General features: G+C 39.3%; 4 protein-coding genes across 4 annotated transcripts; 2 read left to right on the top strand and 2 right to left on the bottom strand.

Annotated features, from left to right (window-relative positions):
- The first annotated feature begins 3,625 nt into the window (after window positions 1-3,625).
- Window positions 3,626-6,617, top strand: LOC131934036 (intraflagellar transport protein 20 homolog). The gene is made up of 4 exons (XM_059290452.1): window positions 3,626-3,773; window positions 5,029-5,114; window positions 5,300-5,403; window positions 5,826-6,617. Exons 1-4 carry the CDS (start codon window positions 3,647-3,649, stop codon window positions 5,905-5,907), a joined length of 399 nt encoding a protein of 132 aa, XP_059146435.1. The 5' UTR covers window positions 3,626-3,646; the 3' UTR covers window positions 5,908-6,617.
- Window positions 6,618-8,123: 1,506 nt separating this feature from the next.
- LOC131934039 (uncharacterized) lies at window positions 8,124-19,933 on the top strand. Its single transcript, XM_059290454.1, has 7 exons — window positions 8,124-8,222; window positions 9,294-9,396; window positions 10,662-10,803; window positions 12,514-12,668; window positions 14,075-14,228; window positions 16,682-16,780; window positions 19,504-19,933. Exons 2-7 carry the CDS (start codon window positions 9,318-9,320, stop codon window positions 19,676-19,678), a joined length of 804 nt encoding a protein of 267 aa, XP_059146437.1. The 5' UTR covers window positions 8,124-8,222; window positions 9,294-9,317; the 3' UTR covers window positions 19,679-19,933.
- A 1,428-nt stretch (window positions 19,934-21,361) lies between these two features.
- Window positions 21,362-31,807, bottom strand: LOC131934035 (uncharacterized). The gene is made up of 6 exons (XM_059290451.1): window positions 31,655-31,807; window positions 30,078-30,210; window positions 28,769-28,923; window positions 27,432-27,594; window positions 23,968-24,066; window positions 21,362-22,495 (listed from the first exon to the last, which is right to left on the bottom strand). The coding sequence occupies exons 1-6, from the start codon at window positions 31,686-31,688 to the stop codon at window positions 22,336-22,338; spliced, it is 744 nt and encodes a 247-aa protein (XP_059146434.1). The 5' UTR covers window positions 31,689-31,807; the 3' UTR covers window positions 21,362-22,335.
- Window positions 31,808-43,186: 11,379 nt separating this feature from the next.
- Window positions 43,187-56,524, bottom strand: LOC131934038 (Na(+)/citrate cotransporter-like; the record flags this gene model as incomplete). Its single annotated transcript, XM_059290453.1, has 13 exons — window positions 43,187-44,089; window positions 44,779-44,916; window positions 46,312-46,473; window positions 48,228-48,352; window positions 48,923-49,029; window positions 49,522-49,626; window positions 50,482-50,571; window positions 50,834-50,962; window positions 51,455-51,604; window positions 52,695-52,818; window positions 54,433-54,560; window positions 55,355-55,470; window positions 56,350-56,524. Coding segments are annotated over 13 exons (1,741 nt in total), but the record flags the coding sequence as incomplete, so codon positions are not given.
- Between the last annotated feature and the right edge of the window lie 15,565 nt (window positions 56,525-72,089).

Raw genomic sequence — 72,089 nt, 5'->3', positions numbered from 1 at the left:
GTCCCAATGTCCTCTGATGTCTATCGTTAATTTGTTATTTTTTTAAATATAGGGCACCACTACATACTTCTCTCCCCTACCGTTTTATTGCTGACGTTATGACGTCATCAATTCATGCGCTCCTCAAGGTTTTCTCTCGCCAAACCGGTTTGACCGACTGAAGACAGACGTGTATTCATTCTGAATCGATCAAGCAGTTCAACACACGCACAAAATAAATCTCTCTAACGCAGATACGATATTTGAAGTAGAAAAGACAACGTTTGACAACTTTATTTTTAGTTTACGTTTGCTAACTGTAACAATATATTGATCGTGGGGTGTCGAGTCGAGGGTCTAGTTTGATGTGAGGACGTACATTTAGGTGTAGTTTGGCTTTAGCAAATTTCGACATGAACACCAATGAAGACCTGTCTAACAAGTTAGAGAGGTCTACTTCTACTGCAAATAATGTATTTCACCATAAGCTTTTGTTTTCTTTTCTCTGCAAATCGTTCATTAAAGAGTAAAAATATAATTTTTATGTCAGATATATGAATGGCTCAAGTAAGCTGACTTACTCTATCAGCGGATTTTGATATACGGAAGCTTCAAGATATATATGCCTATATATATATATATATATATATATATATATATATATATATATATATATATATATATATATATAATATATATATATATATATATATATATATATATATATATATATATATATATATATTCTAAAGATATAGGCCTATATGTGTTCGTGTGTGTACAAGTGCGTATGTGTGTGTATGTGTGTGTGTGTGGCAATATCAACGACTAAACCCTAGACAGTTTCTTTCACATCTCTCTCGCTATAATTATATAAATATAAATTATATATATATATATATATATATATATATATATATATATATATATATATATATATATATATATATATATATATACATACATACATATATATAATTTATATATATAGGCCTATATATATATATATATATATATAATATATATATATATATATATATATATATATATATATATATATATATATATATATATGTATATATATATATATATATATATATATATATATATATATATATATATATATATATATATATATATATACATATATATATATATATAGCTTAATTAATCAATACCCCCCTCCCCCCCCCCCAAACAATGATTACATCATCAATTAAGTGATGTTGCTTTTTCAGAAAAAAACATGTTTTTTTTCATGTATCACAATCCACTGCATCAAACACCCGTCCCCTTTACTCAGCAAGTTTGGTCACAATCCTTGAAACCGTCACCTTCATGCCCACCTTCCCCACAACCCCTCTCCCCCACCCCCACGCCTCTCCCACACCCACACATTCCACGAAATTGATGCAATGAATCCGCTTCCTCACTAAACTGCCCGGGTTCACGTTCACATACATGAGAAAAAAAATCTTTTATTCTAATCTGGAATATCTAACTTAACTAGCCGAACGAGCTTGCAAAACCAGTCCCTTAATAGTGAATTATAAATACTGAAACGTGAAATATTTTTAAACATCCAAGCAGGTATCGCATTACTTCCCCTTTAGTTTGACAGTACTTCATTGGAGATACGCACGCTTCGTTGTATGCCAATAGAGAACCGGGTGGATGGCTTGATGATAATTTTAGTTGATGTGGGTGGACTTGGTGCAGAGGCGTAGCGACCCTTCCCGGCGCCCAAAGACAAACTTTTCGATTTGCACCCCCCTCGAGATTTCGATTTGCACCCCACCCCTCAAACTTCCGATTTGCACCCCCCCCCCCTCGAGATTTTGATTTGCACCCCCCCCCCCTCAAACTTTCAATTTGCGCCCCCCACAACCTTTCAACTTATTTTTCCAACCCATTTTGGCGCCCCCTAAGCTCGGCGCCCGGGGACATATGTCCCTCCCCCCCCCTCGCTACACTACTGACTTGGTGGGCCCATTCAAAGACAATTTTCACTTCTGCTCAGTAGCCCAAACATGTTTAGAGTGGGAGGAGGGAGGGGGGGGGGGGGTGAGCTGACTTGAAGTCGAGCTATAAACGGTGGAAAAATACAAATTAACTAATTTTGAGATGTGTTACCGAACTGGACAAGATATAGCCAATATTGGGCCAAGATGTAGCCAAGATCTAGCCAATGTTGGGCCAATATGTAGCCGGGATATAGCCAATATTGTGCCAACATTGCGCCAGTATCATGCCAATGTTGCACTAAAATGTAGCCAATATTGGGCCAATATATGTGTGCTGACTGAGGCATAACTTAAAGGGGATAGACCCAGACAATACTGTCCATAATTCTAGAACTGTTTTCTATATCGCTTGTAAATCAGCCAAAATGCTAACTGTTACGACCAGAAGCCGGTTAAAAGCCCCCCCCCCCCCCCCCCCGGCACAAATCTGCGAAGCGAGATAACTATGAAAAAAAATTAGGAAACAGCTGTTATTTCCCTTAATTATAACAACGTTTTTTAAAAGTGCAATAGAAATAATAAACCCTTTCGATTCTGACGGTCCGTGGGTCAGGTGAAGTAGAGTTGACGTGTTACTGTGACCTCGGCATATGAAGAGACTGGTCAGCACTACGCCCAGCACTTTACCAACGTGAGTTAGGTACTCATCAGAGCTGGGTCGGCTCAGGGACTCGAGCCTCATGTATTAAACAGCTACGATCAGCTGAGACGTTTTAACATGTATAACATGCCATTGTGTAATACAAAGTGCTTGCATAATGAAAATAAGAAGATAAAACAAACTGGCTTTCTTTCGTTGTTAAAATATGTAAGAGATATGTATTTATCGTACAATAGTTTATTTGTATTAAACTGGTTTTGCCTAGAAATTGTGATTAAAGTTCATCATAAGCAGGACTTATGTCCCTTCTCCTCATACCACCCATAAATGACGTCACGCTTTTTTGACTATTTTTTACCTCCCTTTCCCTCCCCTCCGACACACGTCGTCACAGCCAGACCCCCCCCCCCCCTAAAATGACGTCTCACCCCAACCCACCCCCCACCCCCCCCCCCCCCCCCCCCCCTTAAAATTGCAGTTACATTTTTCTTAAAACATCGATATTTTTCCAAAATCTTGTCCGAGCTCTGTCAACAAAGAGTATTTTGAACATTTTCTATTACAGTTTATTAAAACCGTTTTCTAAAACGCAAAATAACGGCTAAAGCTCGTTTTTAATGCAAATACGTGACGTCACACCATCTGAACCCCCCCCCCCTCCCTCCCCCTCATCACACACCGTCACAAAAGTACGGACCCCCCCCCCCTCCCTCCCACCTACGAATGTGACGTTATTTATAGACGACACCTTTCTTAGTGAAGCCTGAAACTAGATTACTAACTCAAAGTCATTTGGGAAACAACCATTTGGATCTAGTTCTAAAAATAGGCCTACTAAAAATGAGTGTTGTTAATATAATAGTGTTTTCGAATTCAATTTTTATATTGGTATATAAACAATTGATTAAAAATAGATTGTTTTATGATAAGTGGAGTGTGCAAATTAATACAACGTACATTTAAAAGATTCTGAATGAAAAAATTCTTTCGAAATGAAAAATCAAACAGCTTTATCTATACCCGCTTGCATACCAACGTCAAGATGGCTGACGAAGCTTTATCGCGAGCTGGTTTACACTTTGACGAACTTAACAAGATTCGAGTTTTAGAACCAGAAGTAGCACAACAGACAAAAGAATTAAAAGAAGAATGTAAAGAATTCGTTGACCGTGAGTCTTTTTTATATTATGTTTTCAAACTAAATTTAGAGCTTAGATCTAAAAGTCTAAACTACTCTAAAAACTCTAAACTCTAAACTACTCTAAACTAAACCACACCAACAAAAAATGAGACTTGACTTAGCTCTAGAATCTAAACTAGATCTAGATCTCTAGTAGAATCTTAGAATAGACCTAGAATCTAGATGAGATTTATTAGAGATCTAGTTTCTAGTTAGAATGATTTAGACTTTAGGCTACACTGGGTAATCTCATGACATAATACTCGTCGGAAATTATCCAGTAATGTGTCAAAACAGTATTTAAAATGCAACTAAATTTACTAAAAGCAATCTATGCAAATTTTTAGACATTATCATTATGTATTAAAAATAATATGGTGCCAAATAAAATATGGTTAACAGTACTTCTGGCTTCTGGTAGTTTCCAGAACAGCATGACAGACTACGCCATGGTTTTTTATTGCTTTACCATTCTACAATAATAACTGATGCTACATCGTGAGATTACCCTACACTGATTTAGATTTAGGATGTGTTAGATCTCAAATCTACTAAATCTACACTTTTACTTATAGATCTAGCATGGTGTAAGAAAAATTGACTGAAAACAATTAGTAATACCATCTTTTCAGTTTATAGTTAAAAGACCTATATCTAGATCTACCAATACGTTCTATTATTAATATTTTTGTTGATTCAAATTTATCTTACTCAATGGTTTAATTTAGATCAATTAATCATTGATTAGGTATAAGAGTACTATAAGACCTACTTAAAAAATACTAACTTCACAGAAACTCAAGCACTTTAATAGCGGAGTGGGATTGAAGATAATCTTTTTGTTGCTTCTACTACTTGTCAAACCTATTTCATAGTTCATAAAAAAATCTTAAGCGCATATCTTTGAAAATCAACCATAATTATTATTATTAAACTTGACTATATACATAGGGTGTTTTTTTCCCTGCCAACGGTTTAGTAGTTAAGAAATAGTCTGTGTTGAACATAAATGTACTGTAAAATAACTTATTGTCACTGTTACTGTTTGTCTTACAAAATTCTGTTTTTAAAAAGAGTAAGCTGTATCTAAATAAGATTTAAAAAGTTAAATAATACTCGCTTTTTCCATAAATATTGTTAGCTTATCCATAATAAGTTGTTTTTGTTTTACATTGTAACAGCTTAAAAAACATTGTGTAAATGGCTTAAAATGTTTTTTTTTAATCTTTAAAAAACTACCCCAGGAATTGGAGACTTCCAAAAAATAGTTGGAACCTTCATTGATATGGTGGACTCTGTTGCCAAAGAAGTCGAAAAAGAAAAGATGAAAGTAAGTTGTTAGGGTTTTAAAATTCTTTTAACACAATACTGACAAATTCAATATGAGACAATACAACAATGTCAATAAATTATTATTTCTCCAATGTTATTAAAAGGTCAGTAATTGCAACTGTGTTTTGTTACACATTGATTTTCTTATGTGACATACTGTTCAATCAATAAAATGTGTTGCAGGCAATAGGAGCTCGTAACTTGTTGAAGTCTATAGCCAAGCAAAGGGAATCTCAGCAACAACAACTCCTTGCTCTTATCACAGAGAAGAAAATGCAGTTAGAAAGGTGAGCCCTGGTCATTCAGACATTTTAATTGTTGTAAACCTTGGTTATTTACAAAAATGACATACATACATAATATTTAATCTCCGTTTTGTATTTTCAAATAGCAGGATTAGATATTTTCATTTAGTTAATATGTCAGTGGGTTTTTTTTATTTTTTTTTTGTTTGACTGTCATAGACAAAGCAAAACAGATTCTTAAAAAAAAACTTACAAATAATTTTTTATAATTAGCAACATACATTTAGGAGTAGGATAATTTAGTATTTCTTTGAACATATTGTTTGTGTAAAGGACTCAAAGTTCTGTGCCTCTTCCTCACAACAAGACCATCTCCCTTTACTTTACCACCCTCCCCCACCCCCACATGCCTGTTGCTCACTTTCCTCCACCTGTGTCTATAATTGTCCTATCTCTACCCCCAGGTTGAGGATCCAACATGATTCACTAACAAAAGAGGAAGCCGGACAAAATGAATTTATTGAACAACTGGTGTTACAGAAGTGATCAGTTAACTCTTGTTGTGTTTCTTGTTAGTCACCTAAATAAACTCTACCATGTGTACTTTACTAGTTACCATGTTGATTTAAGAGACCAGTCATTAGTTTTTACTGCCGAAGTAAGCTAAACCATTGTCTATTTCCTTTAAATTAAACTATTCAAATTATATTTGATATTTATTAATTTTATATCAAATTAGTAAATTTAAAAAAATGTCTAATAATTATAGGTTAATATATTTTGATAGCTTAAGCTGCCTTTAATTTCCTTTTTTGGCAGTACAGTTTACACATAAATAAAAGATAAGATTAATGTTTCTGAGAACTATTGTAGAATTACAATTCTGTCTAAGTTTGTTGGTTAAGTTTTTATTATGAAATTATTTTTTATCATAAGATTGTTGTACATAAGACTGCAACCTACTACAGGTTATTGTGTACAAACATGGGTGTGTACAAGGGTGAGTGTGTACAAGTGGAGATGGTAATTTGTACTGGTGTGTACAAACACACTTAGTCATGAATCTATGAGATGTGTTTTGGTTTAGATGTGTGCTAGAATATGTGTGTGGTATGGTTGTTGCTGCAGGTAGCAGCATATGTGTAGAGTGGATTTTAGAATGGGAGTGTATGAATGTGAACATGTGTACTGGAATTGTGTACAGAAAAGCTGATTCTGTGATACTTATTACTACAAATAAAATTATTTTTTATTTCATCAAATCTTTGTTTGGTGATGTGTTGCTGTACTGTGTTGTGTGTTGCAATTTCATGTGTGTAATGTTAATGGATCTCTCGATGGAGAATTTACATGACCTGGAAGAAGACAGCAAGAAGATTGGATACACCTGGGGACAGTTGGAGAGACTAGCCCAGGACAGAGACCCCTGTAAAGCTCTTGTCAGCTGCCTTTGTCCCAGGAGTGATGACAGGCAAAACTTACCTAATGTGCCATCTGTGTATGTGTGTGCTGTTTAATGTGTGTGTTGTGTCGGTACAAAGTGTTAATGGTGGCTCAGCCTCATATATAACAGAGGGAGGTCAAACATCAAATTATAAAACAATTAAACATTACTCATATTCACAGTGGCAATGATCTCAAATGAAGAATTTGATGCAGACATCTTTTTAAAAAATACTTTTCTAAAACATACTATTTGCCATTTGCTGTGTGAAACAAAAGATGATGTCTCAGTACATTTTACAATGCTGATTCGGAAAGCATGTCAAACATTTTTGATTTTAAAAAATGTTGACGTTTATTTTAATAACATTGTGCGTGATTTAAAAAAAAAATTTGATGGGCCTCTCGAATAATTTCAAAACTATTCTCAGTAGCGTCCATTTGTAGAAGAGAAAGTTTTGTTTTGTTTACAAGCAGTTCATGGCCCAAGGGACGTAATTCAAACTTCACACCGAATAGTGATATAAACACGATTACGTTACTTGGATATAAAAAAAAATAAAACTTGTTTTGACTGATTTGGGAATATTACCAACCTGTAAAGTAAAAAATATATACTTTAAAAGAAAAACAACCAGTTACAGTTATTATGTCTCTTAGGTTAAATAATATTAAGACAACCGTTAATCAGTGGCGTAGCGAAGTCGGGTGTCACCCGGTGCGGCACTTAATGGTGTCACCCCCCAGAGGCGTAGTGACCCTTTCCGGGGACAAACTTTCAATTTTCGATTTTCACCCCCCCCCCTCCCCCCTCAAACTTTCGGTTTGCACCTCTTAAAATACTATTTAACACTCGAACAAATCACTTAAATTAGTGGAATTCTCATTTTTCTCTATATATTTTGCTTTTTTTGTCTTGGTGTCTTCCCCCTAAATGGTGTCACCCGGTGCGGTCCCATGTAGTAGATTACCCTTCCGGAACTCGCGGTGCAGGGGGCTGGTAAAGTAGAGTAGGCCTACTTCTGTTTCAAGACTGTGTGTGTAGGAAATATTTTTTTCATCATTTTTCAGATTTTTATCTATAATTATTAGCCAAGTATTCTGTCTTTTGTGTCACTTCTCAGCTCCTCGGTAGTATAGTGGTAAGTATCCCCGCCTGTCACGCGGGAGACCGGGGTTCGATTCCCCGCCGGGGAGGAATTTATTTTTTCTATTATAAAACAAAAAGGAAATACCATAAAATTATAACATTGACAAAATACGATGACGCCATTCCCGAAATTTTATGCCATCGCTTCTGCTTACGTCAGTAGTTCTTGTGTAGAACGCATCTGGTTGTTTAGCTTGGAAAGAGATAAACATTCAATATTTTCTCGAATCAATTTTTCCTTGAGAATTATAATCACATTCCCTATTAGGTAAGCTCCTTATAATGAACAATAGCCTAATGAGCAGTTTCCAGTGTCGTCTTGGACTGTTCTATTATGGTTTACTTAGGGAGAAAATGGTTTCATGTAGAATCTAGATCTGGAGATCTAGAGTCTAGCTAGATCTAGATCTACACTGAAGGTGTCTAATCTAGATCTAGATCTGGATTCTAGATCTAGTATCAGGTTCTGGTTCACTACTAGATAGAATACTAGATCTAGACTAGATATAAATTCTAGATCTACCAATAGATCTTGACTATTAGTTATAATGTAAACCTGGTCTATAGACAACTGGCTTTTATTGAAATTTATAAATCAGGGTTTCTTTCAGGCAGTGCCCCACTCCCAACAGATGCCTGTATCTGTTACATACATCAGGGTACTAAAAAGTATATTAAATTATAATGGTGATAATCTAAGTGAGAAACGTTATCCGCTTAATGCTCTGTGTAAAGGTGGAATTGTAGCAGTTGCATCGGGATAATCCTTTTGTAACACGTTAAACACCATTTAGGCAATATTTATTTTGTAGTATAGTCTGGTAACCTTGTTCTTTAAGTTGGGATAAGGCTACACGTTATTAGAGAATAGCTTAGAAGTTTAATTTCCTATATGTTAAGTAAGTAGATTTTCCTTTCGAACCTGACAGTCCATGGGGCAGGTGAAGTAGATTTAACCTGTTTCTGTGACCTCAGCATTTAAAGGGATAATGTGGTCAGCACTATGTCCAGCCCCTTTAGTATCCCTAACGTGATTTAAGGTACTCATCAGAGCTGGGTGGCCTCAGGGACTTTTCACGCACCTGAACCAGGATTCGAACTCGAGACTATCGGGTTAGCAAATAATGCCAAATATGCTCTACCATTCGACCACGCCCTTTTTTTTATTACAGTTTTGGTCAATTTTGTAAGGATTTTGATTACAGTTTAGGTCAATTTTGTAAGGATTCTGATTACAGTTTAGGTCAATTTTGTAGGGATTTTGATTACAGTTTAGGTCAATTTTGTAAGGATTTTGATTTAGCTCAATTTAGCGCAATAAAATTTATTTTCTCTCCAGACATGACGATCCACGACGAGTAAAATGGTGACCTACATCACGACAAGATGGAAACGTAAACTTCCGGTTCCATGTTACTTCCGGTGTTTCACTTTCCTTCTCTGTAAGTACCCGGACATGTCCGATGTAGGAAGGGAGGGTGGGAGTAGGTTGATAGAAGGTTTGGTTGTTCCTGGGATAGGGTTGACGGGAGAGGGGGTTGGTAGGTTACTTCAGGTCTGGGGTGGGTCGGTTTAGTTAATCCAGGTGTGGGGTGTTCTTGTTATAGGATGTCATCCAACCACGCCCCTGCACATTCCGGCTCTCATGGCAACATACAGACTAAGCAGTTCCAGGGGTGTCGCACAGAGGCGACAAACTTTTCGATTTGCACCCACCCCTCAAACTTTCGATTTGCACCCCACCCCCTCAAACTTTCGATTTGCACCCCCCCTCCCCATGATTTCGATTTACACCCCCCCCCCCTCAAACTTTCAATTTATTTTTCCAACCCATTTTGGCGCCCCCTAAGGTCGGCGCCCGGGGACATATGTCCCCCCTCGCTACGCTATTGTTGTCGCAAGAGTGGCAGATATTTTATGACTGTTGATATCCTCGATACTGTAAGCAATAGATATTAGTGTATGTAGGATGTTTTCATAGCATCAAGCGATCGTTAAAGCCAATTGTAATGTCAATGAGTGCGTTGGTATTTAAGTGGTAGTAGTCTCTTCTACAAATCAAAGGTGTCTAAGGGTCTACCATGTGTCACAAAGTCGGGGGACATCTTCGTTGGTGTCACCATTTTGGTTGGTGTCACCATCTAGGTTGGTGCTACTGTCTTGGTTAGTGTCACCATATTGGTTAATGTCATCTAGATGGGTGTCACCATTTTGGTTGGTGTTACCCTACCTTTCCAGCTCACCCTCTGACACCACTGGAGATGTTTTTAATGGGAGTTTTAAAAGCCAACTAGCCAACATTGCGTTTCGTTTACGCCAAATTAGCATTAAGATTAGGTCCAGGAATTGATTTAGCAGCATTAGAGTTAGCAAAGTTTGAAACCTGCCGAGATTTTACATAATTTTTGTCAAGTACCATTAACATACTCGGGCATGACACGTGTCAAATTGTAACGTGACCAAACGGTCCATGGGGCAGGCGAAGTAGAGCTCACCTCTTCTTTGACCTCGGTATATGAAAGTATATTGTGGTCAGCACTATGCCCAGCCGCCTATATTTTCACCGAGTCAGGTACCCGATACAGCTGAGTAGGCTCAGAGACGTCTTAAAGACTAGAGCACGGGATCCGAACTCGAGACTTTCAAGTTTGCTGTCGTGTGTTCTATAATGTGACATGTGACGAACATCTAAATGCCCCTCCCACAGGCGTGGCTACTGTGACTGACGTGACCGTGGGTATCAACATGGACTGGGAGACGGTGGAGGACTTCTGCACCCTCAGCGAGACCATAGGGAGGTCTTACAAGGATGTCAACCTGGGGCTCATGCGCTACAAGCAACAGTGCAAGTGAGTACTCATTACCTCTCCCATTACACACCTCCCCACTACACACACCTCCACCACTACACTCCTCCCGCACTTCCTCCACTACACATTACCTCCAATACACACCTCCCCCACTACACACCTCCACACTACAAACCTGCCCAACTACACACTACAAACCTGCCCAACTACACACCTCCCCCACTACACACCTCCCACACTACACACCTCCCACACTACACACCTCCCCCACTACACACCTCCCCCACTACACATCTCCCACACTACACACCTCCCTCACTCACACCTCCCCCACTACACACCTCCACCACTACACACCTCCCCACTACACACCTCCCCCACTACACACCCCCACCACTACTCACCTCCCCCACTACAAACCTCCCCCACTACACACCTCCCCCACTACACACCTCCCCCACTACACACCTCCCCAACTACACACCTCCACCACTACACACCTCCTCCACTACACACCTCCACCACTGCACACCTCCCCCACTACACACCTCCCCCACTACACACCCCCACCACTACTCACCTCCCCCACTACAAACCTCCCCCACTACACACCTCCACCACTACAAACCTCACCACTACTCACCTCCCCCACTACACACCTCCCCCACTACACACCTCCCCCACTACACACCTCCCCCACTACACACCTCCCCCACTACACACCTCCCCCACTACACACCTCCGGCACTACAAACCCCCACCACTACTCACCTCCCCCACTACACACCTCCCCCACTACACACCTCCTCCACTACACACCTCCCCCACTAAACACCTCCCCCACTACACACCTCCCCCGCTACAACCCCCCCCCACTACACGCCTCCCCCACTACACACCTCCCCCGCTACAACCCCCCCCCCTCTACACACCTCCCCAACTACACACCTCCCCCACTACACACCTCCCCCGCTACAACCCCCCCACCCACTACACGCCTCCCCAACTACACACCTCCCCCACTACACACCTCCCCTGCTACAACCCCCCCACTACACGCCTCCCCTACTACACGCCTCCCCCACTACACACCTCCCCCGCTACACCCCCCCTCTACACATCTCCCCAACTACACACCTCCACCACTGCACACCTCCCCCACTACACACCTCCCCCACTACACACCTCCCCCACTACACACCTCCGGCACTACAAAACCCCACCACTACTCACCTCCCCCACTACACACCTCCCCCACTACACTCCTCCCCCACTACACACCTCCCCCACTTCACACCTCCACCACTACACTCCTCCCCCACTACACACACCTCCAACACTACACACCTCCCCCACTACACACCTCCCCCACTACACACCTCCCCCACTTCACACCTCCCCCACTACACATCTCCCCCACTACTCACCTCCCCCACTACACACCTCCCCCACTTCACACCTCCCCCACTACACATCTCCCCAACTACACACCTCCCCCACTACACACCTCCCCCACTACACACCTCCCCCACTACACACCTCCCCCACTACACACGCCCCCGCTACAACCCCCCCCCTCTAAACACCTCCCCAACTACACACCTCCACCACTACACACCTCCTCCACTACACACCTCCCCCACCACACACCTCCCCACCACATACCCCCCCACCACACACCTCCCCCAGCATATACCTCCCCCACCACACCACCCCCCTCCTACACCCACCTCTATTGAATGCCAACAGAGACTTTGAAAAGTTCATCAAGTGTGTGGGCTATGTCCGGGGTCACAGGGAAAAGGTGGCCAACCTCAACATCCCCCCCTACGACAAATTCTTCCCCGACCTGGACGACTGGCGCTACGCTGGCTTCCACTTCTGCAACAGTTACCTCCCGTTACGTGAGTTGGATTGTAGTACTCATCATTGGGGTGGATGTTTATGATTGTGGTACTCAAGATTGGGGTGGATGTTTATGATTGTAGAACTTATGATTGGGGTGGATGTTTATGATTGTAGTACTCATGATTGGGATGGATGTTTATGATTGTAGAACTTATGATTGAGTAATGTTTGTGATTGTAGTACTCATGATTGGAGTGGATGTTTATGATTGTGGTATTCATTATTGGGTGTGGATGTTTATGATTGTTCCGGAGGCGTCTCAACCTACCCTTCCTGGCGCCCGGGGACAAACTTTCAATTTGCACCCCCCCTCGAACTTTTCATTTGCACCCCCCCCCCCCCCTCAAACTTTCAATTTGGCGCCCCCCCCCCCCTGATGATTGGGGTGGATGTTTATGATTGTAGTATTCATGTTTAAGGAAATATTTTGTGCTCAAGAATGTGGTATATTTGTTTATAAAATAAATTCATAATTGTGGTAGATTGGTTTATAACTGTTGTACTCATGATCAAGATATATTTGTTTATGATTGCAGTACTGACTAGTGTGGTTGATTTTTCTGTGATTGCTGTACTCATTAATGTGACTGACTTTTTTTTATGATTGCTGTTATCATAATAATGGCTCTTTTTTAATGGTTGTTACACTATGTACGCTCATAGTTTCGATTAATTTAAATACTTATGATTTTGTCGAATTTGTTTATGATCATAATTCTCATGACAGTAATTTAAAAAAAAATTGTGTTCTTATGAAACGCCGGCAAGATTTACAGTACGAGTGCATGTTTTTTTGTTTGTTTGTTTTTCTGTTGGAATCGTGGGCGGGATAAGGACTTTGGCTGTGGTGGAGATCTATGGTGTATTGGTAGTAGAAATAGTCTCGATTAAGGACAACACTAGGGTTAAACTTGTGGGTACGGTTAATTTAAGGCAAGGATAAAAAAAAAACCGCGATATCAGCAAGATTAAATATTGAATACGTCCGTATATTGTTTTAATAATCATAAATTTAAGGCATCTGAATGCTAGCTTAAATGTATTGAATCGTTATATATTTAATATAAAAAATATTAAGAAAGTAACCCCTCCTGTCCAATATGTCCACACGACTAATGAACACGTCACTGCGATCTCCTTTGAAACCTGATGCCCACCGTCATTAAAAAAGCGTCTTTACCCTACCCCCATTTTCACCAATCAGTTAAAGTTTCTCCCTTCTCTTCTATACTCACATACAACCCCCACCCCCCCCCCCCCCGAGCCAATCTTCCCTCTGCTAGTTATAATACCAAAAAAAATCTCCCCCACCCCCCAACACACACATATAGTTACACACTTGATATCACCCACATTTTTTTGTACACATTTACCTCTCACACCCCCCCCCCCCCTCATGTAGTTGAAAGGATGTTTCCTCCCGAGAAGAGTATGGACACCTGCGTGGTCCCTAAAGAGCAGTGTAAAACTGACTTCATCAAGGACTCAGACGTGGTGTTGCTGAAAGACGCCGTGGAGAAGTGGGACGAGGCCAAGGCGAAGACTTTATCGTGCAAGTAAGTGTGTCTGTGTCTGTCTGTGTGTGTGTGTCTGTGCTTTCGTGTGTCTGTGTGTCTGTGCTTGTGTGTGTGTATGTATAGTGTCTGCTTGGGTGTGTGTCTGTGTCTGTTTGTGTGTGGCTGTGTTATTGTGCTTGTGTGTGTGTGTGTGTATGTGTGTGTGTGTCTGTGAATGTAATTTTGTGCTTTTTCTTGGGCTTGTGTGTCTGTGCTTGTGTGCGTGTTTGTGTGTCTGTCTGCGTGTGTTATTGTGTGTGTCTGCTTTTGTAATTTAGTGTTTTCGCTTGCGTGTCTGTGTGTGCTTGCGTGTACGAACCTCACATAACCCACAGACTACAACTCCTACTAACTTCAATCAGTTCTTCAAATAACCGTTTCTCATCATTAATAATTTGTGTTTTTCCTCTTCAACAATAAATGTTTGCTAGCCCTGCTCCCTACCAAATATTTCAGAGGTTGATTTCTTTTCAGTATGATGGCCCCTTATACCAACTGTATGGCCCCTTATACCATTTGTATTGTGATGGCCCCTTATACCAACTGTATTGTGATGGCCCCTTATACCAACTGTATGGCCCCTTATACCATTTGTATTGTGATGGCCCCTTATACCAACTGTATTGTGATGGCCCCTTATACCAACTGTATTGTGATGGCCCCTTATACCAACTGTATTGCTTTATTTTCAGAGTGATGGCCCCTTATACCAACTGTATTGCTCTATTTTCAGAGTGATGGCCCCTTATACCAACTGTATTGCTTTATTTTCAGAGTAATGGCCCCTTATACTAACTGTATTGCTGTATTTTCAGAGTGATGGCCCCTTATACCAACTGTATTGCTCTATTTTCAGAGTGATGGCCCCTTATACCAACTGTATTGCTTTATTTTCAGAGTGATGGCCCCTTATACCAACTGTATTGCTCTATTTTCAGAGTGATGGCCCCTTATACCAACTGTATTGCTTTATTTTCAGAGTAATGGCCCCTTATACTAACTGTATTGCTGTATTTTCAGAGTGATGGCCCCTTATACCAACTGTATTGCTCTATTTTCAGAGTGATGGCCCCTTATACCAACTGTATTGCTCTATTTTCAGAGTGATGGCCCCTTATACCAACTGTATTGCTCTATTTTCAGAGTGATGGCCCCTTATACCAACTGTATTGCTCTATTTTCAGAGTGATGGCCCCTTATACCAACTGTATTGCTCTATTTTCAGAGTGATGGCCCCTTATACCAACTGTATTTCTCTATTTTCAGAGTGATGGCACCTTATACCAACTGTATTGCTCTATTTTCAGAGTGATGGTCCCTTATACCAACTGTATTGCTCTATTTTCAGAGTGATGGCCCCTTATACGAACTGTATTGCTCTATTTTCAGAGTGATGGCCCCTTATACCAACCGTATTTCTCTATTTTCAGAGTGATGGCACCTTATACCAACTGTATTGCTCTATTTTCAGAGTGATGGTCCCTTATACCAACTGTATTGCTCTATTTTCAGAGTGATGGCCCCTTATACCAACTGTATTGCTCTATTTTCAGAGTGATGGCCCCTTATACTAACTGTATTGCTCTATTTTCAGAGTGATGGCCCCTTATACGAACTGTATTGCTCTATTACCAACTGTATTGCTCTATTTTCAGAGTGATGGCCCCTTATACCAACTGTATTGCTCTATTTTCAGAGTGATGGCCCCTTATACCAACTGTATTGCTCTATTTTCAGAGTGATGGCCCCTTATACCAACTGTATTGCTCTATTTTCAGAGTGATGGCCCCTTATACCAACTGTATTGCTCTATTTTCAGAGTGATGGCCCCTTATACCAACTGTATTGCTCTATTTTCAGAGTGATGGCCCCTTATACCAACTGTATTGCTCTATTTTCAGAGTGATGGCCCCTTATACCAACTGTATTGCTCTATTTTCAGAGTGATGGCCCCTTATACTAACTGTATTGCTCTATTTTCAGAGTGATGGCCCCTTATACCAACTGTATTGCTCTATTACCAACTGTATTGCTCTATTTTCAGAGTGATGGCCCCTTATACCAACTGTATTGCTCTATTTTCAGAGTGATGGCCCCTTATACCAACTGTATTGCTCTATTTTCAGAGTGATGGCCCCTTATACCAACTGTATTGCTCTATTTTCAGAGTGATGGCCCCTTATACCAACTGTATTGCTCTATTTTCAGAGTGATGGCCCCTTATACCAACTGTATTGCTCTATTTTCAGAGTGATGGCCCCTTATACCAACTGTATTGCTCTATTTTCAGAGTGATGGCCCCTTATACCAACTGTATTGCTCTATTTTCAGAGTGATGGCCCCTTATGCCAACTGTATTGCTCTATTTTCAGAGTGATGGCCCCTTATACCAACTGTATTGCTCTATTACCAACTGTCTTGCTCTATTACCAACTGTATTGCTCTATTTTCAGAGTGATGGCCCCTTATACCAACTGTATTGCTCAAGCTTACATCAAATGTAGTGAGGACTTCAGACTGCTTGTTGAGTATGAGCTGGCTAAATATGGAGGGTGAGTAGGTGGGGGGGGGGGGCTAAGTGGAGGGTGAGTAGGGGGCCTAGGTGTGGGGTGAGTAGATGGGGGGGCTAAGTGGAGGGTGAGTAGGGGGCCTAGGTGTGGGGTGAGTAGGGGGCCTAGGTGGAGGGTGAGTAGGGGGCCTAGGTGTGGGGTGAGTAGGTGGGGGGGCCTAGGTGTGGGGTGAGTAGGTGGGGGGGGGGCTAAGTGGAGGGTGAGTAGGGGGCCTAGGTGTGGGGTGAGTAGGGGGCCTAGGTGTGGGGTGAGTAGGTGGGGGGCCTAGGTGTGGGGTGAGTAGGTGGGGGGCTAAGTGGAGGGTGAGTAGGGGGCCTAGGTGTGGGGTGAGTAGGTGGGGGGGCCTAGGTGTGGGGTGAGTAGGGGGCCTAGGTGTGGGGTGAGTAGGGGGCCTAGGTGTGGGGTGAGTAGGTGGGGGGGGCCTAGGTGTGGGGTGAGTAGGTGGGGGGGCCTAGGTGTGGGGTGAGTAGGTGGGGGGCCTAGGTGTGGGGTGAGTAGGGGGCCTAGGTGTGGGGTGAGTAGGTGGGGGGGCCTAGGTGTTGGGTGAGTAGGGGGCCTAGGTGTGGGGTGAGTAGGTGGGGGGGCCTAGGTGGGGGGGCCTAGGTGTGGGGTGAGTAGGGGGCCTAGGTGTGGGGTGAGTAGGTGGGGGGGCCTAGGTGTGGGGTGAGTAGGTGGGGGGGCCTAGGTGTGAGGTGAGTAGGTGGGGGGCCTAGGTGTGGGGTGAGTAGGGGGCCTAGGTGTGGGGTGAGTAGGTGGGGGGCCTAGGTGTGGGGTGAGTAGGGGGCCTAGGTGTGGGGTGAGTAGGTGGGGGGGCCTAGGTGTGGGGTGAGTAGGTGGGGGGGCCTAGGTGTGGGGTGAGTAGGGGGCCTAGGTGTGGGGTGAGTAGGGGGGGGCCTAGGTGTGGGGTGAGTAGGGGGCCTAGGTGTGGGGTGAGTAGGGGGCCTAGGTGGAGGGTGAGTAGGTGGGGGGCCTAGGTGTGGGGTGAGTAGGGGGCCTAGGTGTGGGGTGAGTAGGGGGCCTAGGTGGAGGGTGAGTAGGTGGGGGGGGCTAAGTGGAGGGTGAGTAGGGGGCCTAGGTGTGGGGTGAGTAGGGGGCCTAGGTGGAGGGTGAGTAGGTGGGGGGGCTAAGTGGAGGGTGAGTAGGGGGCCTAGGTGTGGGGTGAGTAGGGGGCCTAGGTGGAGGGTGAGTAGGTGGGGGGGCTAAGTGGAGGGTGAGTAGGGGGCCTAGGTGTGGGGTGAGTAGGGGGCCTAGGTGGAGGGTGAGTAGGTGGGGGGGCTAAGTGGAGGGTGAGTAGGGGGCCTAGGTGTGGGTGAGTAGGTGGGGGGCTAAGTGGAGGGTGAGTAGGTGGGGGGGGGGGCTAAGTGGAGGGTGAGTAGGTGGGGGGGGGGGCTAAGTGGAGGGTGAGTAGGGGGCCTAGGTGTGGGGTGAGTAGGGGGCCTAGGTGTGGGGTAAGTAGGTGGGGGGGGGCTAAGTGGAGGGTGAGTAGGTGGGGGGGGGGGCTAAGTGGAGGGTAAGTAGGGGGCCTAGGTGTGGGGTGAGTAGGTGGGGGGGGGGGCTAAGTGGAGGGTGAGTAGGGGGCCTAGGTGTGGGGTGAGTAGGTGGGGGGGGGCTAAGTGGAGGGTGAGTAGGGGGCCTAGGTGTGGGGTGAGTAGGCGGCCTAGGTGTGGGGTGAGTAGGTGGGGGGCCTAGGTGTGGGGTGAGTAGGTGGGGGGGGCCTAGGTGTGGGGTGAGTAGGTGGGGGGCCTAGGTGTGGGGTGAGTAGGGGGCCTAGGTGTGGGGTGAGTAGGTGGGGGGGCCTAGGTGTGGGGTGAGTAGGGGGCCTAGGTGTGGGGTGAGTAGGTGGGGGGGGGGCCTAGGTGTGGGGTGAGTAGGTGGGGGTGCTAAGTGGAGGGTGAGTAGGGGGCCTAGGTGTGGGGTGAGTAGGTGGGGGGCTAGGTGTGGGGTGAGTAGGTGGGGGTGCTAAGTGGAGGGTGAGTAGGGGGCCTAGGTGTGGGGTGAGTAGGGGGCCTAGGTGTGGGGTGAGTAGGTGGGGGGGCCTAGGTGTGGGGTGAGTAGGTGGGGGTGCTAGGTGGAGGATGAGTAGGGGGCCTAGGTGTGGGGTGAGTAGGGGGCCTAGGTGTGGGGTGAGTAGGGGGCCTAGGTGTGGGGTGAGTAGGTGGGGGTGCTAAGTGGAGGGTGAGTAGGGGGCCTAGGTGTGGGGTGAGTAGGGGGCCTAGGTGTGGGGTGAGTAGGTGGGGGTGCTAAGTGGAGGGTGAGTAGGGGGCCTAGGTGTGGGGTGAGTAGGTGGGGGGGCTAGGTGTGGGGTGAGTAGGTGGGGGTGCTAAGTGGAGGGTGAGTAGGGGGCCTAGGTGTGGGGTGAGTAGGTGGGGGGAGCTAAGTGGAGGGTGAGTGGGGGGCCTAGGTGTGGGGTGAGTAGGTGGGGGGGGGGGGGGCTAAGTGGAGGGTGAGTAGGGGGCCTAGGTGCGGGGTGAGTGTGGGTCCTAGGTGTGGGGTGAGTGGGGGGCCTAGGTAGAGGGTGTGTGTGGAGAGGGGGGTGAGTAGAGGCCTGGGTGTGGGTAGGGGATTAGTAGAGACCTATGTGTGTGGCGAGGGAGGTGAGTAGAGGCCTATATATATATAGGCTATATATATATATAGGCTATATATATATAGGCTATATATATATATATATATATATATATAATGTATGTATGTATATATTTCAGAGATTGTCTAGAGGCAGCACAAGTCCAGTCCCCTGTGGTAGCGGTCAGCAGATGTGATCCCAGATACCGTTCTCGGGACCGCACTATCTCTGGCACCGCCTCTCAAAGTTCTGGCATCGTCCCCCTCACCATCCTTGTCGCTGTCGTCAGCCGTCTCATCATTGCTAGCCTCTGACCCATTCATTCGTCGTCAATCGTTGTCCATGCCATCAGCAGATGTACCGTGTCTTTAACCCATTTAGCCGTCAACCCTTTAAAATGGTCAGCCTCTTACAGTCCTTTGACTTTCCTAAAACTTTGCGTGCTATGTATGATTTGTAGCCATTGATGTATAATCACAATCAGATTAATGAAGAAATGCACTCAATATTATATTTGCATGATTAATTTTTAAACCCAGTGGGTTTTTTTTAAAATATCTCAAATGTAGTTAATTTTTTTATATTTTCTTTTTTTTTTTTTTTTTTTTTTTAATTTTTTTTTAATTTTTTTTTTTTAATGAGGATATGGTATTCTTTATTACCTTTTACTTTTTAAAAAAAGGTTTCATAATAATTATATATTTTTAAGAGAATAAATTTCTATTGTTAATTTAGAATAGTTTTTATTAATTTAAAAAATTGTGTTCCCTTGTGTATGACATATCTTTTGAATTGCTTTATTCTGAGAGGCAATGTAAATAAAAGTTTGTATAATGCAGTCTAGGATATTGTCTTTATTTGGTTAGAAGTGATAGCTCTTGTGGAATGGTAGACACAATATTTATTACAAAATTAAATGATCTGACTCGGGCAGATGAGGCTCGTTAGCTGGGGACAGCCACTCTTCTAGGAGAGACAACTCCAAAATCAAACAACTGCTGCCTTGTAGTTTGTTCTTGGTTGGACAAAGGCTATGGAAGCAAATCCAAAAAGAAAAGCAGGCTGAAATCGGAGTCAATGGCGCATAACCAGTTGACACGTAATCCTTAATTGTGATGGAAGCATTGTCGAGTCGGCAAAGCTCATGGTTGATAATTTCGAAAAAAAAAGTCTCGAGTTCAAACCCTCTGGCAGATAAGGTTCGATCCCTCCCAACACTAAAAATTAAGAACGAAGAAGAAGAAGAAATGATCTGAACATTTCAATTTGTTACAGCAAAGTGACGTCCCTTTGTCAAGAAGTGGGGCATTCGATTAGTAAAGTCTAGGGTTTTAGTCCTTGTTGCGTTTGTGAAAGTAGAACTGATGGGTATGGGAAAGAGCTGAATCGACTCATGGACGTTATGCTAGTCTTTCCGTTTGTTTTGGCTCAATGCTTTGGGTCACATTAAGATAGTATTTTGAAATAAAACAAATATAAAAAAACCTTTATAGTTTATAGCAACAAGCTTTTAAATGCACTGAAAATAAGAAAATAAAGCGAATTTGCTTTCTTTAATGAAAGTTTTTGTCGATAGATCTCATGAGCGACCAAACCAAATTAGTTTAATTTTTTTTCCAGTGCTTTGCTATAAAGGTTTTTATATTTATATTATTTTCTACTGATTCAAGATTATGAAATGAACAATCAGTAACTCGCGATATCTGAAACACGATTATCTGCCCCGTAAAATCATGATGACTAATTTAATATATAATTAAATTTAAAAAAATAGATTTTCATGCATTGTACTCAAAGACGAAGGCATCTGGAAAATATGAAGGAAATGGCTGCATTAGAATTGGGTCAAAATTGAGCTACAAGATTTTCCCCAAACCCACAAACAAACGTTGAAACCTAAGAACAGCTTGTAAAAAAAAAAGTAACTAGATCTTGAGAGTACACAAAATAGAAAACAAACTCTAATTTGTTTATTTTTTTAATCAAGTATTTGTTTTTACCATCACGATGATTTTTAACAGTGGAGACACATTAAAAATTACTTTAAAAAAAGATAGTTGAAAATTTAATTTCTTGAGATATTCGTTTTAATGTTTGCTTCAGCTTTTTAGCAAACAACACATTAAAATCAACAAAATGCAATGTATCAATTTATTTACGCAACACAATGTATCAAATATATATAATTTTATCATTTATTAAATTAATTTCATATTTATGAAGCCTTGAATACTACACATATTTAATTTGATAAATGAACATTATAATTTTATAAAGAAAATATGCCAAATAAACAGTATTTCAAACAATCACACACAAACATGTTATTCTTCACACTTCACTCAGCTGAGCGATATGTGATCATACATCCCTATTTTGAAAAAATATATATAGAACTCATCACATTTTAAATGTAATTCAGAACACTGTCAGCTTCTGAATATAAGCCCGAAAAAAATCGTTCTAAGGTTTTCAAATGTTAGCCTACAAAATCTATGAGGCCTCCAATTTTTGGCAAAAAATAAAAGAATAATGTTATCAATTAGGTTCTCATAAGTATCCAAAACAAATAAATCTTTAACTCAGAAAACAGTCGCCTGAGGTTTAAAATTTAACTGAGAAAATGTTCCCAGGAATTTTAATGTTAGCCCACATATTGTTGGTTAGAATTTTAATGTTAGCCCAAAAATTGTTGTTTTGAATTTTAATGTTATTCCAAAAATAGTTGGTTATAATTTTAATGTTAGCCCACAAATTGTTGGTTTGAATTTTAATGTTAGCCCACATTTATGTTGGTTAGTTTCAATGTTAGATCACAAATAATTGTTGGTTAGTTTCAATGTTAGCCCACAAATTGTTGGTTAGAACTTTTAATTTGATCTCAGACTGTCTTGATGTTGAACTTGTAAAAACGCGATGCGACATTGCCACGACAGACGTTAAAAGGGATGCAACAATGATTTAGCAGACGTTAAAAGGGATGCAACAATGATTTAGCAGACGCTAAAAGCGACAGGAGGATAACGAAGCAGACTCCAGCCCTCACACCACTCTGGCCACTGGTATTTAACTTCCTGCAGTCGTCGTTGAGGATGACCTTGTTCCAGACTTTGTGTTCCAGCAGGCAGGACCTGTAGGACATAAGACAATTAGGTCCTAGACTTGTCCTGTAGGACATAAGACAATTAGGTCCTAGACTTGTCCTGTAGGACAATATAATTAGGTTCTAGACTTGTCCTGTAGGACATAAGACAATTAGGTCCTAGACTTGTCCTGTAGGACATAAGACAATTAGGTCCTAGACTTGTCCTGTAGGACATAAGACAATTAGGTCCTAGACTTGTCCTGTAGGACAATATAATTAGGTTCTAGACTTGTCCTGTAGGACATAAGACAATTAGGTCCTAGACAAGTCCTGGAGGACAATATAATTAGGTTCTAGACTTGACCTGTAGGACATAAGACAATTAGGTCCTAGACTTGTCCTGTAGGACGTAAGACAATTAGGTCCTAGACAAGTCCTGGAGGACAATATAATTAGGTTCTAGACTTGTCCTGTAGGACATAAGACAATTAGGTCCTAGACAAGTCCTGTAGGACAATAGAATTAGGTCCTAGACTTGTCCTGTAGGACATAAGACAATTAGGTCCTAGACAGGTCTTGTAGGACATAAGAAATTTAGGTCATAAACATAACAGAATTAAGTCCTAGACTAGACAGGTCCTGTAGGACATAACAGAATTAGGTCCTAGAAGGTCCTGTAGGACATAAGAAAATTATGTCCTAGATAGGTCCTCTAGGATGTAACATAATTATGTCCTAGACTTGTCCTGTAGGACATAAGAAAATGATGTCCTAGATAGGTCCTGTAGGACATAACATAATTAGGTCCTAGAAGGTCCTGTAGGACATAAAAGAGTAAGATCCTAGACTAGACAAGTCCTGTAGGACATAAGAGATTAGACGACAACAAGGCTTTACACGCTGATTGAAATGTTTTCAACTTTGTGGCACCAAAATAAAATGTTCCAGAGTAGTCACAGGTAAAAAAAAGTAACCAACCTTTCTAAACTGATGAGGGAGGGGTGCCTTTTTATAGACAAGAATAACTATAATATACATGGGGGTGGGGTTGCTTTTTACACATAGGCAGGGCCGGCGCTACCTATAAGGTGAACTAGGGGGTCGCCTAGGGCGCTGTCCGTAGCGGGGCGCCAAAACGGGTTGGAAAAACAATTTGAAAGTCTGAGGGATGGGGGAGTCGCAACATCAAAGGAGTCTGATGTGGGGGGGAGGGGGTGCAAATCGAAAATTTGTCCCCGGGTGCTGGGAAGGGTCGCTACGCCTCTGATAATACGGGGTGCACGAAAAAAAAATGCGGGGGGAAGCGCTTTTAAAAAGTTTTGCCTAGGGCGCTAAATAACCTGGCGCCGGCACTGCACATAGGATAGCTAAAATATAAATAGGGGGGGGGGTTGCTTTTTCACAAACATAAATTATTATAATAGACGGGGGGGGATACAATTGATATCTCCCCCCCCGGGGGTCTGAAAGAGTCGCTAGGCCTCTGCTGTAGGTTGGAATAAAACAAATGAAACTCACGGTCCAAGGCGGGCAAACTTGTAGAGGAAAAACGACTCGAAAGTGGAGTTACATTTGGTGTACTCGGCCTGGATACATTTCATGTAGTTGACAGACAACCTGGAACAAGGGGAACAAGATAACGGGAACATGTTGAATAGAAGGATAAATGTTTAGTAAGATAATTGACAGAAAGGGAGCATGTCGAATAGAGGAATAAATGTTAAGTAAGTTAATTGAAACAGAGGGAACATGTTGAGTACCGTGTTTCTTCCAGACTTTTTTCTCCGGGGGAAGGGGGGGCGGGGGGCACTTGAAAATTTCGGGGGGGGGGGGCGGTAGGCTTTCTTCGGGGGGGGGGGGGGGGACACTGTTAAAAGTATATATTTTCTATATAAATTATATAAATTTCATTTCGTTTGGCGGGGGGGGGGGGGGGGGGGAAGGGGCTTTCCAGATGAGATGCCTGGAAGAAACTCTGGTTGAGTAGAGGAATAAATGTTTAGTAAGATACTTGAGACATAGGGAACATGCTAATATAATAGGAAACAAGTCACATATACACGAACAAGACAAATCCAATTGCGAACATGTGAAATGTGAAAACATTTGTCAAATATAAAATAACGTACAATACAGTATAGAAACAGACAAATACATTTGGGAACATGTAAAATAGAGTAAGGAACTTGTCATTTACAAAAGGAAATATGCTAAGTGCAACAAGGAACATGTAAATTACAATAGGAACCATTTCAAATATAATGGAGAGCACGTTAAATATAATATGAAACACGTCTAATATATAAGAACTTGTAATAACTGTAAAGATTAAGTCAAATACAACAGGGAACTTATGAAATGCAGTAGGGAACATGTCAAATATAAAACGGAAAACGTTACATACAATATGGAACATGTTAATGGCAGTAGGGAACAGGTCAAGTAAAGAAGGAACACACCAACCAATAAGCTAATTGTTAAAACCAACAGCAGTCATTTGATATACTGGTGCTAGCAAAGCCATCAAGTAGTCGGTTTGTCAAATACAATACTAAACTTAAGGAGAAACAATTCAAACACAAGAGGAAACAAAATTGAACCCGTAGGCAGGCTGTCAAATACAACTTTAACATTGTTTACTAGAAGAGGGAAGATGTCAAACTAAATAGGGAATAAGCATTGAAGTTCTTGAGACTTGCAAAATTCGCCAAGAAATGTAAAAAAAAATTAAAAGCGATGTGGATGTTCCGGTTGGTACGCGGGCTGTAAGTCCTGCCTGGTTTAGATAATGGTGTAGTAACTTGTCTTGTTGTGATTAGACTTAGTCTCTGCTGGTTTAGATAATGGCGTAGTAACTTGTCTTGTTGTGATTAGACTTAGTCTCTGCTGGTTTAGATAATGGCGTAGTAACTTGTCTTGTTGTGATTAGACTTAGTCTCTGCTGGTTTAGATAATGGCGTAGTAACTTGTCTTGTTGTGATTAGACTTAGTCTCTGCTGGTTTAGATAATGGTGTAGTAACTTGTCTTGTTGTGATTAGACTTAGTCTCTACTGGTTTAGATAATGGCGTAGTAACTTGTCTTGTTGTGATTAGACTTAGTCTCTGCTGGTTTAGATAATGGTGTAGTAACTTGTCTTGTTGTGATTAGACTTAGTCTCTACTGGTTTAGATAATGGCGTAGTAACTTGTCTTGTTGTGATTAGACTTAGTCTCTGCTGGTTTAGATAATGGTGTAGTAACTTGTCTTGTTGTGATTAGACTTAGTCTCTGCTGGTTTAGATAATGGCGTAGTAACTTGTCTTGTTGTGATTAGACTTAGTCTCTGCTGGTTTAGATAATGGCGTAGTAACTTGTCTTGTTGTGATTAGACTTAGTCTCTGCTGGTTTAGATAATGGCGTAGTAACTTGTCTTGTTGTGATTAGACTTAGTCTCTGCTGGTTTAGATAATGGCGTAGTAACTTGTCTTGTTGTGATTAGACTTAGTCTCTGCTGGTTTAGATAATGGCGTAGTAACTTGTCTTGTTGTGATTAGACTTAGTCTCTGCTGGTTTAGATAATGGTGTAGTAACTTGTCTTGTTGTGATTAGACTTAGTCTCTGCTGGTTTAGATAATGGCGTAGTAACTTGTCTTGTTGTGATTAGACTTAGTCTCTGCTGGTTTAGATAATGGCGTAGTAACTTGTCTTGTTGTGATTAGACTTAGTCTCTGCTGGTTTAGATAATGGCGTAGTAACTTGTCTTGTTGTGATTAGACTTAGTCTCTGCTGGTTTAGATAATGGCGTAGTAACTTGTCTTGTTGTGATTAGACTTAGTCTCTGCTGGTTTAGATAATGGCGTAGTAACTTGTCTTGTTGTGATTAGACTTAGTCTCTGCTGGTTTAGATAATGGCGTAGTAACTTGTCTTGTTGTGATTAGACTTAGTCTCTGCTGGTTTAGATAATGGCGTAGTAACTTGTCTTGTTGTGATTAGACTTAGTCTCTGCTGGTTTAGATAATGGCGTAGTAACTTGTCTTGTTGTGATTAGACTTAGTCTCTGCTGGTTTAGATAATGGTGTAGTAACTTGTCTTGTTGTGATTAGACTTAGTCTCTGCTGGTTTAGATAATGGTGTAGTAACTTGTCTTGTTGTGATTAGACTTAGTCTCTACTGGTTTAGATAATGGCGTAGTAACTTGTCTTGTTGTGATTAGACTTAGTCGCTACTGGTTTAGATAATGGCGTAGTAACTTGTCTTGTTGTGATTAGACTTAGTCTCTGCTGGTTTAGATAATGGTGTAGTAACTTGTCTTGTTGTGATTAGACTTAGTCTCTACTGGTTTCATCCTTAACACCTAACAATACGATGCGAACAGTGTCAGACACAAACCTGAAGGAATACAAACGATACAAGACACAGACCTATACAAACAATACCAGACACAGACACAGACCTATACAACCAATACCAGACACAGACACAGACCTATACGAACAATACCAGACACAGACCTATACGAACAATACCAGACACAGACACAGACCTATACGAACAATACCAGACACAGACACAGACCTATACAAACAATACCAGACACAGACCTATACGAACAATACCAGACACAGACCAATACAACAAATACCAGACACAGACACAGACCTATACAAACAATACCAGACACAGACCTATACAAACAATACCAGACACAGACACAGACCTATACGAACAATACCAGACACAGACCTATACAAACAATACCAGACACAGACACAGACCTATACAAACAATACCAGACACAGACCTATACAAACAATACCAGACACAGACCTATACAAACAATACCAGACACAGACACAGACCTATACAAACAATACCAGACACAGACCTATACAAACAATACCAGACACAGACACAGACCTATACAAACAATACCAGACACAGACCTATACAACCAATACCAGACACAGACACAGACCAACACGAACAACACCAGACACAGACCTGCACGAATGCTTGGTGATGTCGCCCTGGTTGTTGGCCCTGTACGCGGCTTGCAGCTCGCTGAGCTTCTCTGATGACGTGGCGTCCTGCTCACACTTGTCCGTGTTGGCGGCCTTCTCACAGTCCTCAAATACCTTTTGGTCCAGCATGATGACGCCATACACTGTGGGAGGGGAGGGGGGATTTGGGAGTGTGGGGAGGTGTGTGTGTGTGGGGGGGGGGGGTGTTTTGTATGTGTGCATACAATGGTTTGTGTAGTTACTGTCAGTGGCGTAGCGAGGTCGGGTGTCACCCGGTGCGGCACTTAATGGTGTCACCCCCAGAGGTGTAGCGACCCTTCCCGGGACAAACTTTAAAGTTTTCGATTTGCAACCCCCCCCCCCTCAAACTTTCCATTTGCACCCCCCCCCCCTCAAACTTTCCATTTGCACCCCCCCCCCCTCAAGTTTTTGATTTGCACCCCCTTCAAACTTTCGATTTGCACCCCCCCCCCTCAAGTTTTTCTCTATATATTTTGCTATTTTTTGCCTTGGTTTCACCCCCCATAAATGGTGTCACCCGGTGCGGTTTGCACCCCCCGCTACGCCCCTGGTTACTGTGAAGTGTGTACGTACAATCGTTGACTCACGGTCAATTTTTACTTGCAGTCATTTTATTATTGACAATCCGTTTTTTAATTATTGTTTTGGTATTTAAAATCTTTTAAAATTACATGCATGTGTATTTACATCATATATGAATATTTGAACATAGAATTATGGAGGAAAGCTAGGCAGGAGCCTATGGCTCTGCATATAAGAAGGAGGAAGTGGCGCTAGGTGGGACACACGCTACAAAAGGCTCACTCAAATGTTACACGCCAAGCGCTTGAGTGGAACCCCCAGGGAAAGCGGAAGAGAGGGCGCCCAAGACAGACCTGGAGGCGGAGTCTTCTTGAAGAACTGAAGCCAACAGGGATGTCTTGGGAGATGGCAAAATTAATAGCCGGGGATCGGAAGAAATGGAAGGAAATGGTGGAGGCCCTATGTTCCATAAGGAGCAAAGAGGACTAAGTCAAGTAAGTCAACTATTTACATCATTTAAATACTTTCAAACAAATTTAAGCTTACAATCATTTAAGCATTTTAAAGATGTAATTGCTTACAATTGTGTGTTCATACAATCGACGTGTGTACCTACAATCACTCATATCTACAATCCCTTGTGTACCTACGAAGAAGTATGTAGCTACAATCATATTTTACCTACACGTGTCTCCCTACAATCACATATCTACCTAAAAGCATGCGAGTTTCCACAATCACGTGTGTACATACAATCATGCTTGCAGTACTTACAATCCTTGACACTCCCAGTACAATACATGTAGGCGGCGCGCTTCAGATCGTATTCCGACGGGAACTGTTTTTCAAAGAGTTTGACGGCGAACCCTTGCTTATCATAGTCATCTCTCCTGGCTCTCAAGATACAGTCGCTGTATATATCCACGTCACTAGGTGGGGGAGAGGGGAGGGGGTTGTAGGTGTGTGTGAGGGGGAGGGGAGGTAGAACAAAGGACGTTAGGTAATGGATTTATGTCAACATGGAGAAAAAAAGATTTCCTCGTATCTACGTTGGATGTAGGTTTTGGGTAAATTTGCTAGAGTAAGTATTGGAGTTTGATTGCCGTTATCGAGTTTAGAAAGACTTGATGCTGATTAGTTTGGAGTCTACCATTAGCTAGTTTTACGGCATAACTCATTTTTTTACCGAAGTCAAATAATCGACAAACTCCTCTTCATTCGCAATGTTGATTTAAAAAAAAAACACACTTTTATATCGATACTAAACGGGTGCAGTACTCATCATTAATGATGTTTTAAGCATCAAGGTTAGTAATTAGGCTATGGCTTTGGGAACGGAGTTTCTTTCAGACATCTTTTAGGTGTACTGTGACCTATCCACCCCCCCCCCCCTCACCCAGCCCTGAAGCAAGTCCACATTAAAAGTTACAGGTACATTAGATGTTACAGGTACAATAGATGTTACAGGTACATTAGATGTTACAGGTACATTAGATGTTACATGTACATTAGATGTTACAGGTACATTAGATGTTACAGTTACATTAGCTGTTACAGGTAACTTAGATGTTACAGGTACATTAGATGTTACAGGTACAATAGATGTTACAGGTACATTAGATGTTACAGGTACATTAGATGCTACAGGTACATTAGATGTTAAAGGTAAATGAAATGTTACAGGTAAATGAAATGCTACATGTAAATGAAATGTTACAGGTAAATGAAATGTTACAGGTAAATGAAATGTTACAGGTAAATGAAATGTTATATAGAAAATGAAATGTTACATGTAAAATGAAATGTATCATGTAAAATGAAATGTTACATGTAAAATGAAATGTTACATGTAAAATGAAATGTTACATGTAAAATGAAATGTTACAGGTAAATGAAATGTTACAGGTAAATAAAATGTTACAGGTAAATGAAATGTTACAGGTAAATGAAATGTTACAGGTAAATGTGATGTTATAGGTAAATCAAAAGTTACAGATACATAAGAAGTTACAAGTGAGTTTGACGTAACAGGTACATTAGAAGTTATAGGTAGTTGAGATGTTACAGGTAAGTGAGATGGTACCTGCAGAACCTAAGGATCTCTAGCACACTGGTCTTTAGATTGGTTTTTCGTTTGGTCTCGGGAAGTTTCTTGGAGCAGTAATCGTCCAAAGTATCCGTCCTACAAGCCACTTCACGGAGGGATATCAGCGAAACTGGGTTGTTTAAAGACAAAACGGTTGCAAGAAAATAGTCCGACTTTATAAGCTTATTTTAAGCCACATGTTTTTTGGGGTAGATCAGGTGGATGTTTGGGTGGGTGGATGTTTGGTTGGTGGATGTTTGGGTGAGTGGATGTTTGGGTGGGTGGATGTTTGAGTGGGTGGATGTTTGGGTGGGTGGATGTTTGGGTGGGTGGATGTTTGGGTGGGTGGATGTTTGGGTGGGTGGATGTTTGGGTGGGTGGATGTTTGGTTGGTGGATGTTTGGGTGGGTGGATGTTTGGTTGGTGGATGTTTGGGTGAGTGGATGTTTGGTTGGTAGATGTTTGGGTGAGTGGATGGTTGGGTGGGTGGATGTTTGAGTGGTGGATGTTTGGGTGGGTGGATGTTTGGGTGGGTGGATGTTTGGGTGGGTGGATGTTTGGGTGGGTGGGTGGATGTTTGGGTGAGTGGATGTTTGAGAGGGTGGATGTTTGGGTGAGTGGATGTTTGGTTGGTAGATGTTTGGGTGAGTGGATGGTTGGGTGGGTGGATGTTTGAGTGGTGGATGTTTGGGTGGGTGGATGTTTGGGTGGGTGGATGTTTGGGTGGGTGGATGTTTGGGTGGGTGGATGTTTGGGTGGGTGGATGTTTGGGTGGGTGGGTGGATGTTTGGGTGAGTGGATGTTTGAGAGGGTGGATGTTTGGGTGAGTGGATGTTTGAGAGGGTGGATGTTTGGGTGGGTGGATGTTTGGGTGTGTGGATGTTTGGGTGAGTGGATGTTTGGGTGAGTGGATGTTTGAGAGGGTGGATGTTTGGGTGAGTGGATGTTTGAGAGGGTGGATGTTTGGGTGGGTGGATGTTTGGGTGGGTGGATGTTCGGGTAGGTGGATGTTTGGGTAGGTGGATGTTTGGGTGGGTGGGTGGATGTTTGGGTAGGTGGATGTTTGGGTAGGTGGTCGGATGAATGAGTGATATTTTTTCAAGCACACCAGTTACGTGGCTTTCCTATAAACCCACCCCCCCCCCCCATGACCTAATTTGGCCAATTCAGTTTACATTTTCTGTGATAAAATGTAAACCACCAAGTTGGAATAGTTTTTGGCATTAAAAAATTATTTACTTTACCGAAAATACTAAAAACATCAAATACATCCAATCTTTAGTAATCATCATCTTTTCCCGCTCGTTCCCGAGACACACGGGGCAGATGAAGTAGAGTTCATCTGTTTCAGAGATCTCGGCAAATGAAGGGATAGTAAAGCCCGAAAAAAAAAACCTTACAATTAAGTTTTTATAAACACATATTATATTTCTATAACACCGCACACGATTTTAAAACATTTTATACCTACACAATACTTGTCAACACTATTCTAAAAAATTCAACACTGTTGAATGCTGTACTGTATCCATCGAGTATTTGATGTTTACACATTTAAAAAAAAAGATATTTACCCAACATCAGCAGATGTAGGCAAAGTCTGACCATCCTGTACTCAATTATTTACACAAAAGACACACGTAAACAAGGAGAAATCATAATTTTAAAAACTTTCCGTCCAGAGATTTCAGTCCTATCAAACCATGATCTATCAACTTATCCAAACATGGCTGACTGCTTTGGGTCGAACTAGAGTATCCGCAGAGCGGAGATGACGTCATTGAAATTCCCGAATAGGGATGTAAGGATGGTGCGCATAATAGTAATATGGTGGTTCCCGAATTTTTATTGTTGCCAGTATTTTTAAACTTAAATAACGCAACATGAAATGTCTCTAAATTTCCATTAAATATTTTAAAAATTAAGTACGATGTTATTAAAATAAATGTTTATTAAAAAATGCGTGGTTTTTGTGGGACTTAGCAATAAATTTTAAATATTTTGATATTTTTTTTAGTAATTTATGGTAGCCAAACAAAATTTAAAAAAATGCAAAAACAGTTGGATTTTCTTTCGTTTTTGCGTGGTAATGATAAACAAAGACGTCGTGCTGTTTGATAGGCTAGCATAAATTATTAAGAAATACCACGCATGCGTAGAGAAGTCATATTTTTAGAATATATTAAAAGTAGCTGATGTGACATTTTAAAAACATATTGACCCGGAAGTATCTATATCTATAGCATACAAAACTTAATCTTTTACTGTGAGGTGCTTTGCAGAACGCACATAAACTAATAGAGCTTGTAAGTTCTCGTTCTCTCTCACTTAAGTCCAAGCCTCGTTAGCCAAGGAGAGATAAAAGTTTTGAACTAAATCAATCGTTGTGAACGGGATTCCCATTGGTTAAAAAAAAAACATGGCGGCTATTTGTTAGTAGGCTCCGCTTCAAGATTTAAAAATCATTAAAAATTCCCAAAATGCAACAATTGTAAAAAAAAAAATTGCAACGCTAATTTGTTTATATGGCTGGGAACAAATATATGCGCACGCATTTCTGGATATAAAAGTTTTGTGGCGGTAATTATTTTTATTTATCATTGTGTACGATTTTAATTAATAATAGCGGAAACAACTTTCCTATTTATTTCGTTACAGAGTTATTAAAAATATTCACATTCGGTTTGATAGAGAAAAAAAAAACACGTTAGCTGACAAGTACCAAAACGAGACCTTGGTAACCTACTACACAGCCCTAGGGTCGTGTGTCCTTGCTTACGTTACCTTAAAGATTTTAGACACTAACATTCATTGCATGTCAATAGACATAAAAGTGCTCACTTCTCTCTCTCTCTCCTCTCTCTCTCTCTTCTCTCTCTCTCTCTCTCTTCTCCTCTCTCTCTCTCTCTCTTGGTATTTGTAGGTTCTCTACTTCTGTATTTTCTGTGTTGAACTTCAGACCTTACGCGCTGAGAGGGGGGCTCATAACGTATTAATTAACCAGTCTTTCTAGTATCTAGTGTAGGTGCTGGGCAAGATCATCCTGTAGGAGTAGGGCAAGATCATCCTGTAGGACAAGATCATCCTGTAGAAGTAGGACAAGATCATCCTGTAGGACAAGATCATCCTGTAGGACAAGATCATCCTGTAGGAGTAGGACAAGATCATCCTGTAGGACAAGATCATTCTGTAGGACAAGATCATCATGTAGGACAAGATCATCCTGTAGGAGTAGGACAAGATCATCCTTTAGGAGTAGGACAAGATCATCATGTAGGACAAGATCATCCTGTAGGACAAGATCATCCTGTAGGACAAGATCATCCTGTAGGACAAGATCATCCTGTAGGACAAGATCATCATGTAGGACAAGATCATCCTGTAGTAGTAGGACAAGATCATCCTGTAGTAGTAGGACAAGAACATCCTGTAGGAGTAGGACAAGATCATCCTGTAGGAGTAGGACAAGATCATCCTGTAGGACAAGATCATCCTGTAGGACAAGATCATCCTGTAGGACAAGATCATCCTGTAGTAGTAGGACAAGATCATCCTGTAGTAGTAAGTCAAGATCATCCTGTAGGACAAGATCATAATGTAGGACAAGATCATCCTGTAGGACAAGATCATCCTGTAGGACAAGATCATCCTGTAGGTCAAGATCATCCTGTAGGAGTAGGTCAAGATCATCCTGTATGAGTAGGACAAGATCATCCACAAACTCCGCAAGTCTACCACATTGTTGACTGTATGCCCCCTCTAGAACTGGCCTTACCTCTACAAATGACTCCGAATTACTTCCCCCCTCCGTAGACTTGATGTTTTATTGTGTCTTGGCCAGCAGAAGACAGACCATACGACAAGACTAGAGAGGCCACAACAAATTTAATTTAAAAAAAAAACCTAGAAGATTTTGCCTTAATTAATTGATTGGTTTTAATTAAGCTTTCACAAGTTTCTTTTTTTTTTTAAATAATTACCTATATTTTAAGAGAAGGTTAAAGTTTAATTTTTTAAACGTAGATTTATCTGGATTAACTAAAATGGAAAAGAAAAGTTTATTTATAAAACAAACTATGTGTCTTTAAAAAATATTAATTTTAAAAAATATGTACCTCTGTAAGGCACATTGTTGCTATTCGGTAACATTCCATTAATGTTAAAGCTAAAAATAAGAGATATATAACACAAGACATACATACCACAAGAGATAAATATTTACGTAATTCAGATGAACACAAAATATTTCCTTTGATTTCGTTTACTTGCATAACTTCTTAGCTAACACAAAATAAAATTTAAAAATTAATATGATGAAAATGTTCTCGATTAGAAAGTTCAGTTCATGAATTCTTCCGGTTGATGAATCCTCTAACCAGGACGATAAAAAAGAAGATGATTCAAGCAGACGTGTTCTACCACGTTCTGAACAACGCAGGAACGACGATGAAACTGATGATGATGAAGATGTTGCAGATTTGTAACGAGATCCCTTTGGAGGAGCGGAGTGGGACTTCCTGGCACGTGCGGTTAAACCAGAGTGAGTTGTCGTCATCGTGGGTCCTCAGACAGTCTCTGCGGGAGAGATCAAGGTCATTGCACGTCAACTATAAGCCAACACATACGATGACACACAAGAAAGGTGAAGGTCATTACACGTCAACTATAAGCCAACACATACGATGACACACAAGAAAGGTGAAGGTGTTTGCAGGTCAACTATAAGCCAACACATACGATATAACACAAGAGGGGGTGAAGGACATCGCACGTGAACTTTAACGCAAGAGAATGACACACTACCCTGTGCAACTTACTCTCCCAATCTGGCGGAGTGATACTGGAAAAAGACGTAGTAGCTAGCGTTACATTTCACGAACTCATTCTCTACACACTTGGTGTATTTATAAGACAGCCTGTTGAATAGGTGGGGGGGGGGGGGGGGGTGACAGCAGAATATTTAATTACATAAGTCTTTCAAAACCTTATACTTGCAACATTAACTATAGTTAATGTTTCTACAGAAAGATAGTAAATATATATATATATATATATATATATATATATATATATATATATATATATATATATATATATATATATATATATATATATATATATATATATATATATATAATATATATATATATATATGTATATATATATATAAATATACACACACCACAAAAAATGTGGTATGTATTATTATGCAAATAACATCTTTTATTACACTTTTAGATGCAGTGATTGTCTTATAATTAATCTTAGAAATCTAACGAGAGCATCTAAACTTACAGAATATTTTTTTTAGCTGACAACCCCCCCCCCCCCCCCCATATCATTACAATAAAACAAGTGTGACAATCTATTTCTCTCCATTCTCTCTCATTTCCCCCTCTCTCTAATATCTAACATTCTCTCCTCTCCCCTCTCTCTCATATCGAACATTCTCTCCCCCTCTCTCTCATATCTAACATTCTCTCCCCCTCTCTCTCTCTCTCTTATATCTAACATTCTCTCCCCCCTCTCTCTCTCTCTTATATCTAACATTCTCTACCCCTCTCTCTCATATCTAACATTCTCTCCCCCTCTCTCTCATATCTAACATTCTCTCCCCCTCTCTCTAATATCTAACATTCTCTCCCCCTCTTTCATATCTAACATTCTCTCCTCTCCCCTCTCTCTCATAATTAACATTCCCCCCCCCCCCTCTTTCATATCTAACATTTTCTCCTCTCCCCCTCTCTCTCATATCTAACATTCTCCCCCTTTCTCTCATATCTAACATTCTCTCTCTCTCTTTCTCTCATATCTAACATTCTCTCTCCCCCCTCTCTCATATCTAACATTCTCTCCCCCCTATTTTCATATCTAACATTCTCTCCTCTCCCCTCTCTCTCATAATTAACATTCTCCCCCCCTCTTTCATATCTAACATTCTCTCCCCCCCCCCTCTCTCTCATATCTAACATTCTCTCCCCCCCTCTCTCTCTCATATCTAACATTCTCTCCCCCTCTCTCTCATATCTAACATTCTCTCTCTCTCTCTCTCTCATATCTAACATTCTCTCCCCCTCTCTCTCATAGCTAACATTCTCTCCCCCTCTCTCTCATATCTAACATTCTCTCCCCCTCTCTCTCATATCCAACATTCTCCCCTTTCATGCTCGAGCATCTCACGTGCACAACTCACTTGCACGAGAGAGATTTGATCAACTCGGCATTGTTTGAGCTGTAAGCGGCCTCCAGTTCCTTGAGGTTGTCAGCGTTCTTCGCCTCTCTCTCGCAGTGGCTCACGTCAGTAGCAGTTTCACAGTTGGTCAGCTTGTCGCGGTCGTCATTGTAGAACCACACGTATACTGACGACACAAACACAGACACTAAAGTGATACCACACGTATACTGACGACACAAACACACACACTAAAGTGATACCACACGTATACTGACGACACAAACACAGACGCTAAAGTGATACCACACTTATACTGACGACACAAACACAGACACTAAAGTGAAACCACACTTATACTGACGACACAAACACAGACGCTAAAGTGATACCACACTTATACTGACGACACAGACACTAAAATAATACCACACGTATACTGACGACACAAACACACACACTAAAGTGATACCACACGTATACTGACGACATAAACACACACACTAAAGTGATAACACACGCATACTGACGACACAAACACACACACTAAAGTGATGCCACACGTATACTGAAGACACAAACACACACACTAAAGTGATACCACACGTATACTGACGACACAAACACACACACGAAAGTGATACCACACGTATACTGACGACACAAACACACACACTGAAGTGATAACACACGTATACTGACGACACAAATACATACGTTAAAGTGATACCACACGTATACTGACGACAGAAACGAAAACAAAGACATTAAAGAAAATCATCTGCGAATATGTGTCACATAATAGGTTGACATGTCTTATTTTTTTTTAGTCCATGTGGTATCAGTCCAACACTAATATTAAGAACGAAGAAGAAGAAGATGATGAAAATTTCGAAAGTAGAAAGCATCCAATGATATCAAAACGGGAGTCTACTGTTTTAAAATGTTACATCTTTAAATAATCGAATACGCTGAAGGTTGTAAAAAATTAACGGCGTGGTCAAATGATAAGAGAGTCTGACTGCGTGCCTCTAAGGTCGCGAGTTCGAATCTCGCTTCTGACTTGTGACTGTCCTACGTGCCTGAGTCCACCCAGCTCTAATGGGTACCTGACTTATATTGGTCAAAATGAAATTGGTTGAGCATATTGCTAACCAAATTATCCCTACATATGCCGAATTCAAGAAGCATATAAACTTTACTTCACCCGCCTAATGGATTACTAGATCTAAAGAGGATTTATTAAGAAAAATATAAGTGGAATACGTATTTTATCCACGAACAAATATAAACACTAACAAATATTGAAGCTAGCTTGGGGTAGGTTTCTCAAGATTATTAATAAGATAGAAAAGTTGGGGTTATAGCGAAATGGCTAGCTGTAAGGTTCGCCCTAAGCGAGAAACACAGTAGCGAAATGGTTAGCTGTAAGGTTCGCATTATGCGAGAATCACATTAGCGAAATGGCTAGCTGTAAGGTTCGCCTTAAGCGAGAAACACAGTAGCGAAATAGCTGTACGGTTGGCTTTATGCTAGAAATACAATAGCGAAATAGCTGTAAGGATCGCATTATGCGAGAATCACATTAGCGAAATGGTTAGCTGTAAGGTTCGCATTATGCGAGAATCACATTAGCGAAATGGTTAGCTGTAAGGTTCGCATTATGCGAGAATCACATTAGCGAAATGGTTAGCTGTAAGGTTCGCATTATGCGAGAATCACATTAGCGAAATGGTTAGCTGTAAGGTTCGCATTATGCGAGAATCAATAACTGAAAGAAACACAACTCAGATGACTGACTGTAGTAGAGAGCGCGTGCACAGAAGGCGTACGATGCGTATCTTAGGTCTCGGTCTGCGGGGAAGTCCTTCTCAAAGAGTTTCACTTCGTAGTTGCTGACGACCTTCTGTCTATGTTCCAGGATGCAGTCGGTGTACGTGTCGGCGTCGCTTGGGTGAGAAGAGAGCTCAGGATGTAGGGGATTGGCGGCAGGGGAATGTATGGTTTAGGGGATTGGCGGCAGGGGAATGTATGGTTTAGGGGATTGGCGGCAGGGGAATGTATGGTTTAGGGGATTGGCGGCAGGGGAATGTATGGTTTAGGGGATTGGCGGCAGGGGAATGTATGGTTTTGGGGATTGGCGGCAGGGGAATGTATGGTTTAGGGGATTGGTAAAATAGAAATAATGGTTTAGGGGAATGGCAAAATGGAACAATAGTTCAGGATATTGGTAAAATGGAAATAGTAGTTTAGGGGATTAGCAAAATGGAAATAATAATTTAGGGAATTAACAAAATGGAAATAATAGTTTAGGGGATTATCAAAATTGAAATAATAGTTTAGGGGATTAGCAAAATGGAAATAATAATTTAGGGAATTAACAAAACGGAAATAATAGTTTAGGGGATTGGCAAAATGGAAATAATAGTTCAGGGGATTGACAAAATGGAAATAATAGTTTAGGGAATTGGCAAAATGGATATAATAGTTTAGGGGATTGGCAAAATGGAAATGATTTAAGGGATTGGCTAAAAGGAAATAATGACTTAGGGGATTGGCAAAATTGAACAAACGAATTTGAGCAATGGCAAAATAAAAGTAATTCTAAACGAGTCTACAATTTTTTTTAACAATGGACTAATGTTTACATGTACACATGTGCTGGCCTATACCACAAATGTGCTCATAGTTTAATTTGTTCAAATGTGCTAGTGTCAACATATAAAAATGTGCTGATGTGCTAATGTTTACCTATAACAACGTGCTAATGTGCTAGTGTCCACCTATAAAAATGTGCTAGTGTTTACCTATAAAAATGTGCTAGTGTTTACCTATAAAAATGTGCTAGTGTTTACCTATAAAAATGTGCTAGTGTTTACCTATACCAACGTGCTGATGTGCTAATGTTTACCTATAACAACGTGCTAATGTGCTATAGTTTACCTATAACAACGTGCTAATGTGCGAATATTACCTGCAAAACCTGAAGGCTTCCATGAGACTGAGTCGATCACTGGTCCTTCGACGGCTGTCAGGAAGTTTCAGGGCACAGAATTCGTCCAGTGTTAGCGTGTGGGCCAAGACTTCTCCCACACGTACCAGCAAAACTGGAACAAGTTTTTTAATGAACAAAATACTATGACAAGTTTTACCCACATATACCAGCAAAACTGGAACAAGTTTTTCAATGAACAAAATACTTTGACAAGTTTTATTCACAGGTACCAGCAAAACTGGAACAAGTTTTTCAATGAACAAAATGACAAGTTTTATCCACATATACCAGCAAAACTGGAACAAGTTTTTCAATGAACAAAATACTTTGACAAGTTTTACCCACATATACGAACAAAACTGGAACAAGTTTTTCAATTAACAAAATGACAAGTTTTATCCACATATACCAGCAAAACTGGAACAAGTTTTTCAATGAACAAAATGACAAGTTTTATCCACATATACCAGCAAAACTGGAACAAGTTTTTCAATGAACAAAATGACAAGTTTTATCCACATATACCAGCAAAACTGGAACTCAAGCTAACGCAACCATTGAATCAGTTAGCTGTTCATGCAAGTAGAACGATGTTTTTAATTTAATGGACACAACTGATAATATTTTGCAGATTTTTTCGAAAGGCCCATTAAATATTTTAAAATCATAAACGATGTTATTTTTAAAAAAAAAATATGGCTATTGAAATTTGACTGAATGATTTTTGTTAGACTTTACTAACGATTAGATGTTATTGGCGTTTTCAGTATTTTCGGTAACTAAGCAATTTAAAAAAAAAAGCTAAAAACAATTCAATTGTTTACATTTATCATATTAAATTGAAAACAAAGATGGATAAACTTTAAACTTTGTATCGGCAAAGTTTTGAGTACAAGTTACAAGGAGCTTTTATATGATGTGGAGTTTTCAGAATATCGATCACGGAGTTCCTGTACAGCCAATCAATGTTTGTCTTACGAAAGTGAAACATCCGGTTAAAACTTTTAACTTGATGAAAATAGAAATGTAGACTTAAACTAGGCTATACAATTTATTCCCAAGTTCTCTGGGTTTGCAACTTTTATAACATTGATTCTAAAAATATTAAATTTCGGATTTAATTTCAGGCTTAAGTTGTTTTTTTAATTATTTGATTGCAAAATATAAAGAGTTCCCACGTTTTTATCCAACTCAACAGTAATGGTGGAAGGATTCTCGTCAACTCGGACATGTCCATTAAAAATTTAGATCAAGATCTAGATCTAGATCTAGATTTCTGGATCTAGATCTAAATCTAGAATCTAGATCTATCTAATGTAATAAATTACTAATAAATAGATAATTATATAAAAATACTTAGATTTACCTTGAAACAACAAAGTAAGAGTTATTTGAACCATCTTATAAGTCTAATTCGTTCTTTTCTTTTAAATTTCTTTAAAAGCTGAATACAGTACGAATATCTATTATCTAGGACTTAGTATACAGAATAGATGCTGTCACAATCGTTTGTGTACCTTGGCGCAAACACAACACAGTGCTAAAAAGGTCGTCATCGGGAATTTCCCTTTTCGTGTTGTATCAAATGCAAACATGAAATTGAATATTTCTTGGGATTTTCCTAACATCTTATTATGATTCCACTCAGTGGCCTAGCGAGGTCGGGTGTCACCCGGTGCGGCACTTAATGGTGTCACCCCCAGAGGCGTAGCGACCCTTCACGGGGACAAATTTTCGATTTGCACCCCCTCCCCCTCAAACTTTCGATTTGCATCCCCGCCTCTGATTCCACTACTGCCGTTCTACTTCTGTCGGTTCTTCTTCTGTCGGTGCTACTGCGGTCAGGCTTCTGTCGGTGCTACTACCATATTACCTCTCTTTTACCGTCGGTGCTACTACTGTCTTTTCCTAATATCATTTAGGTACCCATCAGAACTGGATAGACTCATGGACGTATTACAGACTTGAACCTGGATTTGAACTTGAACACTTTCGTGTTAGCTGTCTAGCGCTCTACAGCTAGGCCACGCAGTCAAACGGTAGATATACTTGTAAACAAATTTTATAAGCTGAGACTCTATCTCTTACACCTGCGACTATGTAGGCCTTTATTTAAAAATGAAATCTAATAATAAAGCTTAAATGATTTCACGTCTGGATAAAATAGAAGTCTAAAACAATGTATAATGCACATTATTTTTTATTAATGAACTTTTCAAAAGTCGTATGGCAGTTATTTTAATTTAAACACTTTGTAAATAAAGTACATCAACAATGACAGCATATAAATTTTTTGTCTCTCTACTCATTAACCTTTGTTACTTAACCATCTTCCAACTTATGCAGGGAGCTAGTTGAAGCTGGGTTGGCTAAGAATATTAATTTTCGTTAGCAAAAACAGTCTTCTATTCCATCACATCTTGCAAGAAACAAAACAAAATTTATTAGGTTTCTTTGGAAATAACAGTCACAACATATAAAAACCACTTTCGTAACACTTTCAAAATTTGAGGTATCGTCATCACAAATTAATTAAAAATAATGTCATATGTTGTACATTAGTAATTGAATACTGTATAAACAAATCAACAAATTCAGCATATACAGCAATTTGTACGTTGATATAATTCAATGACAAGTCTACTCTTTATCACATAAACAAAAAGAAATGTTTAGATTAACAATGGAAAGGTTTGAAAATGTTTATCAACAATACAATCATAACAATGGCATTCAAGTTATATATAGAACATTAATCAGCATAATGTAGCCGCGTACAGTATAATGAAGCCTCAGGCATTACAGTGTAACCTCAGACAGTATAATGTAGCCTTACACAGTATAATATAGCCTTAGACCGTATAATGTATCCTTATACCGTATAATGTAGCCTTAGACAGTATAATGTAGCCTTAGACAGTAAAATATAGCCTCATATGCAACTTTGAGCATGCACACAAAGTTTAAAACTTGATATGTAAATTATGTGGTTTTAATATTCCATTTTTAATTGACTTGAAATTTCTATAAACAAAGTATTACATTTTAGAGATCAGACCCATTTTGACGTTTTAGATTTCTTTGTAATTTACCTCAGATATACAGTACTATTCATCAATAACCAACATTAACCCCCCTCCCACGTCACTTTTCCATAGAAGATGATAATCCTAGCGAGTGGTCACTTTATGTAAGCCATACAATGCTTTAAAAAAGCAAAGGAAAAATATGGCGAATCTGGTATGTTTACATTATCTGCCTTCCTATTGTCAGACCTCGTCAGATCACCCCCCCCCCACACACACACACACACATCACGTCAAACATGACCCCTCCCCTCTCTTCCCTGTCTAATAAAAAATATTTATTTCATACAAAGGCCTGCATTTTTTATATATCTGATGTCCATTGGAATGTGTTGCCTTATAACTTAAAATACATTTTAGTTAAATAATCAAATACACATTTTTTTAATGTTTGGCTTATAAAAATAATGGTCGCTTAGTATAGTACACAGCCAAAATGTAAATTGACTTTTAACTTGCTATTTCTTTGCACAAATATACATCGTACTAAACAAATAAGTATTTTATAGGTTCATAAGTTTATGAGTTACATACTTCATTTATTTCTAGCTAACTAAGTAACAAAAAATATAAAAAATACTGCTCATAAAAACAACAAACAAACAGATACAAAAAAACTTTGGTTTTAAAAATTGGCATTTTCTAAAGGTAGGAACATAAAAAAATAATAAATGCGCTCTCAAAATTAATTTAAATCTTTATAAAATGTTTTAATAAACAAACTTTACAAGTATGAACAGTGGCGTAGAAAAGATTTCTTTTACCTATGTCTAAACCCCCCCATCTAAACCTGGTATATATATATATATATATATATATATATATATATATATATATATATATATATATAAATATATATATATATATATATATATATATATATATATATATATATATATATATATATAATGAAGATAAACCACCCCACCTTAAGAAAATCCTAACTACGCCTCTGGTCATAAAATAATTTTAAAATGGTTGCACACTTAACAACAACCCTCTACAACTGATACCAAACACAACACATATTTAACATTTATTTCAAACATAAATATTTGGCAAATATTGACTTAATCAAAATTAAAATACACTATAATTATGTGTTTTGTAACAAACAATATTACTGATACTAATCATTATAAATACGAATGTCAAAATATATTAATATTTTATATTATCGATTTAAATCAGTGTGATTAAGTTTATTTCTGAATACCATTTTTATTGTAAATCTCAGTTTAAAAAAATCAATGAATTAGGATAAGTTTAAACTTATTTAATATTTACACTTGTATTTATCTTTGAACTCCTGAATCTGATCAGATGTAAGGTATCTTCTTTGTCATTGGAAGTATCTGAAACCTTACGTGATTTTTTTTTCTGGAATGTTCAGAAAGTCATCCCAGGAATTGAATTCTAGCTCTCTAATGCTGGAGTATACTGTTAATCATCAACGCCATCATCAAAGTTTCAAAAGTTTAGCATCAACACCAACATCAAAGTTAACAAAGTTAAACAACAACACCAACATCAAATTCCACAAAGTTACACATCAACATCAACATCAAAGTCCACCAACTAAAGATATGTTGAACGACGTAGCGTTGATAAAAATTGGTGGTATATTGGTAGTGTTCTTGGTGTGTTGAAATTCTGGAGGGAGGTTGAAGAGGTCGTAAAGGGAAGCAACCCATGAATTGCAAGCTATTATCAGCATAATGATTGCAAATGTATTAATTGGAAGTCCACTTATAACCTAAAAGAAAAAGTAGTTAGTAATTATTTTGTACCATTTTAGAAAAACGTTTAACAAAATAATTCATCATCCTAATTAATAATTAATAAGTAATTAATTTAAACTGACAAACTAATCTAGTATTATCTCCCTATTTTGTACATTTGTGTGTTGTGAATAGCTTAGTTAGTATATATTTTGATTTGGTTATAAGTTATTATTACTTTTCTCTCTTTGAAAAGATGTTCAGTGATAAAACATTGATAAGTAACCATTTGGTTTTGACTAGCAAATTTATATTGTTAAGACTATAAAAGAAAACTATTTTCACTAGATATTTTGTAAGTAAACTTCTTTTTTTCAATTCTAGCTAGTTTCTATTAGAGAGCTCTACACAGAATAGAACAGTAGACCTATAATAAAATAAATCCGCAACTGAAAGTCTATAAATACATTATTAATGGCTAAATGAATTTATAAAAAAAAACCAAAAACAAAGCACTATCTGATGATACATTCGCGTTGATTTGCCATTTTAACTTTTATTCTAATTGATTTACTCATGATTTCATACTAGCTTGATATTAATCATTTACAAACAGCTATTTTTTCTAGCTTGAACTGATTGTAATGTGAAAATATACCATCATTAGCAAATCTTCAAGTAATCTTCTTGTAACTTAAGTAACCTTGCGTGGTTCAGTACTCACCATGTCCTTGACCTTAAGGTAGCCAGTAGCAAACACGATGGCGTTGGATGGGGTCGCCACAGGTAGCAGGAAAGCCAGGGATGCAGAGATGGTGCAAGGGATCATGAAGTACAGGGGGTTGACCCCTAGCCTTATAGCCTGGACATAGAACATTAGGATCATTGACACCTAGCATGGACATAGAACATTAGGATCATTGACCCCTAGCCTTATAGCTTGGACATAGAACATTAGGATCATTGACACCTAGCATGGACATAGAACATTAGGATCATTGACACCTAGCATGGACATAGAACATTAGGATCATTGACACCTAGTCTTATAGCCTGGACATAGAACATTAGGATCATTGACACCTAGCCTTATAGCCTGGACATAGAACATTAGGATCATTGACACCTAGTCTTATAGCCTGGACATAGAACATTAGGATCATTGACCCCTAGCATGGACATAGAACATTAGGATCATTGACCCCTAGCCTTATAGCCTGGATATAGAACATTTGGATCATGAAGTATAGGGGTTCGACACCTAGTCTTATGGACATAGAACATTAGGATCATGAAGTATAGGGGGTTGATCCCTAATCTAAAGCCTGGACATAGAAAAATAGGATCATTGACACCTAGCCTTATAGGAAGGATATAGAACAATTGGATCATTGACCCCTAGCTTATAGCCTGGACATAGAACATTAGGATCATTGACCCCTAGCTTTATAGCCTTGACATAGAACAATTGGATCATTGACCCCTAGCCTTATAGCCTGGATATAGAACAATTGGATCATGAAGTATAGGGGGTTGATCCCTAGTCTTATAGCCTGGACATAGAACACTAGGATCATTGACCCCTAGCTTATAGCCTGGACATAGAACATTAGGATAATTGACCCCTAGCTTATAGCCTGGACATAGAACATTAGGATCATCGACCCCTAGCTTATAGCCTGGACATAGAACATTAGGATAATCAAGTATAGGGGGCTGAAGACTAACCCTTGCAACAGTTTAAACTAGATTAGCAATTTACAATGTTTTTTTTTATAAATTAGGATTTTACTTCCATTGTAATAAATAGTCAATTTTAAAGTAAACTTCTGATAAATAAATTTACATAACTACGGCATCATTCTAATACCGTAAAAAACTATTTATTCAGAAAAATTTGTTAATTTGGAGGGTTGAAAAAATGTAACAATTTCATGGATGTATCGTTGTGGCTTTTTATGAATTACAAATTGAGGCAACTTCATAAGGAAATAATGTCGAAATTTCAAGGAATGGGTAATTTTATGGGTTTAAAAAATGAGGTTATTTCAACTATTTTAAAATGTGGTAATTTCGTGCATCTTTAAAAAGGTTGCAATTTCATGAATATAAAATTGTGGTAATGACATGGATTTTAAAAATGAAGTTAATTTTATGGATTAATAATATGGTCACTGCAATAACTTAAAATATGTGGTAACTGCATGTATTAAAAACGTGAGTTTTACATGCATGAAACACTAGACAAATTGCTCACCAGGTCCCCCACTATCGGCACAAACAAAGTTGTTGTGGCCGCGTTGCTTGTGAATTCTGTGGTGGCGGCCACCAGTAGAGTCAGAAACACACACGTCAGCCAATGTGGCAACGATGAAAGACCTTCTAGATGTGTAGACACCCAGGCTGATAGGCCAGATTTCTTGAGAAACAAAAGCCAAACTTTTAATAATTATCACATTATTCAGTTTTGTTTATCTATAGATTATTAAGAAATATGAATTTACTTAAATAATTTTATAAACCTAAAGTATTTTAGTTGAAAGGAATTGGTTCGTATCTTCCGAGAATTTTATATTGTATTCTAAAAGATTATCGTTTTGTTTAAAATTGGTATGTTTCACGGATTTTTTATTAAATTCGTATGCATGATTCACAATATTAGCTAACACACTGTTTGCTTTTAAAGCATACCGTGAAGCTAATAATACATAAAGCATACTTAGGCTAATGGCACCTAAAACATTCTATAGCATACTGAGAAGCTAATTGTCCTTAAAGTAAAGCATACTGTGAAGCTAATTGTACCTAAAGCATACTGTGAAAGTAATTGTACTTATAGCATAATGTGAAGCTTTTGGTACCTAAAGCATACTGTTAAGTATTGGTTCCTAAAGCATACCGTGAAGCTATTGGTACCTAAAGCATACTGTAAAGCTATTGGTACCTAAAGCATACTGTTAAGTATTGGTTCCTAAAGCATACTGTGAATCTATTGGTACCTAAAGCATACTGTGAAGCTATTGGTACCTAAAGCATACTGTAAAGCTATTGGTACCTAAAGCATACTGTAAAGCTATTGGTACCTAAAGCATACTGTTAAGTATTGGTTCCTAAAGCATACTGTGAATCTATTGGTACCTAAAGCATACTGTGAAGCTATTGGTACCTAAAGCATACTGTAAAGCTATTGGTACCTAAAGCATACTGTAAAGCTATTGGTACCTAAAGCATACTGTGAAGCTATTGGTACCTAAAGCATACTGTAAAGCTATTGGTACCTAAAGCATACTGTAAAGCTATTGGTACCTAAAGCATACTGTGAAGCTATTGGTACCTAAAGCATACTGTAAAGCTATTGGTACCTTAAGCATACTGTGTAGCTATTGGTACCTAAAACATACTGTAAAGCTATTGGTACCTAAAGCATACTGTAAAGCTATTGGTACCTAAAGCATACTGTAAAGCTATTGGTACCTAAAGCATACTGTGAAGCTTTTGGTACCTAAAGCATACTGTAAAGCTAATGGTACCTAAAGCATACTGTAAAGCTATTGGTACCTAAAGCATACTGTGAAGCTATTGGTACCTAAAGCATACTGTAAAGCTATTGGTACCTTAAGCATACTGTGTAGCTATTGGTACCTAAAACATACTGTAAAGCTATTGGTACCTAAAGCATACTGTAAAGCTATTGGTACCTAAAGCATACTGTAAAGCTATTGGTACCTAAAGCATACTGTGAAGCTTTTGGTACCTAAAGCATACTGTAAAGCTAATGGTACCTAAAGCATACTGTGAAGCTATTGGTACCTAAAGCATACTGTGTAGCTAATGGTACCTAAAGCATACTGTAAAGCTATTGGTACCTAAAGCATACTGTAAAGCTAATGGTACCTAAAGCATACTGTAAAGCTATTGTTACCTTAAGCATACTGTAAAACTAATGGAACCTTAAGCATACTGTAAAGCCATTGGTACCTAAAGCATACTGTGAAGCTATTGGTACCTAAAGCATAATGTAAAGCTATTGGTACCTAAAGCATACTGTGAAGCTATTGGTACCTAAAGCATACTGTAAAGCTATTGGTACCTAAAGCATACTGTGAAGCTATTGGTACCTAAAGCATACTGTAAAGCTATTGGTACCTAAAGCATACTGTAAACAATAGTTACCTCACAGCCTTCCGCCATAGCAAACCCGCCCCCCATGAGGAGGAGCACACCCCAGGCCATTTTCTTGTTGACGGTGCCCCAGTCTAGCAGGGGCTCGTAGCCCATTTGGGACTGGATAGCTCCAGCTGTGGGCAGAAATTGGGATTTTGTCAAATATTTATGGGCAGAAACGAGAACTTGCCGAATAGTTATGGACAGAAAAAGGGATTTTGTCAAATATTTGAGGGCAAATTAGTTAACTTGAAATTTAAAAAAAGTTAACTTAAAAAAAAGTTAACTTAAGTTTTAATTCACAGTTAAGTATTAATTAGGTAAATTATTCAGATTTTTATAAGTCAAAGTTGCAATATATCATAGACAAAATCGAATTTTTTAACTCGAAGAAGGTATAGTGTTAGTGTTAGAGGGGGGGGGGGGGATTGGTTATTTTTTTTTTTCTTTTTTAGAATGTAGGTATTTATGTAATACCCTATTCTATATCAATATAAATATTGTCTATTATCATTTTACCTAACAAACAGTCAACTATTGGGTTATTGTATTTCTAATTGGAAGATTTAGGGCGTAGGCTATAGGTAGGTTTACAATTAATCTATGACTCTACGAATTTTTTGAAAAAAATTGGAAAGCTAGGGTTACTCTAATAATTGTGTGGTAATTAATTAACTAATATCGTTTTTTGAAGCACGTCTTACAAATGTCAGGTTTTGATGAGCAACACCTCAGCCATGCCGGTACCCGAGCAGGTAAGATAAACAGCAAGACAGCAATCAGAATCGCAGGTGTGGAGTCCCCCACATACCTGGAGAAGGGACAGGTCATTGAACTTTGTTAAAGTGGTTCTCTGATTTTATAAAAAAAAAAGTTCTTGTATAGGAGTAGCAAGTGGAAGCTTTTGTAATCAAGCACACAATTAAAATAAATGTTGATAAATCTCGACTTTTTTCACCTTTCTGAACTGAAATCAATAACAGTTTTGCATTCTTGCCTGTATACATGTGTGTATGTGTGTGTGTGTGTGTTTTATACGGTAACTTGAGTAACTTTTCAGATAGGCGGACGACATTTCCTATGTAAGAATAAGATCTTTTGCGCGAATCCCAGTAACTGGAAGTCGTACTATATTCACTATCCGTTTTTTTCTAAACCCGATAATTTAAGTATCGTTCAAATTAGGTGAACCCAATATTAATTAAACAAAAACTAACCAAATAGTAATGAATCAATTAATTAAAGAAGCAACGAACCTAGTAGTATTGAATCAATTAGCTTAATGAATAAAGAAGCCACTAACCCAGGCTTGAAGAAAGCGTCCCAACCCGGGATAAATCCCGGCTTCCGTGTGACCCACAGGACTGCCAACAGCACAAAGAAAATGGTCACCAGAATTTCAGCAAAACTGTTGACAAAATCTTGCGTGAATACATTTTTTAAATAATTGATTTAAAATATCCTACAGTAAAATGTATGTTTTAGTGGCGTCGTTGCGAGAACAAATTTTGCGAAATGCGAATCTTTAGGTTCGATGACTTTGGGAAATTGCACCTGACGCGAATCATTAAGTACATAATCTAAGCACATCTCCATGTGGTTACGTTTTCGCGGATGATTCATAAACTCATCAAAAGCAAATTATAAGTGCTCGTTTAAAGGGGATGGGCAGAATTAGAAGCAATTAGGAGTCTATTTCATTTGGCGGGTATCGGACAGACGCAAACTGCTTCATCATAGCAGCTTTGTGAATAGTAGACGTTTGTATCACTTGCATGTGCTTTCATCGTCCATGTGATACTTCTAGCTAAACACTCTTCAATATGATGCCACCTCTTCAAAGATATTTTATGCTTAACCTTCTCCCCCTTGACCCTATAGACAACATTAAGGTAACCAACCCTTTTAGATCAGACGGTGCAGGCAAAGTAGAGTTCATCTGGCTATCTCACCATGGTAAATGAAAGGATAGCTTTTGAGTATTATTCACAGCCGAATTTTCGATCAGACGGTCCAGAGTGCAGACGAAGTAGAGTTTAACTGTTTATTTAACTATGGTATATGAAAGGATAGCTTTGAGTACTATTCACGGCCGTCTTTACATCCCGTAAATATTGCCAGGTACCCATCAGAGCTGAGTGAACTCAGGAATATCCTGCGGATTCGAATTCATGAACCGAACTCCAAAATGTCGTGTTAGTAACGTTCGCTCTATCTCCCAACCACCCCATACCACAACATAGCGTCAAGATAGATGACGTACCTCATGGGTCCAAGTTTGATATATTCTTTTCTCAGCGCCACCCTGACTTTCTCGTAAGACGTTCTGTCTTTCTTCCAAAATTTCAAGCAACTGTTTCAATTATATATTACCGTTAAAACTGAATCTTATAAAAATATTGAAAATAACATTCTCTCAATAAAAAAAAACATCTACATCTTAAAATATAAAATCTCATTTTAAAAAATCATAAAAATCCCCTAAAAATCTAATTTTAAAAATCTCATTACGAATGTCATTAAAATCTCATTGAAAAATCCCATAGAAATCTGATTTTAAAAATCTCATTAAAATCTCATTAAAAAATCTCATTATAAATGTCATTAAAACTTACCTTAGTCCCTGTGAGTAGAGCTGCATCCACAGCCATAAAAACAGCAATAAAATTATGGCTAGAGGCATCCCCACCCCCAACCAGTTGGCGAAGTTGATGGGATTTTTGGCGTCGTATTCTTTGTACAGTCTGGAACATAACACAGTTCATGAACAGTTGGTAAAGTTGTAGCAAGGAAAGAACATAATTCATGAACATTAGATAAAGTTGTAGCAAACAAAGAACATAATTCATGAACATTAATTAGTAAAGTTTTAGCAAATAAAGAACAAAATTAAAGTACATTTGTTAAATTTATATTTTGAACATTTCGCAAAGCTGATTATGTTCTCAGTATCACATTTTCAAACAATTCGAACAAATTCTGTAAACTGAATGAGTTTAAATGTTTCTAAATGGAAGGGAAGAGGGGGCGGGGGAGGTGGGGGGGGGGGGTTATTATGAAAATAAGTAATTTGCATTTGCATAAACTGAATACCGATTTTAATTTTTTTTTTAAATTAGATCAATAATAATTTAATTAATTAATTAATGTGGTTTAATCAACTTCTTATATTTAATGAGAGAGCGAATACACAAGAAGTGATTATTGAGTAAAACACTAATGAAATCACGTCTTACACGTCTGCTAGTCCTTTAAAAATGACGTTAGGTGGCGTGCCAGTGAGCGTGGCCACGCCCCCTATGTTGGCACTGAAGGCTGTGGACAGGGAGAACGTCTTGGCGAAAGCCAGGAATTGTTTCTCTTTTTCTTCTCTCGTCAGCGGACTCCTGGGGGGAAAGGTAGACATTAGGGGATCCTTGTGGGTGAGGGTAAACATTAGGGGATCTTAGTGGGTGAGGGTAAACATTATGGGATCTGTGTGAGTGAGGGTAAACATTAGGGGATCTGTGTGGGTGAGGGTAAACATTATGGGATCTGTGTGGGTGAGGGTAAACATTATGGGATCTGTGTGGGTGAGGGTAAACATTATGGGATCTGTGTGGGTGAGGGTAAACATTAGGGGATCTCTATGGGTAAAGGTAAACATTAGGGGATCTCGGTGGGTGAGGGTAATTTTAGTGGATGCTGTAATGTACACATTAGGGGAAGATACACTTATTGGACGCACTGATTTGAGCCTGCACATGTAGAAGCATATAGGCCTACATTTATTCAATACACTAATACAGTGGCGTAGCGAGGTCGGGTGTCACCCGGTGCGGCACTTAATGGTGTCACCCCCTCAGAGGCGTAGCGACCCTTCCCGGGGACAAACTTTCAAATTTTCGATTTGCACCCCCCCCCTCGAACTTTCGATTTGCACCCCCCCCCCCTCGAACTTTCGATTTGCACCCCCCCCCCCTCAAGTTTTTCTCTATATATTTTGCTATTTTTTGCCTTGGTGTCACCCCCCTAAATGGTGTCACCCGGTGCGGTCCGCACCCCCCGCCCCCCCCCCCCTCGCTACGCCCCTGCACTAATATTCACATTAAAGGACTCATCTATGAGCAGATGAACGTATTTGATACATTAAAATACACATGAAATGAATCCTGACGGTATGATCAACTTTTTCGGTTTATTTATGTATTTTTTGTGCACATTAAACTACATAAAGCTACATATGTTGTCATTTAATCACATTTGTTGTCATTTGGTCACATTTGTTGTCATTTTGTCACATTTGTTGTCATTTGGTCACACTTTTTAACTGAGGGTGTTAGTCTGAGTGTGTTATACTGAGAGTGCTATACTGAAGGTGCTATATTAAATCATACACATACCTTTCATTATATTAACGGTTACTCTATGTTTTCCATAGATACATCAACACTTACATTTCCTCATCGAGGCTTACATTTCCTCATCAACACTTACATTTCCTCATCGAGGCTTAGTTTCTCTTTATCCGTGATACCATCACTGTGGTTGTTCTCTGTGGTCTCCTCTGTGACCACAGTCACCATCAGATTCTCGTCCAGTAGGGATTCTTCCTGGCTGTCTGGAATCGTAGGACGTAAGTCATAAGTCAGATGACTTTGTCCAGACACTCAGGGAAACTTACGTCATAAGTCAGTTGACTTTGTCCAGACACTCAAGGACTTATGTCATAAGTCAGTTGATTTTTGTATGTACATTTAGGGAAACTTACGTCATAAGTCAGCTGACTTTTGTATGGACACTCAAGGAATCTTACGTCTCAAGTCAGATGAACTCAAAAGGGACGGTTACGTCATAAGTCATAAATCAGCTGACTTTTGTCTGGACACCGAGAGACTTACGTAATAAGGTAACATACTTAGGACATACATTGTAAACATAGTCATATCATGAGGCAAAATACTTTGTATGAATACTTGTACGAATCGTAAGTTATAAGGCATCACACACGTTGTTAGAACACACGTAGAAAACAAGTCATACTCATAATGTCCGCAACCCCCACCCCACCCCTCACTTATAAAAATCCAGCTGAATCAGCCCCACCCTATACCCTGCACAACGATAGTGTTGTTGTTCAAAACTCCACAAATGAAATTGGGCATCAATTTTGACCAGTTTTTGGATCAATAAAAACCCTAACGACTATTTTTGCTTTTATTTTTCAACAAATCTGTAATTTATCCATTCGGTTTCAGATTTGACCTTTAACCTGTAAAAAAAGTTCCCCAATTTTTTTTTTGTTTTTGTTTTGCTCTGCTCTGACCAGCCACCCAATAATTTATCTATCCCACAAGCCTTGCAGTGGTCTGAATTATCGCGTGGAATGCTGGGTACTTGATCACGTGATGCGGGCATTTATTTATTTTTGGCTATTTATCTCTCCCCGATATAGAATAGCTCGGAGGTGGGGAAGGGGGGGGGGAGATTGGGGCATGCGCAGAAGAAGGTCAATGGAAATGAATGAACAGAAAGGGTTAATCTTATGTATGACACAATCATAGCATGCCATACTACATAATTTAGACGCTACCTCCTACACTTCTGGTAGACTGCTATTTCTGAGTAAAGAGAAATTGATAAAATATAAACTTTTATAAAATTTCATGAATTATTTCTGATAAAATATTCCGGCGTATTTTTATATCGGATACTTAGCACATCTCAAAACCACTTTAGATCAAGGCTATCTATATTATAATTAACTACAGTTTTTATGAAAAAAAAAATCACTGAACAATATTAAAGGACAGTATTGACTTTAAAGCTATAGGCTACGACTACCTTTTTTTGGAATAAGCCAATCAGATTGTTTATCTATAGTCACCCCACACACTAACTGTTTGGGATTGAATTTAAAAGTAATTCACATACACTTGAATAATAGCCTACAAAAAACCCGATATACGTACAGGCAAACGGTTTTTATTGATGTTTCTTACATAAACTAGACTGATAATATTTTAGACTATTTTGAAAAAAAAGTTGTTTAAAAAAACTTAAGAAATTTAAACTAAAATTTAGGTTTGTTACTGAAGTAAATTTTTGGTAGTTAACTTTTAAGCCTATAAGTCGAGTACCATTCATTGTTGTCGGGTCTTTGTTAACTTGAGAAAATGTTAACATACGTAAATTTTGTAGTGTTAAATAATTTTCTAAAGCTGTGAAGACGTACTTAAATTCTGGCATTCACGAATCTGCAACAAAATGGCCGCCACTATAGGCATCATCATGGCGGTGGTTGCTGTGTTGCTCATCCACATAGACAGGAACCAGGTGGGTAGCATCACACCCAGGAGTAGCCTGTGGGGAGAGGGAGGGTGTTAGAGGGTAGCATTAAGGGTGGCCTGTGGGGAGAGGGAGGGTGTTAGAGGGTAGCACAAAGTGTAGCCTGTTGGTAGAGGGGGTAGCACTAAGTGTAGCCTGTTGGTAGAGGGGGTAGCACAAAGTGTAGCCTGTTGGTAGAGGGGGTAGCACTAAGTGTAGCCTGTTGGTAGAGGGGGTAGCACTAAGTGTAGCCTGTTGGTAGAGGGGGTAGCACAAAGTGTAGCCTGTTGGTAGAGGGGGTAGCACTAAGTGTAGCCTGTTGGTAGAGGGGGTAGCACTAAGTGTAGCCTGTTGGTAGAGGGGGTAGCACTAAGTGTAGCCTGTTGGTAGAGGGGGGTAGCACTAAGTGTAGCCTGTTGGTAGAGGGGGTAGCACTAAGTGTAGCCTGTTGGTAGAGGGGGGTAGCACTAAGTGTAGCCTGTTGGTAGAGGGGGTAGCACTAAGTGTAGCCTGTTGGTAGAGGGGGTAGCACTAAGTGTAGCCTGTTGGTAGAGGGGGTAGCACTAAGTGTAGCCTGTTGGTAGAGGGGGTAGCACTAAGTGTAGCCTGTTGGTAGAGGGAGGGTGTTAGAGGGTAGCACTAAGTGTAGCCCGTTGGTTGATGAAGATTGTAAGACAATGCTGTACTTTAAGATGAACTTTTTGGTTAGCGGGGCACATAATGGATTCATAAGGTATGTTCTAGTTATGTTTCTGTAATTAATTATTTTAATTAAGCTACATTCTGCCTATAATGACCAGAAAGGTATGATGATGTTTGCAGGTACTGACCACTTGGGTTGTGGCCCCACCATGGTCAGTGTTCTGAGGGCCAGACGTTTGTGGAGGTTCCATTTCTCTACGGCCACAGCTACGATCAGACTCCCTAGGAACAGCATCAAGGTGTCCTGTGGTCAAAGACAGGTGGTTAATTACAGGTGGTTAATTACAGGTGGTCAAATACAGGGGGTAAATTACAGGTGGTTAATTACAGGTGGTTAATTACAGGTGATTAATTACAGGTACTTTAAAACTCATGGTCAATATCAGGTGGTCAAATACAGGTGGTCAATTAGAGGTGGTTGACTGCATATGGTCAAATACAGGTAGTCAAAGACAGGTAGTCAAATACAGGTCAAATACAGGTAGTCAAAGACAGGTAGTCAAATACAGGTCAAATACAGGTAGTCAATTAGAGGAGGTTGACTGCATATGGTCAAATACAGGTAGTCAAAGACAGGTAGTCAAATACAGGTAGTCAAAGACAGGTAGTCAAAGACAGGTAGTCAAAGACAGGTGGTCAAAAGACAGGTAGTCAAAGACAGGTGGTCAAAAGACAGGTAGTCAAAGACAGGTGGTCAAAAGACAGGTAGTCAAAGACAGGTAGTCAAAGACAGGTAGTCAAAGACAGGTGGTCAAAAGACAGGTAGTCAAAGACAGGTAGTCAAAGACAGGTGGTCAAAGACAGGTAGTGAAATACAGGTCAAATAAGGTAGTCAATTAGAGGAGGTTGACTGCATATGGTCAAATACAGGTAGTCAAAGACAGGTAGCCAAAAGACAGGTGGTCAAAGACGATACATAAAAGACAGGTTAGAATTACCCGTATCAAATTTTTTTTAAATGCTGTTTGCAAATAATATGTTGCTTAAGACATGCCACATTACGTGAAAGAATGTGTTACTTGCAATTTAAAAACTACACTCTCACAGTTTTTAAATGCCTCGGGCAGAGGGGTGGAATATTATACAGATGTGGGGGTTCAATGACCAGTCACGTGAGCCTTACCTGGACGTAGGCCATGCAGACGGTCTTGGCTGACATGATCCCAAATAGCGGGAACAGCACGACGGGCAGCAGTGACGTCATGGCCAGAGGGATGATCTCCGTCACCCAGTACACGCCGATGATGATGACGCAATAGCCGCAGTTGGCCACCTGCAGGGGACATAAATCGATATGGCTGGTCAGTCATTGGTTGGAACTATCGGCCACTGGTCGTGGCTGGAACTACTGGTCATAGCCAGTCAGGATCTGGGTTACGGTTTGGAGATTAGGTTTACGATTCGATTTTGCATCGGGTTTATGTTTGTAAAAATGTGTGTACAATTTTAGCTTATTTTGAAAGATTTAAATTCACTTATTGTGTTAGGCTCATTGTTATATTTAAACACAGATTTTAGGTGTAGGCCTGTAGGGCTGGGGTGTCGCCCTAAATTAAAGTCTAAGTTGATGGTCAAAATAATGTTTAGGTTTAAGATTTTGTATAACCGTGTTCTTTGTGTTCAGTATCGTTAAGTTAGGCTTTAATTTTAGGGCAAGGTTTCGATTCGATTAAGGGTTTAATTAAATTATTTATAATGTTTTATTTAAAGTCATGAGTTAAGTTAAGGATTACTTTATGGTCTGCTTTCTACACAGCACCATCCAACATGACCTGTACAGCTTACCTTGAGCTACAACAACGGAATAACTCGTCAGATTTCATCAGTAGCGTAGCGAGGGGGGGGGGGCATATGTCCCCGGGCGCCGACCTTAGGGGCGCCAAAATGGGTTGAAAAAATTGAAAGGTTGAGGGGGTGCAAATCGAAAGTTTAAGGGGGGGGGGTGCAAATGGAAATCTCGAGGGGGGGGGGGGGTGCAAATCGAAAGTTTATTCCCGGGCGCCGGGAAGGGTCGCTACGCCTCTGCATCCCATACCAACTTAAAGTAAACCTACTGAGTTCATGTTTAATCCTTTTAAAAACAGTAGCACCACATTTTAAATTGAAAAGTGTGGTCTAGAGTTTCACCTGTAAAAAAAAACCCTGCCGCCATTAGCCTGGTTTATGTACAGGTATTTAAAGAATATTTATCTATTCGTGATTTTTCGTAAACGGCTTCAATAAATAAGTGCAAGCAGAATTAGGTTGAGCTAGATTGTTTACTTTCTGGTGTAGAGGGCGCGAGGAGCGGGTGGGGGGGGGGGGGGGTATAGGGGTGATGAAAATAAAAAAAAAATTACGTGCGTCATTAGTTGTTTTTTTTTCTTACTAGCTCGGAAAGCGTGAGGTTAATTATACAAGCGATTATTTTTTTTTTCTTGTTTTTCTTTGCTGCAAGAGTTTTCATCATCATAACTGTGCTATGTTGATCGTGTGTGTATGTAAGTGTGTGTGCTTTTGTGTGCATTTGTATGTGTATTTCAGTGTTCGTATTGGTATGTTTGTAAAATGCTGTGTGAATGTTGGTCTGTGTGAGTTCGTATAAGTGTTTCTTTCATACTTGATTATTCGGGGGGGGGGGGGGGAGATGCGGATTGAAAACAAAAAAAATTATGTATTAATTGTATTGGGGTGGGGGTGTGGCGGGCGGTAGGTGATAAGATGCCTGAAAGAAACAGTGGTTCGTTTGTATGTGTGGAATTATGTATTTCTAGTTCAATACTCTGCTAGAACCAAGCAAAGTGCTTCTTATGTTTATTAGAGCAAATTAAAAAAACTAAACTGTATTTTATATACAATTTTTATATTTTAAATACATGTGACGATTTTACAAGTAAACCAGTCAAATTATCCCTTGATCAATTTAACTTGTTAAGATAAAAGTGGATAATTTCAGTCCCAAAATGGACTTGGGGATTATCATTTTTAATTTTTTTTTTTCCAGTTCTCGTTGATGTAACAAGAAAAATATGAGTTTTTCTCAATAATAAGAAAAAAAAAATTAAAAATGTACGAAGCTCTAGCCTAATCTATGGATAATTGTTATCCCCCCTCCCCCCCCCCCCCCCCCCCTTCCCATCTCTACTTTCAATTTGTCAGGAAAGATAAGTCATCACGAGTGACAGTTCTTTTCGTAGAAGAAGCCATTTTGTTTTTCAGTTCAGAGATAATCAGTCCTTGACTTTGATGGGATGTTCTTTAGTACAATATTACCAAGACAAAACCATAGAAAATACCTACATAGAGTTGGTGTATTGCCTCACGCTATTGGTGCTCAATACGTAGATGTACTAAAGACAAAACTTCTAAAGACATAAAGAAAGATAAGCGGTCGTGTAGAATTTGTAGAAAAAAAAAGACGAAGTGCTATCCAAAAATATTCGTTTAATTTGTATTTAAATATTAGGAGAGGTCGAAACATATAAACAAACGTTTCGACATAACGCCTTCACAAGAAAAAATACCAGGTGAGTTAAATCATGGAATATCTGCAACACGAATCTCAGAAGATGACCGTACTCGAGTTAAGAGTAAGGAATTTGATTGGTGAACACACAGGCTACATGTGAAATTTGATGATACAAGCAAAGTATCATTATATTAGCACGTCATTAATGGAATATTAGCATACACGCGTAACATCATGATATAAACAGACTATGGGTAAGAATATCAGCTTTGTGTCACACATTGTATCGAGATACTAGCAGAGTATAATGAAAGAAGCGGAGTATCATGATTCAAGCGAAGTAGAGACAATGTCTATCTAACTTTAAATTAGTTACCAAAACGGGCTGGGTTGGCGCAGATACTGGTTTCAGATTTGGGTCGAGAACTTAAAATTAACATTTTATGAAACATGCGCTCTACTTCACTACCACCTCATTCCATGACATTTTAGTACGCTGAAACAATTTTCCAATCTTGTAATCCAAGTCTTAAATTTGTTCCAATGTCACCTTACTCAAGGGAGGCGACACATGATTGATTATATTGTTTACAACGACTCCAGTGAAATTGATCTAAAACATTATACAAGACAAGTTTGGTGCAAGAATTACTGAAGACAAAACAAGAAAAGTTTAGAAATTTTTTTTAGCAATCGGAACTAGATAGTCGAAGTCATCTAGTTCATTGTTGTGACTCGGTCGGATTATTTCCCCTACTATGTTTTCTTCGTTATTGTCTCCCCTTATTGAACTCTGTGACTTCTCATTTGTTTTTTTTTCTCCAATCAGTGTCCACAGTAATTACTCATTTGTGTGTCGGATTGGTTTCTTGAAAAATAGTCAGTGTGGTGGCCAAAGTGGATAATTTCCCTTACGAGATTCAATGTGATCAGTCTATTAGGTTGCTTCCCTTTTTAAGGCGGCTGAGTTCGATGCGGGTAACTGTTGGATTATCTACCTTCCTGGAATTGAATACAAAGTTCGACAACTCTAGACCATTTGAAAAAAAAAAAGGTTTTCAATTTTATGAATGGCGAACGAATATTTTTTTTACAGTTAGAAATATTATTCACTGTTTGAGAGTTTGACTCAAAGCCCAAAGGATAATAATATTTATATTTGCTGTCTATAGCCTCAACTTCATCGTAACCAGGCAATGCTAAAAGACACAACGCTAAAATATTGATCTATTTCATCATTCATAGGCCGGATCACACAGTTGACAAAATACATCTGATTAGCCAATGGGTACATTATTTCCAATAGACGTTAAATTCGTTAACAAATATTAATTAGGCAAACGTTACATGATCTTCTAATTATTTTCCTAAGACATGCTATTGGCCAACCGAAATTATTTAGGCCAACTTTACATAATTGGCCATCAAAAATCAGACTGGCCACCGTGACTTATCTACTATGTTGATCAACGTACATTAGTTTGGCCATGAACTATTTGCTTGACCAACAATTAAATTAATATAATTAGTTCCACGCAAGCTATTTATTGATCAAGTTCTAATGCAAGTTCGATTACTAAATGATAGTAGAAACCTAACCTGTCCTAAATTCTGATACAATTTAGACAAAATATCAAATAACTAACTTGTTACTTGTTATATATATATATATATATATATATACATATACATATATATATATATATATATATATATATATATATATATATATAGAGAGAGAGAGAGAGAGAGAGAGAGAGAGAGAGAGAGCGACATATCTAAACCTATATATATATATATATATATATATATATATATATATATATATATATATATATATATATATATATATATATATATATATATATATTAGTAGTTGAGGTTCGCAATACAGTAAATCATTTCCATGCACCTCAGCAAAATCTCCACCAACCAACATCATCAAACTATCAGAAGTTTTAGTCTAGATAACCACCTACATACACTAACCTGCCACACAATTACATCTACTCCTGTATACCACCTAAAAAATAATAATTGCACTACATAAAAGACAAATCTTCTCACGTTTTCTATCTACAAAACCTCCGAGTTCCCCAGCCATAAATTGTATTGTACCTCGTATACCACCTGTAAGCTACTCGTATGCTATTTGTATGCTACAACAGACAAGAACAAGAATGTAGCTTACAAGCATCAAGGTAGCGTACGTTTAGTTTGACTCAAGGCTAATCCATCACATTAGTAGGCCAACATTTGTGGTTAATCTCGCTTGTTAGATGTGGCTTAGGTGACGTTGTTTTGGACTTCAGAGAAGGTTTAATTTACCTGTTTCTTATGGGATGTGTTGTGTCTTTTTTACTGTTGTGTGTTTTAATTTTTGTGTTGTTATTGTTATATGTTTTTAATGTTGTGTTTATATTGCTGTATGTTTTTTTATTATTGTTGTATGTTCATGGGTGTATATTTTCAAGTGTTTACATTGTTTATGTTTATTGTTGTGTGTTTTTATTGTAGTGTTTTCATTGTTGTGTGTTTTTATTGTAGTGTTTTTACTTTTGTATATATTTTTTCTGTTTTATTATTTATTTTAATTCTTGCGTTGTTAAAAAAAGTAGTTTCCCTTTCAAACCTGACGGTCTATGGGGCAAGTGAAGTAGAGTTCACTTGTTTCTGTGATCTTCGGCATATGAAGAGATAGTGTGCTCAGAACTATGCCAAGCCGCCTTTACTTTCCCTAACGTGAGTTTGGTACCCATCAGAGCTGGGTGGACTCAGGGACGGTCTACTGACTTTAACCCGGATTCGAACTCGAGACTCTCTACCGCTAGACCACTCCGTTGTTTTTGTTTTATATTCTTATTTTTGTGTTTTTATTGTTGTTTCTTTTATTTTTATTTTAGTGTGTTTTTATTGTTAGGTGCCATGTCTTTGTCCACCTTCACTGGCTTTTTAAATTATTTGTAAAAAAACGTTTAAATGGATGAGAGAGATTTCTCCGGTAACCATCCCACACTTTTCAACAAGTAAAATTATCACTCTAGGATTTTAATGTAACACTTGATGATTTAAATATGGTTTGTCTCATTTCTCATTAAAGATGGTCTTTAACAGAATCAAACATCAAGTTACAAGATCCATCTTTTATAAAAACATCTTTAACTTTTTTTTTGGGGGGGGGGGGGGGAACTACTGTAAAATTTAAGTTTTTGGATAAAACATACACTTAAAGAACAATTTTAGATCGGAAATTATATAAAGACCAATAAAGTGAAATGAAAGTGACAAAGTTGTTTCTTTCAAAAAAAAAAAAAAAAACTAAAGAGATTATGATGTTGTTTGATCCCATATTCAAAAAAGCAAGCAGCAACTCAACAAGTACAAAACTTGCAAAAGTCAAGATCTGAAGGTGGAGTCAGTGAATTTGTTGGACGATTTTACCCCAGGTTGTTCCTAGAAACACTAACATGAAGCGGAAGTGACGTTCATGATGACGTAACAAACCTAGGTTAAGTCGGCAGCAGAGGATGTGCGGTTGACGTTAAAATATTTTTTAAATATCCAGGGGCGGAACTACAGTGCCGCCAGACCCCCAATGCGGGGTGGCCCTTTATTCTAGTTCTGCCACTGAAAATATCTGTTCCTTAAATAAACATTTTCAACGATTGGCAGCAACTGTTTGGACAATCGTAGTTGCCAAATAATAGAAAAATAATATATTTTAATAAAAGGAAAACATTTTCCGAGGGGGGGAGGGGGGGAGTTGCGCGTATTGGCAAAAGTATATATTTTCTTTAGAAATTGAAATTGTATTTCTTTCGTGTCACATTAGCCGAGAATTTCGCCTTCTGTCGCATAGTTTAATATTGTGTCACCACTTGACGCCGCTCCCACGGGCGCCTCCCCACACACAAGTTTTGTATCTAGAACACACATAGTGTGTTGTCAGTGGCCAAAAGGAACACACTAGAACAACACAACACATGTTTGTGTGACGTTTGAATCATATTTTATTTATAGACCATTTTCAGCCCTCTATGTTGGGCGCATGCGCTGATACTATCTTCCGCCATAAATGCACTCTTTAGATTGAACAAAGCGCAATAAACAAGGGAGGTTGTAAATTTATGCCAGGGGAGATAATGGGAGTGGTCAAAAGGGGAGAGAATCAGATTAATGACAGTTTCAAGAATCTCGAGGTTAAATAATCATAAAAAAACAATTAACGCCTGGGGTGTGGGGTGAATAATTCATAAATTAACATGTAAAGTGATGGTTATTTTCTACCGCAGACGGCTATAAATATTGGTGTTGTGAAGGCCAACGTGCTCAGATGTGTACCAAAAGCAGTTCACCGAATTATTTTTTTCATTCATTTGTAGCAGTTTTATTTTCAGGCATCACTTGGGGGATGGGATTGGTGTGGTGGGGGGGGGGGGGGGGGTAGAAGGAGTGAAATTATCTGGACCATGTCCACCCTCCTCCCCCAAGACCCCTGCTGAGGTTAATGCAGGTGGAGTAGAGTATGTGCTCTAGAGTATGTGGGAAGTGTGATGTTCGTACTTCTGCTAATGCTAGAAACCACTTAGGGCTAGTTGAGCTCAGGAATATTTGAGTACTGTAAATCCAAATTCCTGACATTGCATGTACCTTCACCTTTACGATAGTGAAAGACTCACCGCTAGACTCTAATGAAGTACAATGGTCGTCCATTTTTTGTGTCGCACTCCTAGTGGGGAGAGGCGTTCGGTCTAATACATCTGTCTCGGCTTACAAACACATGAGTTTTGACAACATGAATAATTAGTTAGTTAATCAAATGTTGAGTTCCATTAATTTAGTACGTAATGTTGATGTATAATTATATTACAGTTATATTTTAAAATACAATATCTTTGAAACAGTTTTTGAAGTTGTATTTCGTTTGACTGTTCAATAACTTTTTGGTCGTACCGATACTGATTCAATTTAGGCGGCTAGACGGCTGGGCCAATGGGTGACTAGACGTATAGACGGCCAAAGCACCGATGAGTTGGACGGCCTAACACCCGGGACATTGGAAAATGGAAGTTTTGTGGCTTGACCAATGGACGGTCAGAACAATGGACGTCTAAATGGCTGATAGTGCTTCAAGTTTGGACGGCTGAACGGAAACGTCTAGAACTTCGCAATGAAGGTGGTTTATTGTGTTGGTGTCCCATTTTTTTCGTGTTTTGCTATCCTGACTTTTTTTGGTCCAGATTTATTCTATTGCTGTCCTGGTTTATTTTATTGCTGTCCGTTTTAATCTGCTGCTGTCCTGATTTTATTCTATTGCTATTTTTATTTATTATATTGCTGTCCTGATATATTCTGTTGTTGTCCTGATTTATTCTCTTGCATTCCTGATTTATTCTATTGCTGTCCTGATTTATTCTGTAGCTGTATTTATTTCTTCTATTACTGTCTTGATTTATTCTATTGCAGTCCTGATTTATTCTGCTGCAGTCTGATTTATTCTATTGCTGTCCTGATTTATTCTGATGCTGTCCTGATTTATTATATTGCTGTCCTGATTTATTTTATTGCTGTCCTGATTTATTCTGCTGCTGTCCTGATTTATTCTGCTGCTGTCCTGATTTATTCTCTTGCTGTCCCCACTTATTTTCTTGCTGTCCTGATTTATTCTGCTGCTGTCCTGATTTATTATATTGCTGTCCTGATTTATTCTATTGCTGTCCTGATGTATTATATTGCTGTCCTGGTGTATTCTATTGCTGTCTGATTTATTCTATTGCTGTCCTGATTTATTCTATTGCTGTCCTGATTTATTCTATTGCTGTCCTGATATATTCTATTGCTGTCCCGATTTATTCTATTGCTGTCCTGATTTATTCTGCTGTTGTCCTGATTTATTCTATTGCTGTCCTGATTTCTCCTATTGCTGTCCGGATTTCTTATATTGCTGTCCTGATTTATTCTATTGCTGTCTTGCTTTATTCTGCTGCTGTCCTGATTTATTCTGCTGATGTCCTGATTTATTCTATTGCTGTCCTGATTTCTCCTATTGCTGTCCGGATTTCTTATATTGCTGTCCTGATTTATTCTATTGCTGTCTTGCTTTATTCTGCTGCTGTCCTGATTTATTCTGCTGATGTCCTGATTTATTCTATTGCTGTCCTAACGAGTGAGATGAAAACAGCTATGATTTACTGGGCGGGAATTCGGTGAGCCGTCGTAAACATGACGTCATCGGTCCTCATTTGCCGCAAACGAGCAGACAAATCAATCACGGATGCCTGGACAGACGGACACACCTACAGCAACCCACATCCGGTTCCAGACAGCTGCCAGGGGGGGTGGGGGTGGGGCGGGGAATCATTAAAACAATCATTATTACAATTTTTAGGAAGTCTCACGTTTTTTATTTGGTCTTGTTTTTTATCGAAACTCGAACAGTGAAACCCTTAAAATCGTAATTATGTAAATCTAGATTTCTACAGTTAATGTATGAAAATCGTAATTATATGTATCTAGATTTCTACAGTTAAACTATTAAAATCGTAATTATGTAAATCTAGATTTCTACAATTAAACTACTAAAATCGTAATTATGTAAATCTAGATTTCTACAGTTGAAGTATGAAAATCGTAATTATAATTTTAGATCTAGATTTCTATAGTTAATCTATAAAATTGTAATGATGTATGTTTAGATTTCCACAGTTAAACTATCAGAATCGTAATTATATGTTTCTAGATTTCTATTGACCATGTTTAATAACTCATCTTGATACAAAAATAAAACTTAATGAAAGAAAACCTCCCCATAATACTTTTCTGTATATCACTTAAAAACTTTTCAGAGAAAATTCAGTGTTTGAAGTTTGGACGAGAATCGAACCTACAGTAATATGTTATCTAAATATTATGTATTTCTGCTCGGTATATAATCCATGTCTTATCCATTTTTTATCCATGTCTATCTATATATTATCGATATATAATCTATGTTTAATCGATGTCTTAATTATATCATTTATTTAAAAAGAGCCGAACTCGATTCCAAAATTTTATTTAAATCCATAGCATTCTCTTAGATAACTGTATCACTTGCTGGGTTGTGTTACACTGTAGTACGCTACAAAGTAAATTTAACGTAAGGTACATTAGCTAATCATCCGTGTAGCGTAGTGGCGTAGACAGGATTTTTTCATGAGGGGAAAATATTGGTTTACATAGCTAAAATGAGCATGTACATTGTGAACATTGAAATGGATACGAACGCTCCGTTATCAACAGCTGTTACGTAACGTGAGGTAAAGATTACCATGTGGATCCATGAAGGGGGGGTCCAACCCCTAAAAACCGCTGCCTACGTCACTGGTCAGCCACACGTCCCACCATCCTGAGGGGACTCACGTTTGACTACCCTGATATGTACAGAGTTTCTTTCAGACATTTATCTCCGAGAGGGCACTCGAAAAATTTCAGAGTGTCAGGGGTGAGAGTGGATCCGATTAAAATTTTCGGTGGGGTGCTGGTTAAAGTATGTACTTTCTAAGTAAATTATAAAATTATATACTTTTTCATTTCGTCACTTAGTTATGCTTGTAAGATATTCTGGATATGTACTGAAACCAGAAGACCACCGCCCCCCCCCCCCCCCCCCATGTAGAGTGCTCTGACCTTAATGTAATCGGCCCGTACCCCGAGACACTAAAATATTACCTTTTTTTTCTAAAGAGTTGGCTTAATTGTCTTTTTTTAATCCGGGTCAGTTGAAGCGTAATTACTAGTAATTAGGTCAGACCCATACTTAAGGTATGAGGTTAATTAATTTTCAGACGATCTCGCTAAAAACAACGTTTTATAATGTTGAAGGTGTGATCGACCTCTGGAATAAATATTTTAACTGATATCTTTGGCTGGAGCCTCTCACAGAATTAGTTTGGTGTTTAGCCAACTGATCTTGTAGCCATTTTGACATGCGCGAACTGATCTGATTGTGCGTCAAAACTGCGCATGTTGCTCAGATATTCGTGGAAAAAAAAACTAAGGAAACGAAAGTAAATCAGACTAATTGGCTGGATATATTAAAACTTAGATAAGCGAATAACGAGGTGGAGAGAAAATAAATAACCTACGCGTAAACCCCGCTGTGTGTTTGTACCTAACCCCACTACCTCATATCCGGGGCCCCACTCCGTACTTTTTCACAGGGCCCCACTTATATCTCGGGTCAACTCCGTACCTCTAGGGCCCCGCTCCCCACTTTGACCCGGGGTGGCACCAGTTTTTTCTTCCAGACTTTTTTCTCCGGGGGGGGGGGGGGGGCACTGGAAATTTTCGGGGGGGGGGGGGGGGGCACTGGAAATTTTCGGGGGGGGGGGGGGGGAGCGGTAGACTTTGTTCGGGGGGGGGGGGACACTGTTGAAAATATATATCTTCAATATAAATTTCATTTCGTTCGGGGGGGGGGGGGGGGCGGTAAACTCTGGGTGCTACTGTGTAATAGTCCCTTGGCCCCATTACTTAGTAGTACCCAGGGCCCCGCTCCCCACATGAGCCCGGGGCCCCACTTCGTAATCGTACCCGTGGTCCCACTCTTTACATGAACCTGGGCCCCACATCACAAACTGGGATCCCCAATTAAAACAGCACCTATGTCGTCAGTGAACAGGATTTGTTATAGATCTCGACTGGTCTTCTAGACATACTCGTATGTTGCAGATATATTGATACTGAAGTACTTGGATAGGATTAGTTGGGATTAAGCCTAGGATTAGGATTAGTGTGAACTAGATGGTGAATAACAATTAATTATAGGATCTCATTATGAACGTAATAATGAATACTACGTCGGCATTTATAAACAAATTTGGACAAATAACTCGTCGGAGACAATAAAATGGTAAAAACTTAGAATATGGCGACATAGCCCGCAATCAATTATATATAATTAGAATTCTTGAATCTAAGGTTAATTAAACCTCATAAAGTCTTGTTTTTAATTATCATCATTAAATCTTAGTTCAGTAGAATCAAATGAATCGAAGCTTAATATGGATCTTAGTTTAGTTACAAAGCTGTAGAGACTTTGAATAAATAATAGATTACTGCCCTTGAATTACAACTCAGTTACAACCCTTGAATTAGAACTAGATTATAGAATAAGAGACACCCACTAAAAAGGTGGTCTAGAAAGTAACTGGACTAAATATCGGCTACCCCTGATTCAAACATGACCTTGATATGAGAGTTGGGGTAGGGCTAGGGGGTGGGTGGGTGGGGGATATTTACACTTGTTACATTCAGGTCTGGATATGCATCCATGTGTGGATCCTGGATGGTTATCTCTATCGGATTGTGTGTGTGTGTGGGGGGGGGGGGAAGGGAGAGGGTGGAGGTATATGTGGGGCGTGTGATCAGCCAATCAAAACCCGCGACCTACTTTCAATTTTTAGCAAGTGTTTAGATCTGCTGTAATAAAAAGTTTACGGTCGCTTGATCGAAATGTGGCGGAATAATTTATTGCCGTATGGCAAACATTATGGTACCCACTTGTTGATTTTAGCGTTTGGTATTGTTAATAATTTTTGTTCTGGTTTTTTTTTCTTTCTTTAAAAAAAAACACACCAGAAAGTCTCGAGTTCGAATCCTGGTTCAAGTCAGTTGACCGTCACTGCTGACAACGCTATCCCTTCACATGCCGAGGTCACAGAAACAGGTGAACTCTACTTCATTTGTCCCATGGACCGTCAGGTTTAAATGGGAACTTTACTTTTTCTATCTTATCCTTTTCCCGAATTTTTCCTCTGGTGCATTACGTAATTATGTAAATCTAGATTTCTACAGTTAATGTATGAAAATCGTAATTATATGTATCTAGATTTCTACAGTTAAACTATTAAAATCGTAATTATGTAAATCTAGATTTCTACAATTAAACTACTAAAATCGTAATTATGTAAATCTAGATTTCTACAGTTGAAGTATGAAAATCGTAATTATAATTTTAGATCTAGATTTCTATAGTTAATCTATAAAATTGTAATGATGTATGTTTAGATTTCCACAGTTAAACTATCAGAATCGTAATTATATGTTTCTAGATTTCTATTGACCATGTTTAATAACTCATCTTGATACAAAAATAAAACTTAATGAAAGAAAACCTCCCCATAATACTTTTCTGTATATCACTTAAAAACTTTTCAGAGAAAATTCAGTGTTTGAAGTTTGGACGAGAATCGAACCTACAGTAATATGTTATCTAAATATTATGTATTTCTGCTCGGTATATAATCCATGTCTTATCCATTTTTTATCCATGTCTATCTATATATTATCGATATATAATCTATGTTTAATCGATGTCTAATTATATCATTTATTTAAAAAGAGCCGAACTCGATTCCAAAATTTTATTTAAATCCATAGCATTCTCTTAGATAACTGTATCACTTGCTGGGTTGTGTTACACTGTAGTACGCTACAAAGTAAATTTAACGTAAGGTACATTAGCTAATCATCCGTGTAGCGTAGTGGCGTAGACAGGATTTTTTCATGAGGGGAAAATATTGGTTTACATAGCTAAAATGAGCATGTACATTGTGAACATTGAAATGGATACGAACGCTCCGTTATCAACAGCTGTTACGTAACGTGAGGTAAAGATTACCATGTGGATCCATGAAGGGGGGGTCCAACCCCTAAAAACCGCTGCCTACGTCACTGGTCAGCCACACGTCCCACCATCCTGAGGGGACTCACGTTTGACTACCCTGATATGTACAGAGTTTCTTTCAGACATTTATCTCCGAGAGGGCACTCGAAAAATTTCAGAGTGTCAGGGTGAGAGTGGATCCGATTAAAATTTTCGGTGGGGTGCTGTTAAAGTATGTACTTTCTAAGTAAATTATAAAATTATATACTTTTTCATTTCGTCACTTAGTTATGCTTGTAAGATATTCTGGATATGTACTGAAACCAGAAGACCACCCGCCCCCCCCCCCATGTAGAGTGCTCTGACCTTAATGTAATCGGCCCGTACCCGAGACACTAAAATATTACCTTTTTTTTCTAAAGAGTTGGCTTAATTGTCTTTTTTTAATCCGGGTCAGTTGAAGCGTAATTACTAGTATTAGGTCAGACCCATACTTAAGGTATGAGGTTAATTAATTTTCAGACGATCTCGCTAAAAACAACGTTTTATAATGTTGAAGGTGTGATCGACCTCTGGAATAAATATTTTAACTGATATCTTTGGCTGGAGCCCTCACAGAATTAGTTTGGTGTTTAGCCAACTGATCTTGTAGCCATTTTGACATGCGCGAACTGATCTGATTGTGCGTCAAAACTGCGCATGTTGCTCAGATATTCGTGGAAAAAAAAACTAAGGAAACGAAAGTAAATCAGACTAATTGGCTGGATATATTAAAACTTAGATAAGCGAATAACGAGGTGGAGAGAAAATAAATAACCTACCGCGTAAACCCCGCTGTGTGATAAACCCCGCTGTGTGTTTGTACCTAACCCCACTACCTCATATCCGGGGCCCCACTCCGTACTTTTTCACAGGGCCCCACTTATATCTCGGGTCAACTCCGTACCTCTAGGGCCCCCGCTCCCCACTTTGACCCGGGGTGGCACCAGTTTTTTCTTCCAGACTTTTTTCTCCGGGGGGGGGGGGGGGGGCACTGGAAATTTCGGGGGGGGGGGGCACTGGAAATTTTCGGGGGGGGGGGGGAGCGGTAGACTTTGTTCGGGGGGGGGGGGGGACACTGTTGAAAATATATATCTTCAATATAAATTTCATTTCGTTCGGGGGGGGGGGGGGCGGTAAACTCTGGGTGCTACTGTGTAATAGTCCCTTGGCCCCATTACTTAGTAGTACCCAGGGCCCCGCTCCCCACATGAGCCCGGGGCCCCACTTCGTAATCGTACCCGTGGTCCCACTCTTTACATGAACCTGGGCCCCACATCACAAACTGGGATCCCCAATTAAAAACAGCACCTATGTCGTCAGTGAACAGGATTTGTTATAGATCTCGACTGGTCTTCTAGACATACTCGTATGTTGCAGATATATTGATACTGAAGTACTTGGATAGGATTAGTTGGGATTAAGCCTAGGATTAGGATTAGTGTGAACTAGATGGTGAATAACAATTAATTATAGGATCTCATTATGAACGTAATAATGAATACTACGTCGGCATTTATAAACAAATTTGGACAAATAACTCGTCGGAGACAATAAAATGGTAAAAACTTAGAATATGGCGACATAGCCCGCAATCAATTTTATATAATTAGAATTCTTGAATCTAAGGTTAATTAAACCTCATAAAGTCTTGTTTTTTAATTATCATCATTAAATCTTAGTTCAGTAGAATCAAATGAATCGAAGCTTAATATGGATCTTAGTTTAGTTACAAAGCTGTAGAGACTTTGAATAAATAATAGATTACTGCCCTTGAATTACAACTCAGTTACAACCCTTGAATTAGAACTAGATTATAGAATAAGAGACACCCCACTAAAAAGGTGGTCTAGAAAGTAACTGGACTAAATATCGGCTACCCCCTGATTCAAACATGACCTTGATATGAGAGTTGGGGTAGGGCTAGGGGGTGGGTGGGTGGGGGATATTTACACTTGTTACATTCAGGTCTGGATATGCATCCATGTGTGGATCCTGGATGGTTATCTCTATCGGATTGTGTGTGTGGGGGGGGGGGGGAAGGGAGAGGGTGGAGGTATATGTGGGGGCGTGTGATCAGCCAATCAAAACCCGCGACCTACTTTCAATTTTTAGCAAGTGTTTAGATCTGCTGTAATAAAAAGTTTACGGTCGCTTGATCGAAATGTGGCGGAATAATTTATTGCCGTATGGCAAACATTATGGTACCCACTTGTTGATTTTAGCGTTTGGTATTGTTAATAATTTTTGTTCTGGTTTTTTTTTTCTTTCTTTAAAAAAAAACACACCAGAAAGTCTCGAGTTCGAATCCTGGTTCAAGTCAGTTGACCGTCACTGCTGACAACGCTATCCCTTCACATGCCGAGGTCACAGAAACAGGTAAACTCTACTTCATTTGTCCCATGGACCGTCAGGTTTAAATGGGAACTTTACTTTTTCTATCTTATCCTTTTCCCGAATTTTTCCTCTGGTGCATTACGATCTACAACATTCGACATATGAAGACTGGGTGTAGATTTACATTGATAGCTATTTCTTTCACTCTCAAACAGGAGTTTTGCAAAGCATGAGCTCCATCTCTGGAAATATAGAGGATAAGTCGGGGTGGGGGGGAGATAGTTAGGAATGAACTCCTGTAACGTGGGGGGGGGGGAGAGAGAGAGTAATCAGTGGGCCATTTAAAATGTACAAAATTATTTTAGTTTGATTAAAATGGTGGGGATACAAT

Source organism: Physella acuta, unplaced genomic scaffold (genome assembly GCF_028476545.2).
Source record: "Physella acuta isolate Inbredline_101_S28 unplaced genomic scaffold, ASM2847654v3 ptg002720l, whole genome shotgun sequence".
Classification (NCBI taxonomy): domain Eukaryota; kingdom Metazoa; phylum Mollusca; class Gastropoda; family Physidae; genus Physella; species Physella acuta.
Note: the sequence above shows the minus strand (reverse complement) of the source record. Positions and strands in the feature narration are given on the sequence as shown.

Bases quoted from the DNA above. Each gene is read 5' to 3' on its own strand.
- LOC131934035 (XM_059290451.1), bottom strand. From the start codon at position 31,688: ATGGTCAGACTTTGCCTACATCTGCTGATGTTGG. The intron at 27,595-28,768 runs GTAAGTACTGCA...CCCCTCCCACAG, and splicing joins TACTGGGAGTGTCAAGGATT to TGTATGGCGTCATCATGCTG. The intron at 22,496-23,967 runs GTGAGTTTCATT...TATGTCCTACAG, and splicing joins AAGTTTGCCCGCCTTGGACC to GTCCTGCCTGCTGGAACACA.
- LOC131934039 (XM_059290454.1), top strand. From the start codon at position 9,318: ATGGTGACCTACATCACGACAAGATGGAAACGTAAACTTCCGGTTCCA. The intron at 12,669-14,074 runs GTGAGTTGGATT...CCCCTCATGTAG, and splicing joins CAACAGTTACCTCCCGTTAC to TTGAAAGGATGTTTCCTCCC. The intron at 14,229-16,681 runs GTAAGTGTGTCT...CTCTATTTTCAG, and splicing joins GCGAAGACTTTATCGTGCAA to AGTGATGGCCCCTTATACCA.
- LOC131934036 (XM_059290452.1), top strand. From the start codon at position 3,647: ATGGCTGACGAAGCTTTATCGCGAGCTGGTTTACACTTTGACGAACTT. The intron at 3,774-5,028 runs GTGAGTCTTTTT...AAACTACCCCAG, and splicing joins ATGTAAAGAATTCGTTGACC to GAATTGGAGACTTCCAAAAA. The intron at 5,404-5,825 runs GTGAGCCCTGGT...CTCTACCCCCAG, and splicing joins AAGAAAATGCAGTTAGAAAG to GTTGAGGATCCAACATGATT.